Source organism: Varanus komodoensis, unplaced genomic scaffold, assembly GCF_004798865.1.
Source record: "Varanus komodoensis strain SLA01 unplaced genomic scaffold, ASM479886v1 scaffold86, whole genome shotgun sequence".
Lineage (NCBI taxonomy): Eukaryota > Metazoa > Chordata > Lepidosauria > Squamata > Varanidae > Varanus > Varanus komodoensis.
Window position 1 is genome coordinate 84,044 of NW_025336554.1, and position 59,397 is coordinate 143,440.

The window sequence follows — 59,397 nt, forward strand, 5'->3', positions numbered from 1 at the left end:
TGATGGGGATGCTAAGAGAATTGTTTCTTAGTGCCACCTGATAACCCTCCTAGAGCCAAGCAAGCCAGTATGCAAGAGACCCATAAGCAGCCTCCCACTTCTTTGCTTTTAAATGTGAAGGACATATAAAATGCCTCCAGTCTGAATAGAAAATATGGGAAGTGGGGTGGGGTGGGATGGGGTGGGGTGGGGTGGGGTGGGTGTGAAGCACCTACTTTACCTTTTCCCTGCCTGCCTCTTGTTAACTCAGAAGTAGCTTTTCTTCCCCCATAGGGAAAATTCAGGCATGCTATAATGAGGCCTTTATTGGGTGCTCATGAGTCAGAACAGTTGCTCAAGAGTCGTTTGGATGCTGCTGTAAGCCTTCAGTTTTGCTTCTCTTTTTTAAAGGAACACTTTCCCAAGTTTTTTCAGACTAGGGATAATGGGCTATTATTTCTGAAAGTGAAGGAACTACTTTTGTATGAGTATTATTCTGCTGTTGCACAGTGCAGAAAAGAAAAGCAGGAAAGGTAAAACTTGTTTTGTAGAGCTTAAATCTGTGAGGTATCCTAAACTGGATACAACAATTAACATGCTGTAGAAAAGCTTTTTATCTCCCCAGAAATCCCTGATGGTGGGAAACTGGACTGGAGAAACTTTTCTTTTTGAGTGAAAAGATGTTATGAAAGAAAGGGAAACAGCAACTCCCCTTCTATTCTCAGTTGCAGCCTTTGAAGCTTCTTTTCATTAAATTAGTAGCAATAATAATAATAAAGAAAATATGAAGAGGACTATTTACACATATTCTGTGTAATGTTTAATTTGGCCCTCAGAGAACTAAAATGTTCATGGTTTCCTGAGGAGAGAAAGAAAAACCGTGGGAGAAACAATGCATTACCGGAATCCCACTCTTTGAGGCCAATCACAGCTTCAGATGGGGCGGGTTTCATAGGAAACATAACAGAAAGGTGTTTATTTTGTCCCTGTTGAACCAGTTTAACTCAAGAGACTCCTGTCATACTTCTAAGAGATTCAGGCAAGTTAGCTTGGCAGTTGTGATTGAAGAATGCGTTGACCTGACTAAATAGCTTAAAGAAAGGAGTGGGTGGAGCTGGGAAATCAAGTCTGTGACAGGGTGATGACTGTGACAGGGTGAAGTTGGGTCATCTCTCTCTGCATTCAAACTCAATAAAGAAGATCATATATTATTTCTTTAAAAAGTGTCACAAGACTGATTTTATTTCCTCCCACTTGGAAGTTATTGTTTCACAAAGTCTAGAGCAGTGACATTGCTCGCATTCCTACCACCTCAGATAAGTGTCATCTCAGAGCAGAGAAAAATCTTGCTTCATCCCAGATGTCAGGGTTCAAGGAGTTTATTGTGAGGGAAGGGAAGAGGTAGACAACACTGTGTGGGAGCCCCATACCAAATGTGGCTCTGTGGCTTACACACACACACACACACACACACACACACACACAAATACACACACTCTTGCAAAAACTTGGGGCTTTGCTAAGGATTTGCATGCAGGTTACAAAAGTCTGTCATATGCATTACGAACAATAAATAAGATCATATTAAATACATACATGCGGCCTCATGCTCGCGGCTCAGCAAACCTCAAAGTCATCATGAACTAAACCTGGCAAGAATATTTGTGGCATCAGAAATTTCACTTTGGGGATAGCAGAGGTAGTGGATGGAGGACATTAGACTATAGCATATGCAATGCTTCAAAAAGCAAGAAAGAGAATTCAGGAATCTTGATCCTTTTCCTTCAGTCACCCAGACTCTGTCCCCCCAGATTGTGCTTCTGTAGCAAGCAAAGAGCCTGCATCTTCTAGGTTCCAGCCTCTCACTCCAGGAACACACTTGCCAGAAGAGGAAACAGTACTCAAGAGGTCTGACTACGCCATTTTTAAGTCACTGTGGACCAGTTAGATGTTATGTCAAAGACTGGATTGTCTAGGAGGCATCATCCACACTACTTTTCAGAGTTTTGACAAATGCATGCCTCCTTAAATCTGATTGGGTGGGCATGGGGAGGAAAATTCTATGTAAGTGTGGGCTGGGCTAAAAAGTATATGGAAGCATCCGTGCATTTCTGGTGCCTCACCAGGACTTAACAGGAAGCCTTAACTAAAAGCTGGAGATGGTGGGGGGAAGACTTATGGGCATGGCCCTGACTCCACCAGTTTTAATTATCTTTTATTCAGGCTAATAAATAAGCCCTGATGAGGGCTGGGGTTAGCTTTTGCCCTGCACCATTACCTGGAGCTAGATCCAGATTTACTGACACGTATACCAATTGAGATCAATGGGATCTAGCTTAGTCATTCTACTTTAGGTCTCATTTAATTCAATGGTGCTCCTTCAATTTTGTATGACATGTATGATTTAGGATGACTAAATCTGGATACTTCCCATGATCAGCACTCCCATGTTACACTGCTTTCTGCCCCACAGGGGAAGACATACATGTATGCCAGCCCCATGGCTTTGATTTGATTAATTGCTTCCCTCTTGAAGATCTCTGCTTTTGTCTTTAATTAAAACAAACGTCCTTAGAAGCTCATTGATCTTGTGACATCTTTGGCCCTAAATCCCACTTTGAATAGAGATATCCACCTTGTTGAGGTGAATTGGGGCTTCTTCCTTGAAGGAAATCCAGGAAGATGATCTTCAGATGAGTCACTCTCCTGGTTTCTTTTGGAAGCTCCAGAGCACTGGCAGGTCATCAAAGGTCCCACTATTCTCATAGACCCAGTTCACATAAGCAGTGTAGTCCAAAACATTTGCGGGAACCAGGTTACCAATGCTTGGTCCAACATATCACCACCTTAATGTGGGTAGACAATCTGTTCCTTTGGCAGCTGCATGACAGGCCAAAATCAACGATGGGTAAAGATTCATCCATTGCATCTTCTTCATTCAAGGGCAAGACCCCCTGGTTGATTTGGGTCTGCTCATTTTGCAGCTAAAGTGATTGAACCTCTGGGAGTGACAGGCATGTGTTTTGCAGGCAGAAGGTCCCAGCAACCATCTTCAGTAGGGCTGGGAAACTAATTCCATTTGTGTGTTCTTCTGCATAATCTCTTTAAACAAAATCTGCCCATGGAGTGGAGGGCTGATTCCATGAAAAGCAAAGAAATGACGTAATGGGGATATCCCCTCAATTTCTGGATATTCATACATCTCTGAGAATCAGGACCAAAGAAAGCAGGCTTTAGCTCCTTAACTGAACTGTACCAGAATGGAAAGACTTCTTCATTGCTTCACTGGCAATTCAAATGAACCCTGTCCCCTTTCAAGCTGAGTGTACAGGATTAGTTCCAAGCTTTTCCCATGCAGAACAGCCTGCCTTCCCTGGAAAATTTACTCAGAAAATAGCAGCAAAATAGCACCAGCTATGAAGATGGAAAGGAGGCTAAAATGGCCAGTTGATGTACTGTTGATGGTACTTTTGTTGTTCACTGTTGGTCCATGGCTTTTGGTGTTTGTGCTTGTGAAAGCCAGCTCTGGTATCATACTGTGGATCCATGTCTGGTATGATGTGACACGGGCATAAACACCGGGACGGTTCTTCTGTGCACATCCATCTCCCCAGCTCACCACACCTGCAAGGAGCCAGGTGTCTTTCACCTGGCAGGCCAGTGGGCCTCCTGAATCACCCTGGAGAGAGAAAAGTCAAGCAGGTTATGGGACGTACACTAGGGAGTTGGGAGAGGCTGCCTAAAAACCATGCTATGTGCCTGGTTGTGCAGTCGGTTGTCTGGGTGCTACGTGCTGATGACAGGCAACTTCAAGGCCACTGGGTGCTCTCCTTGCTTATCATGCTTTTATCTGAAAAAGGAACTTAGACTGGACAGTCCTTCAAATAAAGCATGTCTTCAAGGAGGGGGCAGTCCTCTAACACCCCTGCAGATACAGGGCTGTCCTCTGTAAAAGGCTCTGGAAGGTATCATGATTTGCATTGGAGCCTGGCCACTGCCAGAAGGTTCTGGGCATGATGCTGCCATTCAGAGATCTCCAGTTATTGGATGGCTGAAATGCATAGAGTGAGGGAACAATCCTGAATCCCTGGGAAGAACCTGAGGGGCCGTCAGATGCTTCAGATTCCCAGCACCAGGGATGGAGAGATTCAGGGTGCGTGTGTGTGTGCGTGTGTGTGTGTAGGTGGCCAGGAATGATGTCTGAGCGAACTCCCATCTCCACCCTTTCATAGCTGGTGTGGAAACAACCAGCCTCTGTGAGGTCAGAAGCTCAGTGCTAGGGAGGTGGAAAAGGGGGCATTTTGGTTGGCAGGGAGGGGAGGAGGTTGGGAGGCTTGGATTTGCATTATCCTGTGGTTTCCTCAGTCACCTGCCCTCTGCCACACTTTTGCTGGACATGCAAAAGAGGCTGTCCAGCGAAATGCAAGGCACGAGAACATGGAGGTGGAGAGGGCACTGCTCCCTCTCCTGGTGCCCAGCAGTGTTTAAACACACATGAATGAGATCAATAAATCTCACCCGACTCCTACCCAGCTTGGCTTCCATCATGAGTGTCCAGTGCCTTTCTAACACAAGTGGCTAACGAGTGTCATAAAAACAGGACCCCTCCCCCCGACCTGCCGCTCCCCTGCAGAGCACTGCCTTCTAGTTAGAGCATCAGAGTCCTGTCACTTTCTGACTGACTAAAGCAGAGTTGGAGTTCACCTGGCAGGCGTCCCCTCGCCCAGCAGCAAAGCCAGCACAGATCATGTCCTTCTTAATGTCCCTCCTGTCCTTTGGATGTCCAGAGTTCTGACGGTAGAGGGCATTGCAGGTATTTGTGCTTATTATGGGAACTTCCAGCTTTTTTAGTACATTAGAGGTATGGTACCGATCTGCAAAGAGAACCAAGTTAGATTTAATTTCAAGGGATGTGAGGAGACATTCATAATCAACCAATGGAAACCAAGAGGGAAGATTTTTATTCCTCTGTATTTCTGTAAGAGACTAGTGTTTCTTAAGGGATTTGATCTTAGATGCTTACATGAACTCATCCAATCCTACCCTGTGCCTAAGAAGCTATTTAGAATTTAGCTGTTCATCAGATTTCACACAGATCTGAGGATTAAGTAAATTTCTATTCCACTGTAATCAATCCCATTACAAATGGAACAGTGGTGGTCGAATGGAACAGATTTAACCCAGAGTTAACCCAGAGCCCCAAGTTAGTTTCCGAAGAAGAGGTGTTGTGTTTGATTATTAAAGCTCTGTGCTGCATGGATCCAGGATAAACTGAAGGGATATTCTGGATTCTAGTTTTCGGAGGACTTTGTGAAACGCATCTTCAACAGTTCTCTCCCCTTCTTCATATGATCCCTCGCATGATTTTGCTTTTTCACTGGGCTCAATTCCTCATCTTATTCAGAGTGGAAAGGGCACATGGCTGAGAGGCAGGAACAGCTGCTGTTCTTTTTGCTTGCTTCTGATGTTTGCTAGTGCTCTCCTTTTGGTCCAGAGAGCCAGAGCAGGGGAGAGCAAGAGATAATGTCAAGATGCCAGGGGGATTCAGTACTCAGCAATGGACCCCCTGCTGGGGTGATGGCCTTGGTAAGTGCCCAGTGATGCCAATTTCTCAAGCTACCCCTCCATGCATTTATATTCAGCCCAATTTTGCATTTTATTGTAATAATTGCAATTAGATCACTGTTTGCATTATGTTTTCCCTTTGTCATGTTTTATCTTTAGTGCCTCAGGTTCAGGACTCCAAAATGTGTTCTCTGAAATGTGTTCAGCCCCCTATAGATTAGACCTCACTTACTTTTTTTATTGCTTCCTCCATCCCATCCTGAACATCACTCCATGGAGTGTGCCAACTTTATTTTAATCACACAACTTACAGCCTTTAACAGCTGTAATAACAAGCTGCAATTCAGCAAGTAGAGCATTTCCTGTCCTGTAGATGTAGTCACAGCTGCTTTTCTTCACTTGCCTGTTTTCTGCCTGTCATCATGTAACTGTTAATGGTATGGAGAATCTGCTCCAGTCCATCTCCTAACTAAAATCTTTAAACTGGTTTTGTTAGGGATTAACTGGAAATACCAGAGACAGCTTATGCATGCAACTGTGCATAGCCATAGCCTCTTGCTGCCTAAGGGCACGTGTATGCTACAATCATATCTTTGCTTTATGTCACGACTAACAAATTGGCGCCACTCCACGCAGGTTGGAAGAATAAAGCCTTGAAGCAAAGATCACCACTGTCAGAGTTGGACGCACTGTCCCCATCCCATCTCAGTGAAGTTGCAATTTCTGCCATTTTTAGACACAGCCCATATCCTGCTGCACTCCACAGCTAGCTGAAGGAGGGCTCTGTCCACTCTCTTTCCTTGAGGAAACATTCCCTTCTGGCTTCAAACCATATCAGCTGCAAAGCTCAGTTCTGGTAAGGGAAGTGTGGTGTAGTGGTGAAGAATGCAGTCTGGGACTCGGGTGATCTGGGTTCTAGTCCCCACTTGGCTATGAAGGCAACTGGGTGGCTTTGGGCCAGTCACAGACTCTCAGCCCAGCTTACTTCACAGGGTTGTTTTTAAGTTCTTTAAGAAAAAGAAAAGGCAGGATCTAAATTTAATAAATAAACAAACAGTCTGCCACCTCACCACTGAGGTTGGTACTGCAGGCTTCAAACACACAGGCACGTTTGCATTAATTAGGATAATGCATTAGCATTAACAGCAACAACGTCAGCTCAAGTTGCTCGCCTGTATGATCCTCTGAGCATGCTGTCAAGTTTTGGATGTCCAAGTTACACAGTCTTGGTACAATGGTGCTGCTTGACAGACATCCATCCTCTATTATGATTCTAGATAACTGTCAAGTTTTTTCTAAAGAATCTTGGGAGCTAGAATCCATTGATGTCATTCACTGTAAAAGAGTCTTAGCTCCCATTCTCACAGTCAGAGTAATAACTCCCAGGGTTCCCCAGAAAAAGAGAATGGCTGTTAATCTGAAAGAAGTCTAGGTTTCTACTCCTTTCCTGCCATAAAATTAGTTTCTCTTTCTGCACTTACCTCTGGCTTGGACATCCCCCCAACCAGTGACCCAGCACTTGTGTCCTGGGGCAAAGGTGACATTTGCATCAGGGACGCAGATGGGGATGATCTGATGGGAGAATTTCACTGGCTGCTCCAGCTGAACCAGGGCAATGTCTCCACTCCTCACATCCCCATCATAGGTAGGGTTGAGGATGATCTTCTTTACATCAACTGTGATGGAATGAGGACCTGGATCTGAGAGTTTCAGTGCTCCAAGCAGAACTGTGAAATTGGATGGTGTGCAGAACCTGGAAACACAAAGAGAGACAGGACAAGGAGGTGCCTTACCAGGTCTCTCCTTGGCCCCGACCCCACGAGGTGCCAAGTCCATACTTACTGTTTGAAGCAGTGTGAGGCTGTGATAAGCCACTGATCTCCAATGAGGGACCCTCCACAGTGGTGCTTCCCATTCATCTTGATGCTGACTTGCCAGGGCCATTCACCATCCTGGGAGTTCTCCCCCCCTACGATCCGGTTCATAAAACCCTGCTTTCCACATACTGAAGAGGAGAATATCATGAGGACAAGTATTAACTAGGATAGTTCAGTGGAAATTCTGTGTTTGCAAGCAGTTTACCACAACCACTATCTGCTGGGGACAAAATGCAAGAAAGGGCTTCACATTCTTAGAAGCATCTAATGGGCTAGTGTGATGCTAGCTGAGACTTTGGTTTAATCCACTCAAGCTTTTCTCATGTTTCCCATTGTTTTAAAGTGTGCAAGCAACCTGGAACAAAATGTTGACGTGTGGAACACTCCTGTTCAAGGGAACAGACAGTCAACCTTGCATTTTCCCAAGATGCTCCAATTTGATTCTCCTGGTTCCCAACACTCTCCCTACATTCCATTTTCTAAAGCCACTCAGCATAATTAGTACTCAATTATTTGGGGTTTTTTCCCCTTTTATCCCCTCCCAATATTTTGTTGATTTCAATCTGGGTTTTCTCCACACTTGCCTTACTTTTGTGTATGGATCATGGCATTTTGCCTACATGAGGACTGGCGTTCAGAAAAAGAGTTTGATATTATATTATATAGAATAAAAATGTGGGATTCTGTTTTCAATTTTATTTGTTAATGTAAAATAACTATTGCTATTCCCATTGCATATTTCCAAATCACCATTCCACACAGAGCTCAGTGCCCAGGTGAGTGCTTCTCTATAGCATCCCTTAAATGTGGGTATTCTAAAATTAAAGTATCTGCTGAATAGGCCACAGCCTTGAGCTTAGATAAAAGCAAATATAAGAAATGAGCTTACCTTTGGTAGCGTCACTCAGTTTGGAATCTAAAATGAAAGGAAGAAGATCAGTTACAGAAGCAGTGCAAAGATAATTGAATCAGGAATCCAGAGTGACCTCAAAGTGGAAACTGGGCTGCCATAGCCTTGGGCTAACTTGTGATCATCTTGCATGGGACTCCAAGTACTCAGGATGTGGCTGTATAGCAGGGGTCTCAAACTCAACTTACCTGGGGGCCGCTGGAAGTAGAGTCTGGGTGAGGCTGGGCCGCATCAAGTATTCCACCCCCGCGGTGGTGGTGGGCTGCTCATCCCGTGGCCGGCCCGGGTGCTGCCAGTGCTTTGAAGGCCACAGGGCCCCTCCCCCGTGCCCTCCCAGTCCCTGCAATTGGCCCGCGGGCCGCGAGTTTGACACCCCTGCTATATAGGATTCATACCATTCTTCCATCACCTTTTACTTCTACTTCCAAAGTCATTGCTTGTTTCATTGCTTCATCGAGGATGGCCAGATGCAAAAAGTGGATGGGACTTCTGTACCTTTAATACTTACATAGATGAAGGGTATTTCAATAGTTGTCATGCAACTATTAAAGGTGCAGAAGCCCTACCCTCCTTTGCATTTGAGTGCACTAATCACAACTTTTCAGCTGTTTCTCCTGGCCCTAGCAATGCAGTGACACTCAGGCCTGAACTACATCCACAGGAATGAAGTGAGGCTTCATTCAAATCCCTAGCCAAAATTTCTATGATATAAAGTATGGTTCTGTATTAGGTGTCTTATCTTTAAATATAATGAGCCATTGGAAGACAAAGCACTCCAGGGCTTTGAAGGTGCCCATCAAGCATTAGCAGCTGGGCAGCCAACTGAGCAGGTGCACAGGCTACCTGGTCAGTCTCTTGTACTTCTACTTGAATTAGTTACCTTTTTCAAATGTGTATCACAATTAGCCTATGTGGAGGTTATGCAAACTGGTGTCTTCTTTTGCTCTCCTCTCTGGTGATTCATTTCCTCTTTTCCAGCAATGCGTAAGTGGCCACCCAAGCTTAAGGTGGTAGAGGCAGAGTTCTGAGCTATGAGAATGGATCCGTGCCTCCAGTCCTGCTTCCCAGCCTCTTGAGCCCCTCTGCAAGGTTTCTTCTCTGATCCCAGAGAAGCACCTGTTCAGTTGTTCCTAGGTTGGTGCTCTGTCTCTGACCTCAGAGATCAGAATGTGGAACATCCTGAAATGGATTTGTATGAACCTCCAAAGTTCTATCTGAGCTGGTTTCTCTCAAGCATAAATGATCCCTCATCCTCTACTCTGGAGTGAGATTGTGCTGGTCTTGTTGGTCCACCTAAATGCTCCTCACAAGATTTTTTTGAAACTACTTGTAATAGGGTTATATTAAATATAATAATTGGGTCCAAAAGCTGTACATTAATCCCTGCATGGACTAAAAATGCTGCTTTAAGTTGGAATTAACCCAAGTTGGGAGACGCCATCACAGTTGCTCTAAGAAATGCCTTTCTTGCTTCTGGGAATGTGTATAAGTAATCAGTGAAATATTAAAAGTTTGGGCCATCATACTGATCTTCCAATCCATGTTATAGAGCTCATGGTGAAAATAATCAAAGAAAGGCTAAACAGACATTTAATTATCATGCTAATTAGAACAATATACATAAAAGGACTCTAAAGATAAAGACATGGATACTTCAGTAAGGTTGCCTCCTGCTTAGTCTGGAAAGAAAGCCCACCTGATATTTGATCCATCAAGAAAGTGAGATTCAAGACATCAAATTTTACTGAATGTATAAAGCCATTCAAGTCTTGCAAAGTCTGTTTTTCACACATTGAACTGACTGTCTAGCAGCTGTAGTTAGGCAAACTGGATCTTAACTTCAAAATTCTTGTAAACAGATCTTTGATCCAGTCCATCTGATCTTGAAAAGGATCCTTGGTTTGCTTTGCTCTAGAAAGTTTGGGTCAAGTAAAGCTTTACTTGATTTATAGTTTCATGCTTTAGGAAAGCTCAAAGGGAGAGAAAGAATCAAAACAATGGAAGAGTCAGTAAACAGTTAGTGGGAACCAACCGTTCCATCATCCAGTGACCAAGCAGGTCCTACGTTGGGGAGCCTTTTTTTTCCCAAAGCTCCCCCTTTCCAGATGGCAGACTCCAGAAGAATGGCATGCCAAGTGGTATTCAGACCTTCGATAAGTGCCACAGGCAATTCATTCTCCAGACACACCACATGCTGTGCGGAGATGCTGTCTCAGACATGTCCCCTACTGGTGGGGAATATATGGTCATACAGCAAACATATCACTTACCCATCATCCCCTGTAGAAACATCAGTAAAGCCAATCCCATTAATCTCCTTATTCCCCCTGGTCCTTGTCCCATATTGATACTTCTTGTTTTGTCTTCTTTTTCTTGCAGGCACTCTTCCAAAATATTCAGCATCCAGGAGTACACCTTGCCATCCAGGCAGTATGAACATTGGGTGCTTATATATGAATCCCGGGAGGGAGTATTCGCACTGGGAATACTGCCAAATCTGGGCGTTTGCCTGCTGGGAATGTTACGAAACCTGTTGGGTAAATGGGGCTTGACATTTCTGCCTTCTTCCTTCCAGATGTCTCTATTTCCCTGTATCTTACTCCGTTCTTCATGCAATGCAGACCAACTTGTAGAATCTTTCCTTCTAAATCGCCATGGTCAAGCTGCTTCTCTATTCCAAGGATGCCTCTTCCATAGTCATTCTTTGTGCTTCCTGCAGTTAGAAGTTCCTCTATTTCTTCCCATTTTTATAGGAAGCGTTAACAAAATTAATTGCTATCAAAATTGGTGGTGACTCAATTCTTGTTATTGTTTATTAATGTGATTGCAATTTATTAATAATTTATTCTGATAAATGCAGGATTATATTAATGCTCTGATAAAGCGGTCACTCCAATAATTATTTTACTGTTTTAAATGTGCTTTTAGATTGCTGGGTTTATGGGCTACATTTCCTTCCTTCCTTCCTTCCTTCCTTCCTTCCTTCCTTCCTTCCTTCCTTCTCTTTTGGTTATTGTTTGAGGCTGAATCCCATTTATCTTGAAGTAAGCCCTACTGAATTCAATGTGACATGCCCTGATTAGGAACATACTATAGTATTGCACTGAACTGAAACTTTAGGAAAAAACTTGGCCATTTTGCAGAGAAGACATAATGTATTCTAAAAATCAGCCCATCAGAGGAAGGACTGTGGGCCCCTGGACATGTCTACCTGTACACTGTGATAATTATCAGAGGTTTTTCTCTGGGTGCTCTATCATCTGCAGTGCGGAAGGTGGCAACGCCACTCCTAAGGCTTAGTTGCTGGGGGTAAGTAACATGATGGCATCTTGGTATGTTTGGTACCACTTCTTTCATCTTTGGCCCCACCCTCTTTGCCTTTGGCCCTGCATATCACTAGAGGACAGCCCCTCAGAGCTTCCCCCAAATTGAATTCAGACTGACTCAGACTGAAAGATCTTCCCCACCCCTGTTTAATGGCATAGGCCCACCCTACCTTGTCATCATTATTTTGGATTCCCAGTGTTGAACTTTGACTTGTCCTGGATTGACTGAAAAAATAGAAATATTTAGGCTAGAGTCATATCCATGCTTAGCTGAGGTTGGGGCTTAATTCTAAGAAGGCAGTGTATGATTGCATAATTAGAAAACGCAAGGGGCAATCCAAGTTATTTATTTATTTATTTGTTATATGTATATCCTGCTTTTTTCCTTTTTTTTTTTTAAAGCACTCACAGTGGTTTACATCATTCTCCTCCTGCTCTCAATCTTTTTCCTATAACAACAACCCTGTGAAGTAGTCTGTGAGTCCCAAAGTCACCCAGTTGGATCCACGGCTAATCCGGAACTGGAACACAGACCTCCTGGGTCTAGAACCAAGATTGGAAAAAGGTCCTACAACTCCCTGTACACCCTAGTTAGCCATGCAATTATTAAAATGGTAATTTTGTTCTAGCTTATCTTCTAATAGTTTAACAGTTTCATTCTGGATAATGTGCTCCCTTATATGGATGTTATATTTTCTGACTTGTTCTTCCCTATTATGTAAACTGGGGAAGAGATTGAGTGTTTGAGCTATTGGATCTGCACATACACCCTAGTTCTTGTTCTGAGTAAGTTAGAGAAACAATGACTCAAGCAGAAATACAATGCATTGCACAATAGAAAGAAGGGTGACCAGGAGATTCATTTTCCTGCTCTGCCTGCTGTCCAGATGCAAACCATTAATGGGCAACTTTGAGTGCTTCTTGTCTGCTTCTTATGGTTTGGTTCTTTATCTTACAACTGGGCTTGCACTGGACAATCCATCAAATAGAAGACTGTCCCATGTAATATATATTTATTTATTTATTTATTTATTTATTTATTAAAACATTTTTATGCCGCCCCATTCGCCGAAGCCTCGGGGCGGCTTACAACAAAAAATTTAAAATAACATTTTAAAATATATACAATAAAATACAAATATACACTATAAAACAAGCCGCCCTGGCCAAATAAAATTCAATAATATTAACATTTAAAATACTGCTTAAATAAAAAGGTCTTTGCCTGGCGCCGAAAAACAAATAACGACGGCGCCAGGCGGACCTCTCTGGGGAGCGCATTCCATAACTTAGGCGCCACCGCTGAGAAAGCCCTCCTCCGAGTAACCACCCTCCTAACTTCTTCCATGGAGGGCTCCCGGAGAAGGGCCTCTCCCGCCGATCTCAGGGGGCGGCTGGGCATATAAGGATGTAAGCGCTCCTTCAGGTAACCAGGACCCAAGCCGTTTAGGGCTTTATAGGTCATAACCAACACCTTGAATTGGGCCCGGACTTCAATGGGAAGCCAGTGAAGCTGACGGAGAACTGGAGTCATGTGAACATAACGTCCAGTCCCCGTCAGCAGCCTGGCAGCTCTATTTTGGACCAATTGAAGTATCCGGACCGTCTTCAAGGGTAGCCCCACGTAGAGCGCGTTGCAGAAGTCCAAACGGGAAGTCACCAACGCATGTGTCACTGTCGCAAGGCAGTCATTCTCCAGATAGGGGCGCAGCTGATGAATTAGCCGAAGCTGGAGGAAAGCACTCCTCGCCACTGCTGTTACCTGAGCTTCCAGTGAAAGCTCTGGGTCGAGGAGCACTCCCAAGCTGCGGACCTTGTCCCTAAGAGGGAGTGCAACCCCATTCAGGACAAGGTTCAATTCACCCTCTCCGAAGCCCGATCCACCAACCAACAGGACCTCCGTCTTGTCTGGATTGAGCTTCAGTTTATTGGCCCTCATCCAGCCCATTACCTCAGCCAGGCACCGGTTCAGCACAGCCACTGCCTCACCTGGATTGGTGGAAAACGAGAGGTAGAGCTGGGTATCATCAGCGTACTGATGGTTCCGCAGCCCACACCTCCTGATGACCTCTCCCAGCGGTTTCATGTATATGTTGAACAGCAAAGGGGACAAAATATAGGACATGTGGCCACCTTGCTTCCTTCACGCTGCTTGGGAAGATGCACAGCAGTTTAGAGCAAGATGCACTTGGTCTGGGTCACCAAACCACCGGAAGGGGCCAAGGAATTTACTTGGAGAAGGTGCACTGTTTCATGCTGGTTGTCTGAGCCTAATCCTGCCCCTTCCTCCTGAGAATTTTGTTCTTCATTTTGCCATAAGAACAGGTTGAAAATTCAGCACCTGGAGACAAAATATGCTTCCCTGACTTTCTCTTCAGTCTCTGTTTGTTTAGTACTCCGAAGTTAGTGCTCTGTTTCCTTGCAATGGACCTTTGGTTTCCAGTTGTAAGGCCCCTGTTTGAGTTTCTGGGTGCTCTGTTGCCTTCCTTTATCTTGTGACTGCTCCTCCCTCCCCCAGTGGTTGGGTTCAGACAACGCATTAACTCCAAACACAAGAGTTGAATATGAGTTGAGTGTGTGTTGACAAGCGGGGCATCATCATTATCATTTATTTCATTTCTATACTGTCTGATAGCCAACCATTTTCAGGCAATTTACAATTCATAGATATGATAAAATGCAGTATGAAAATAAAATGTAATAAAAACACTGTAACATTTCATTACAAAAGTTTAAAAACTGAATTGAAACAATATAAGCAACTAGAGTTAGTTAATACTATTGGATCTGTTAAAAACAGCTGGCATAAACCCTCTGCCTCATATACCAGTAAGAGCAATGAAGTCCCATTATATGCTTCAGCACAAAGAACAGTCTGGTGTCAAAGGCAAAGCAGAATCAGTGGAGAGATACTTCCATGATATGCGGGGGCAAAAAGAAGGCCTTCTTGTAGATGGCACTTGGAAGAAAGTCTTAGATATTGAGTGTAGCATCTGGGTAGATTTACACTAAGAGATTTACACAACTGTATAAGGTTTTATAGGTAGCAGCCAATGATAGCAAACCAAAATTAGTGTTATATGTTCAGAGTTTCTGGTCCCAGTTCTTAGTCTAGCTGCAACATTTTGTTCAAGCCATAGTCTCTGTGGGTAGCCCCATCCAGAGTGCATTGCAGTGATCTAACTTGGAGACTTTCAGAGCATAGATTCCTGAAAACAAGTTTTTTCTGTTTAGAGGCATAGCTGGGCCATCAGCCAACAATGGCAGAAGGGGTTGCCTGAACTGGTATCATGTTGCCTGAACTGAGCTGTGCTAAGAAGCCATGACTTGTTAACCATGGACAACCCAAGAAGAAACCATGGTTTGTTGTTGGGTTATCAACTGGGAGTTGATCACCATAGTTCGTTATGTTGAAAGAGTTCTGACAACAGAATAACATATAGTTCAACAACTCACTGTTCAATGATAGCTCACATTCAACCCCTGTGAGTGGGTTATTGTGGCATTTGAACCCAGTCTCATTGGTTCTCTCTTGGCTCTCCCTCTTTCTCACACACGCCTCAGAAATACCTATTGTTTCATATATTTGAGATGTTCCTATTAGATAAGGAGTATTATCCAGTGTATTTTAGGTCAGCTTTCCCCAGCCTGAGAGTTTGGACAACTCCCTTCAGCCCCAGTCAGCATGGCCAGGGCATCAGAGTCCAAAACATATGGAAGGAAACAGACTAGGGAAGGCTCTCACATATTCTTCCAAATACCGAAGATATCTCCAAGCACTGTTGACAAACTTGGCATAGAAAGAACAAAGCAAATGTTTCTCAGGAGGTAATTTTTGGTGTGTGCTTGGGGTGGGGATAGGTATGCAAGGGGCCACTTCTAACATATTATCCAGGGGCCCAACCTATGGAATTCACTCCCCAAAGAGGTCCGCCTGGCACCGTCGTTACTGGTTTTTCGGCGCCAGGTAAAGACCTTTTTATTTAAACATCATTTCAATTGTTAAAACATATGATCTGGCCTGGGCAACTTCTTCTTCCTTCTCTTTCTCCTCCTATATTTTTATTTTATACTGATAATTTTAATTTTGTATTTGTAAATCAATGTATTTTTTGTATTGTTATATTTAATGGTAATTTATTATGTACTATTGTATTTCAATGTATTTTATCATGTTGTAAGCCGCCCCGAGGTTTCGGCAAGGGGCGGCATAGAAATGTTATAATAATAATAATAATAATAATAATAATAATAATAATAAAATTCTCCCACTATTTATGGTGGGTGGAGGGTGTAAGAGCAGGGTGTGTGTGTGTGTGACTTCCATGTTTTGTAATGTTTTTGCACATGCTGCCAACAACGTAGATCCAGCCACCATTTTTTATCTCCCACAGTGCATAAGACATAGCCTCATTGCAAGACACTATGGAGGGTGGTGGGATGTAGGGCTCCAAGAATTATGGTGGCTAAAGACTTCCCAAATTCTTGGAGAATTTGGTCTCAGAGAATCTTTGGTGAAATGCTTCCTTGTTTTACTGCTGATGAATGAGAAAACAAGTCAAGGGGGGCATTTAGTACTCAGTCCTATATGGGAGAACACATGCTTTGCATATGAAGGGCTCCAATGTCAATTCTACATAGCTTCAGTATTCTCCCTAGATTTCAAGTAGCACAGCTGGGAAAGACCTGGCATACTTGAGACCTTGGAGGACACAGCCATTATCTCTGGCAGACCAGAGCTGTAGAATTAAACACCGAGAGACAACCAAGTACAGAAAGGTTGGTGTGGACCAGATGGAGCAAGGGCCTGACAGGGCTGAAGCCTGCTTCCTATGCTACTTCTGCACAAACTAACCTCCTTGCAAATTCAAGTTACAAGATTTCAGTGCCATAATTGCCAGGCCATTTATTTTGCAAGCTAATATTTTTAATTGCATGTTAGCATTTTATCTTTCCTTAGTCAGATTTTGTGCAATAAATTTTGCTCTATTATTACTCTGGTAGTTTTTATTAACAACAAATAAACTTAATGCAGATGGGATGGGGAAGAATTACAGTTAAGAGTGCTGTGCAATTGAACACCCTATTAGGCATATAGACATCAACTGGAAGTGTGTGGTTGTGTCTGTGTCAGAATGGGCTGTTGAAATTTTCCATCTTATTTTTGGACAGAGAAATTGGGATACCTTTTCTTCAGGGGGAGGTGTAATTCTCAATAGTTTCTCAAAGGTATGGCTCACCTCTGGTGGGGGTTTTAGCACAATTTCCCTTTAGGACCACAAGTGGCAACTGCATCAAGTGTATTGGCAGGTTGGCTCTTATTTTGCATTACCTACAATGCAGGTACAGGTAGACTAGCATTGTGCTTGGCTCCCAGAAAGAGCCGAAATCTGGCCTTCAATTTCCTGAAAATTTTCTTCTCCCATAAGGGAGGCTTCTGTTGCTCTGTCTTGTCTCCAGGCCTTCTGATAATTTATTTTTGTGGTGTTGTTGGGTTTACCTGTTCACTGCGAGGCAGTTGGTGGTGCTGTGTTTGCTTTATTTTTCATTATCCATCTCTCCATTGCTCTGCATCTTTCTACTCTCCATGCTCTTCCTGTTCTGGAGAAGCCCTATGGGAAGAACCACCTCCTGATGCCTTCCCCCTGGCAGGAACCAGAGGATGTGCAGCCAGCCAGAGAGATGACTATCCAATGAAAGACAGGAGCAAAGGTAATAGGGTAAGCAGAAAAACTGGGAACTCAGCCCTTGCAAATTTCTCCACTTTTTTTTTTAATGTCTTTTCAAAAGCAATTTCTTTTCTAAATGTGGAAGAATTTTGGCACAGCTTCAATGTGCACAGAGATAGATAAAGCCCACAATAGAAGGATGAAATGAAATGGCCAAGGACACTTTAATACCCAGCTTTAATCTTCCATTAGAGGCTTCACTTCCAGAGAGGAATACCAGTTTCAGTACACCAATATTTAACAGGATCACAGGGTGAGTGAGAGAAAGGGAAAAAGGAAACAAGAAAACACACCTAATCTTGACCAGGCCAGCCCCCTGCTGCTTTTCTTTGCTTTTTCTAAAGGAAATGGCTGGAGCCACACACTTCAGGTATTCTGAAAGGCCTCTGCAGACATTCAGGGAATGCATGCAAGGATGGAGCATGTGGTGTAGGGGTTCCTGTGGTCGCTGGCTCTGCATTCCTGTATTGTGCAGAAAGATCTGAGGGGAAATTCGATAATGTTATTTATTCATTTGTGCTATTTCTACACTGCTAAGTATTAAGAAAATATCCCTAAGTGCCTTTGATTTACATAATATTATAAGTATGTTTAATTTATTACGCTAATGTTTATTTACATATTAGTGTTAAAATTGCATTTAAAATAACTTTTTTGATGATGATGATGATGATGATGATGATAGAGATGATACAGAGCAGTACAGGAACAATACAATGGTACAGAGAAAACCTCGGCAAACAGGTGCATTTTCAGGAGACATTTAAAAGATGCTGAATTTTCTGCCGCTCACACTGCACAGAGAGTCTTTTTCCACAGGGTGGGAAGCCTCCTAAGAAGGCATGTTGCTAAAGTATCATTCAGTGATATTCTAGTAATTTTGGAATGACCCATAAGACCTCCTTAGGTGATCTTTATGGCCAGTTGCGCATATGTAAGGGAAGGTGGTCTGCTGCTTAAAGTCTGCTGGATTTAAGTTGTTTCAGTTCTTAGCTCAATAACACAACCTTGAACATAATCAGAATACTTATCAGACTAGCCTGCTCGATATAGGGAGGTTGTGGCTAGAGCAGATGGAGAGAAACACTGCTCTGCAAGTCTCCCTGCACTTTAAGCTCCTGGATAGGGGTTCATGTTGGCCCTAAGCCAGGGCTGTTGAACTTTCTGCCCATGGACCAATTGGTTTTCACGTTGCCCTCATGCTCTGTCCCCCTTGCACATCAGTTGTTGGATGGCTTTCCAGGATTTGCACAGTTGACCCAAATTCTGAAAGGTTGGAATACCTCTTTTAGACTTTTGTTCCTGATGAAATATTAAACTAAAATATGCCTAAAATACACAGACCTTGAAAACATCTCCAAAATTGAATTTGGTCCTTGGGCTTATATGAGTTTAACCCTAACCCTAACCGAATTCACTGCCCACCCTGGAAAGAAAAGCCTTAAGGAGCATGAAGAACTAGTTGAAAATTAACTGTAGCTGATATACTGGGATAAACCTTTCCTTAATAAATGATCAGCAAAACAACAGTGGGGGAAGGCAATGTGTTCAGTGCATTACAAGTTCAGAAGAAAGACCCTATGCAAACCAGAAGGTGAGCGGAAGCACCAATGCGCTACCTAAACTTGACATGTCCTGCCACCAGGTGTCTCACTTCCACTTCAAGGAGAGGGGAAATCCGTCCCAGTGAGGAGAGCCCTGCGCCTCCTCCCATGGCTGCCTGGAATATAACGGCACTCTCGGTTTCTTCACCTGACCTGTCATAGCAAGGCTAGGTACTTTGCAAATTAAAAAGTAATTTCTCCATGATGATCTCCCACCTGGCACCAACATGGTTACCTTGTCAGCACCAGGTTAAGACTCTTTCAGTCTCCTATGTTGCATTTGGCAACATGAGGTTTTAATTAGGTCTTGATTTTTTCGTGTTGTTGATTGCTTTTAGACGCATGTTTACACATTAATACATATGCAATTATTATAATATATTTTTAAGGTTTTAATCTCTGAAAGCTGCCCAGTGGGCTTAGGTTATTGGGTGGTATCAAAAAATAATGAATGGATTGAAAACTTTTCAAAATTCAAACTTGCTATTCATGTTGTGATCCAAATTACCTTTTACTAAGAAGCAAGACCAAATGAATGTGATGCAACTTCTTTCAGAGTAAATCTTCAAACATCTGCATTTTGGGATGGTTTGGTTAACACCCCCCCCCCTACTAAAATGACCCTTAATAACATTCTGTGCATTTTTCTCTTGTTTTAATTGCCTATTTTCTATCAGAATGTTATACTAATACTACTCACTTCTGAGACTATTTCAGGTGATTCAGTACTTGGAATATTCATACCTGTTCAACCAGCAAAGGGTCTATGTGGAAAGATGAGTGTGTAAGCACTGGGTGGGGAAACATGTTAAGAAATACAATCTCATGACTGTCCTCCAGTAAACAAGTGGCATGTGATTCACTGAGGGAAACATCTGTTGTTGTATTGAAGGTAATGAGTTGTATGTAACCGGTGCAGAGGTGACCTCTTATTGGCATTGCTGTGAATCATACCCCTGCAGTGAATGAAAATGAGATCACACAAATACACATACATAGCCTTGTAACAGTGCCGGTTGCCGGTTGCAGGCTGTAACATAAAATTATTAGTTTGCAATCCATGGCCATCTTTTTTTAACATGGTTCCCTTCAGATATGCTGGACGACAACGCCAGACTACAAAGTTGGTTGGGTGGACCCTAGAAGTGGCAGAAACATGCATCTGGAGGAAACCAAGTTGGGGAGGGCTGGTCTAGGACTGCTGTTTCTTCTGTGTGGTGCTCATATTTTGGAGTTGTTTCTCTAAGAGCTGGAGATCTCTCTGTGTTTTCAAATCATGGTTTGGAGAATACAGGGGGAGATGAAACCCTGGTTTTCATGATCACTACAGTATGGCTTATGACTTTGAGCCATGGTGTATGGTGGACCTGTGAACAGTGAGTTGATAACCCAAGTATATTTCTCTCTGTCTTCTCATATTGTGCAGACCTAGAGAGGGTAAGTTCTTGAGGTGTTTGACAAGCCACTGAGAACCCATCAACTATTTAGGGTTGTGGGTGGCTTGTCAACCACTCCAAGAACCCATGCTTTCTTGGTTCATACATACTGAAAATTTACAGTGCACTCCTGAAAATTGAAAATAGCCATTGCTACAATGAGAGCCCCAGTGGAAATGTTCTCATGGCAGTTTTACATTATGTACAAACTGGGTTAAAGTATTATATTCAAGTCTCTGATTTTTCCAGGTAGGGCTGGAAAACTCCTACCTGAAAGAGCCATTCTGGAGAGCCACTGCTGGTGATTGACAACAATACTGGGCTATGCTTTCTGACCATACCATGGGTCCCAGGGTGTCCGTCCGTCTGTCCATCCATCCGTCCATCCATCCATCCATCCATCCAATCTTTTATCCATCCATGTTTCTATTTATTGTGATCCTCCAGGATTGGGACTAAGGGTACCTTTGTACCCTGGTCCAGTTTATGTAAGTTATATACCACACATGATGGTGTACTCAGATCTTGGGGATAAGAAATGGATCTGGTTATGCAATTTGTATTACAATAAAATTACTGGCTTTATTACTAGGCCACTCCACACTGAACTAGTTTAGTACATCACTTAATGCACCTGAGTGCAGGATCCATCTCTCTCTGAGGGACTATATTCATTTATTTATTAAAAACTTTTCTATCCTGTTCCCTACAGAACATGAATGTGCTTGAATTCCTGCGCATAACTGGAGCCAGAGACATAAGAGGTAGTATAACATTTTTAATTGTTAGGTTTTTCTGAATTTTAGCCAATGAATCTAGATAAGGGAGAGGGTTAGTGTTTAGGTAAAAATGTATGTTTTTCATCATCGAAGTTTGGAATGTAGAATACTTCCAATTAAAAAGACCTCAAAAAGCCTTCTGGATAGAATTAACCTTTGGCACTGCACATTTTAGAAAGTAAGCATGGTTTCTTTTGTAGTGGATTTCTTAGTCCTCTGTAACTCCAAAAGCTGCATCTGGGCCAAAAAACCTGTTTTCAGTGAAAAGCAGGAAAAGACATGCTTAATCTTGTTGGGCAATTGTGACACAGTCTAGGCTGCACATAAGTTTAGAAAGTATTTCCACATATGCTCATCTCTTGATCTTGGGGAATATGCAGCTATCCCAAGAGTCTGCCAGCAATTAAAACTAATAACTATCCGTATAAGCCATAAATTTGAAATATATTTTAATGTACATGAAAAGTTCATTTTTCCTCTCAACCTTTGAGCCAACTTGGACTCAATCCAAACTGAGTGATTCTCAGTGGAACTTACCTTAGTCTTTACTAATTAACCCCTACTGATTTCAGTGGGTCTTTTCTAAGTACAGCTAGGTGAAGATCCAAACCTTTGTTCTTGGCAAAGTATTAGGTTAGTTTGGGTATAAGACCAGCCCATCCAAGTTGCTATTCTGATATTTAAATTCATAAGCTGCTGCTGCTGCAGTATAACTGTGCTATTCCATATCCCTTATCAATTTGGTCCTGTCCCACTTTTGCTGCTTGGGATAGTTCACATCAATGTCACTATCAAGGCATTTCCTAGTTCCCTGCTTTGTATTTCCTGTTCCTTGAGTATTGTGTCCTGTACTGTTGTTTCTCTCTCTCTTAATTTCATAAACTGGATTTCCTTTTGCTCAATCTGGCAATATGATAAATCTAGAAATAGCTAATGGATGAGTGATAGAAGCCATCTATCTTGTTACACTGTTGACCTTTCAGTGACGGGAACAGAAGTCCACATTCCTGATTGAGAGATGCCCATGAACTGTGGGTTTGAGGCACACTTGGGTGAGGTTGCACTCCCAGGCTTCTCCAAGGGGTTCTGGGACTGACCATCCTAGTTGACAAGGAGAGATGCCTGAGCTCTGGGAGGGCCTGCCACATTTTCTTTCCCTGCCTTCTTGCCGTGCTGCATGGGAGATGGGAACTGCCCCGAGGCTTCGGCGAATGGGGTGGCATAAAAATGTTTAAATAAATAAATAAATAAATAAATAAAACCTTGGAGCCTGGGAGCAGGGAATGGTGAGGGCAGTGGAGGTGCTCACATAACTGAAGCATTCTGGGAGCATGTTCAGTTTCAGAAGCTTGCAATCATGCTGTCATTGCGATCCTCCTCCTATGAGAATGTGTTAGAGGTCCCTTGGGGGTGGATGCCCAGTTCCTGCCAGAAGCCCCAATTCAAGAGGGGCTGGAGCCCATAGGAGAGACTCCTGAGATCCCAGATGGAATTCTGCTGCAGAGGTGGAGACTGAGCACTGCACATGCCCCATGGAGTAGCAGAAGCAGAGAAGGCATGCCCAACTCAGACTTCAACAAAGAGGCTCCTCATGGGAACTGGACCACACTAATTATACTGCAGCTGAGCCCTGGGTGAGGTTCAGCAGGCTCTGCTAAAAGCCTTCAGCGCCTGCACAGTTAGTGCTGCAGATGATTCTATTCTTCTAGCTCTACCTATTCTTGCCTTGCTTACTGGACCTTGCTCTGTGGACTAGGAAGCTTTGGATTCCTTGACTTTGCTACAGGACAATATGATGTGAAGGACTTCCTAATGATCTTCTGACCTCTGCTGACTATCTCAACACTTCTGCCTTAGCCTGACCCCATGTATCCCATTGCTTGTCTGGGTTTCAGCCTGAATCCCATTGTCCTGACACCCATGTGCCCAGGCATTGCCTTCTCCATTACCTTGCCCCTGAGTTGGCCCTTTGCTCAGAGTCTGCTGTGATCAACACAGCACATGTGCCTCTTTCAATGCTCAGACCTTCCCTAGTTTGGATACAATAGCAGAAGTGTAAGGGACTCACAACAGGACTTATAACACTTGATTTGGACCAGCAGTGGTCTAGGACTTATTGTTTCACTTTTGAAAATAAGAATGTAAGAAGAAGCAACGTGATTCGACGAAGCACCCACCTGGTCCAGGATTCTGCTCACACAGTGCCAACTCAGAAGCAGGACATGGGTGCATAGCCCTCTCCCATCCATGTTCCACACTGCCTCTGATACTGGAAAATCTGCTTTGAGAGACACTTCAAAAAAGAAACAACTCTAGCACTGTATCCTGTAACAAAGGCAGTGTAGAACACAAATGTTTTATTTAAAAACAGAGGGTGATAAAAACAAATGTAGCAGAATTAGCTGTTGTTAAAACTGAGCAGACTCCATCTCTACTTTCTGTTTGCCTTTATTGGTTTCCTTCCTTCAGCTGAGTATAATCCCATTTCTTATAAGTGGAAAGCCTACAAGATCACTACTTTTCTTTCCCTCATAAGAAACCTCCAGAATCCCAGACTATATAACATAACTGTCAGTTTCAGAAGGTAGCCATCTGACATAGACAGGATGTCTTTCAGCTTCAAGTTTTGATTTGCTAGGCCTAGCTGTTGACACAGACTCTTGCTGTTGTTATCTGTCATCAAGTCTTCTCTGTCTTATGGCCATCCTATGAACAAATGCCCTCCGCAATGCTCTGTCCTTCACAGCCCTGCTCAGCACTTGCTAACTCCAAGCTGTGCCTTCCTTTATGGAATCTATCCATCGCATTGCTGGTCTTCCTCATCTCCAACTTTCTCATTGCCTTCAACTTTCCCCAGCATGATTGTCTTCTCCAGTGAGTCTTGCATTTTCATGATGTGCTGAAGTATGAAAGCCTCGGTTTCATTATTTTTGCCTCCAGGACAAATTCCAATTTGATTTGATCTGGGACCCACTTGTTCATCTCTCTGTCAGTCTGAGCATAGTCTCTAGTGTGACTGAAAAAGGAAAGTACTCTAACACATAAGTATCTACATTATTTCTGCTGTGTAATGGAGCAAAAGGAGAAGCATTCCACAATGTATAAGGTCCTTGTCTTTCATTATCTTGATGAGGAGATATGATGGAATCTCTGTTGTCACTGATTCCCCAACTCTAACTGCAAAGCTACATTCAAATCTGACCATAATGGGTGGTGCATTTATTACTGCTGTCTTACCACGTAGCTTCCACAGGGCACTATACATCTACTCCTACTTGGGAGCCCATTCTTGGCAGCCAATGTAGGTCTCTTAACCTCTTTTTAGTTCGAACCATCTCATGAAGTGTATCATGTGCCAACTGTATAATGTATCGGCTGAAAGATAGGCCACTGTTCCTCTGGCACAAGGGTCTGATGTGCTCCAGGTTGCAAAGAGAGTTTGTCAATAGTACACGCTCAAGCTTTCCTTATTTTTTTAGCCCTGCTCCCTGTCAAACATTCCTGTAACTTTTGCTGGATTGGACTTGCCAAACCTGCAGCTGGGAAGTGCTTTTTGTGCAATGGCAGTAGGCATACTAGCAATGCTAGCATCTACTTGGTCATTGGCTTCCAGTGAATTCTCCATGATGGCAAAGGCAGGTGAGGCTCTGTCACATTTTGAGCCTCTGGTTTGTACTTCATTTCATGTAGCAATTTTGCTGACCATCTAGTAATATGATTTTGTACTTGTCTCATTCCCTTTCTAGTTAACCATGTGGGCAAAGGCCTACTATCAGAATGTAATCTAAATATTTGACCATAAATACTTCCTCCCCTGTTCAGTAGCCCAAATGCAAGCAAGGACTTCTTTACCTATAGCTGAATATTTCTCTTCAGCCTTGATAAATGTTCTGGATGCAAATACAGCAGTTTTCTTAAGCTCCCAGTCCATAAACAGAAGTCTCAATTGTCACAATTATAGGCAATACAGGATTAAACAGTGCTAACAAAGGACTATAAGCAGTTGACCCTTTCACCTTCTCAAAACAAACTCATAAAGCCAGTGTGGTGTAGTGGTTAAGACTGGGACTGGGACTCAGAGGATCTGAGTTCTAGTTCCTGCTCAGCCATGGAGCCAACTGGGTGACTTTGGGCCAGTCACAGACTCTCAGTCCAACCTACCTCACAAGGTTGTTGTTGTGGGGATAAGATGGAGGAAGAGAATGATGTAAGCTGCCTTGAGTCCTTTGAGGAAAAAAGGCAGGATATAAATCAAAATAAAAAATAAATAAAATAAAGTTGCTGCCTAAATAAAATGTGATGTTCCTCATAATAGATTCCAGATAAGCTCAACAAGTGATGCATAGTTTGGGATAAATTTTGCATACCAAGAAATACATTCGAAACAGGAATGTGAGGTTTGTACATCACTTGGAAAAAACTGCCTCTTGAATTGCCAACACATGACTGGGGTCAGATTTCAATCTGTGTGGAAACTGTATGTCCCAGGAAGGAACACTCCGTCTGTCTAAATTGGCATTTATCTAAATTAAGCCTCAGGCTGTGCTGCACACAGGCAGTCTAACATGGACTGAAAGTTGCTTTCATATTCCTCAGGAGTATCCCCACAGTATCATCCAGATAGTATTGGACCCTTCTGCTTCTTAAGAATTATTGACATTGTTTTGAAAGGTTTGAGGTGCTGATGCAAGTCTATTGGAGATGTGCCCTATATGGAATAATCCATTGTGTGAAATAAATGCCATGAGGTCCCCGCTATCTTCATGGAACCTAACCTGATGGTGTGCACTCAAGTAGAAAGTACTCTTGCTTCCAAGTACTCTTGCTTCCCAGTACTCTTTGCTGGTTCATGGCCATGTGCCTCCCAACATTGGCCATGAACCAGCAAAGCTTTAACTTGGCTCTCTGAGATCTACACACAGATGAATGCTATTTGTTTTCCTTCTTGTCACTGCTATAGGTGAGACTGCTGCACCCATTGGTAAATACCTTCAAAAACAGCATCTCCAAGTGCAGATTGTAGACACTGAAAACATGCCAGCTTGTTTTAGCTTCAAGTTCGTACTTTTAACCTAGCCCTAGGCAAAGTGTTTCAACCTTTTGTGGTGGTGGGGGGGCACAAATCTGGGAAACCATTAAATGATGAATGGCTGTGCTGGGGAAGTGGGGACTACCACATGACCTGTGGATGGCTCTTTGGGAATCCCTGCAGAGCCATTTTAGGATCCGAGGAGGGCCAGAGTTGGTGGAGGTTAGACACGCTTCCTGTACTGTAATTCTCTGGAATCCAACAATATTCATATCCGAGAAGTATATACTAACTTCAGGTTAAGGGAATGCTTGCAGAAACTACAGATAAATGTGTGCAGAACCTTGCATCTTTGAGTAATTGCTGGACTTCTAGGAATTTGATACAGACCACTGATGATGTCTGGTGTTCCAAGTAACAGCCTGCAGCTGCATCTAGCTTCCATTTTAGGGAGCTTCTAGATTAAGCTTTTGCCATCTTGCCATATTCATTGAATTTTACAGTGGTCCAGAGGAGGGATGTAGGAAAAATCTGCAGTGGACTCAAATTAGTTCAAGTTTCTAAGATGCTTACCCATGGATTCCTCAGGAGTCTGACCTTTCCTGAACTAAATGGATCCAAAGACTTGTGCACCATTTAATTTTTTTTAAATACTATATTATAACACAAATTCAGTCAAAGCAAAGCAAAAAAGGTGACCACAAAGGTAGATTTCCCCTATAGGCTAAAGCATGAAAATATACACTTTTCAGAGTTTTGCATATTTGGATAGAGAATTTGCACAATTTGCAGGGTGTGAATTTGTGCAAATGTGTGCAAATGCACTTGCACAAAAAACACTTCTGTCAATGAACAAACCATGAAATCAAAGGCATTTATCAATCCATGTAACACAGACAAAATAGATTTTACAAGACTCGTACATCTGTACTCTGGAGACAATGTAGTCTTTCACTTGTAACCCTCTCACTTTTCTTCCCACAGTTTTGTTTGCCTAATTTATATCCCAGCATTTATATTTTATAAATTTTTTATCCCGGAGAGCCAAAAATTCTCAAGCTAGCTAACAATAAAAATACACTCTCAATTAAAACATAGTATGTAAAATAAAATAAAATAAAATAAAATACCCACATGATTTGAAAAGCACAACAATAAAAGCAATAAACAGCACCAAACAATTAATACCCTCAACACACACACACACACACACACACACACACACACACACACACAAACACAGACCACCAGCAGACCAGCTTATATGCTGTAAGCCTGCCTAATTATAAACATGTCTTTGACGGCCAGTGAAAAGCCGACTGTGAGGGGCATCCCCACTTTACTGGAACCAAAAGGACCCAGGTTGGATCGTGCTGCTATCACTTCTGATCATGTCCTGAAGCATCAGGTGACCCAGAGTAAGTAGCTGTTTCACTAGGAGAGTCCATGGTTTCAGTTGGCCAGATACGACACCGGTGACTTCCTTTCACACACGTTTTTCCTTGCATCCCAGGGTCCAAGGCTTCTAGCTAGCCCATAGTCTGGTGAGAAGGTTCAGGGTGGTCTATGGGGCTAGGAGCATCACCTCTTCCAAGTGGCACTTCACAAATTTCCATTATCCCCACTCACCCAGCAGCAGCAATAGCAGACCACATCGCACACATCTTTGGGGCTTAGGTAACATTCTTGTGCAGGAGAGGGTGCAAGGAAATCAGAGGTTGCTCTCTTCTAGTTAGGGTGAGAATCCCCATGGGCAAAGAAACTGGGGTCAAGAAAGTGCATCACTCCAGGAACTGGAAGCAGCATGCTAGTTACATAGGCTAGGTGCAGCATCGCATGGGTTTATGAGGAGCAACAGTGCCCTCTTCAGGGGATAATGAGTGTTGTTGGTGGTATAATTCTACATGTGCTGTTCTTTGGTGGATGATGAGCGTTTGGATATGCTAACAGGGATATATCTGTGAATGGGTCGGTAGAACAGTTTTAGCAGAACCCAGTTAATTACCAGCAGCTAGTCAAATTCAATGTGTCTGTTAAAAATCCCTTCAGCACTTGAGCGATGTTGATGGCCAAGCTTCTCCAAAGAAAGCACTAGTGTGGCCATTTGCACAGTCTTTATAAGGGCTCACATTCCTGGACCAATCCAGGGAACATTTTAAAAACTGTTGGTCTGATCTGTACCATCTGTCTTCTTCCCTTCGCTGTCTAAGCTAACTAGCCTGCTGCTCTTAAGCGTGCCAGGGGATGCTCACCCCTTGCCAGCGTTTAAATAAGATCTAACTAACAATCCAGTCTGTTTTTGTCTGTGAAGATGGAGAGAGAGGTCCTATTCTTTGCCTCAGGCAGCAAAATGTCTTAGGCTGACCCTGACCTTTGCTGTATCCCTCTACTGAAAGTCTTTGGCACTGATGGTCATGAGTGTTTGTACTGCCAAAAGCATCACTTTTATTTTTACATTGGCAGCCCTCTTCCTGGCCAAGGGCTGGGAGTAGTAGAAATGCTGGAAAAATCTTCAGTGGATTCAGGTGAATGTAGATTTCTCAGAATTCTGCCTGTGGGTTCTGCAGAACACTGGCTTATTCCGACTCTTGTGGTTTCCACAGACCTGAGGAGCAGTTTTACAGTTCTGGGGAGGATTTGTACTACATGCATGAGAACAAGTGGATGTGCTCACACAAATGCAATAAAATTTGAAACTCCAGTTCTATCAATAGGCAGAATGAAAGAATGTGTCAGTCTGTGAAACACTGATGGAATGCACTGAATAAAACCCATGTGTCCTTATCAGGAAGTAGGTGTTGCAGCAGCTGGAAATCACTTTTGTGACAGCAAGAAGAATGGATACTGCAAACCATTTGCCTTGTCTGTAAGAAACTGGCTTGTGCAACAAGGGCAGGTATGTAGGTTCTTCTCCACGCCCTGATTTTTTATCCTGTGCTTGACTGGAAGATCATTTCCTCACCCTCTGTCCACTGCAGAAGGCATGGGGGTGGACAATATAATTTCTGTAATTATGTTAAGCATATAATTGAATAATTTAATTATGGGAACACCTCACCCCAGAGGACAAAGTGACCTGTGTCCCTACTCATTCTGTTGTCCAGTTTCTACATCCTAATGGGCTAAGAGAGCTTGCCATATTGCCTGTACTTAGCCAGTGTGGTTAAAAAACCATGATGCTGCGTTCAGACAACCCCAGACTTATAAACCATCATGGCTTATCATACTGTGTGAACCCTGTCTCTGCTCTGAAACAGAGCTTGGACTGGACAGCTCTGCAAATATAGGACTATCTTCTGGCAGTCCTTGAAATAGAGGACTGTCATCTGACCATCTTATTATTGATTACGACTAGAATTATATACCAACCTGAGAGTAAGTCCCATCAAACTCAATAGGACTTCTCAGTAAACATTTAGGAATGTTCTCTGCCCAAAGGAAAGCAGCAACAACAATTATTAGAGGGCAATATTGAATGCTCAGGAGCCAAGGGCTGCCAGTGTGTAGCCTGGCATCCCCACTGTAATTCCTTGTGAGCTTGGGTATGGATTTTTCAGTCAAAACTATCCTGCTATTGCAGTCCAAAGCCTTGGCCACCAGGTAGCAGCAGAACACCAGAGATGAGACAGCAAAGTCGGTTTTGCTGCCTTCTGTTGGAATAAACTTGGTGAAAGAGAATCCCTTTGTGCTGGGCAGGGGGACCTTGAAAGAGCATGTTTGACCATGCCTGCAATATATTTGTCATGACAGCAGGGAGTGTGACCTCTGATTGTAAGGGACAGTCACAAGGTGGATGCAGGAATGCATTCCTGGGAGCTGAAAGAGTGCCATAGTCACGTATGGAACTGCCTTCATGTGTCAAGTCAGACAATCCGTCCATTGTCTAAATGCATTTAGTGGCAGAGCTCCTCCAGGGCAGTGCTGGCTCCAGGACTGTAGATGGGGGAGTTTAAGCATGGCACACCTGTTGCCTCCCCCACCCTGAAACTGAGAATTCCCTGAAGCCTTATCCTGGCACGCTGTGGATAAGTTTGATGCCATGCCTGGAGGAATCAATCAAACAAATCAAATCAAAGGACAGCTTTAACCCTCTCCCTTGCCTTCATCATGATTCATCACCTTCTACCTGTGGAAGATGAAAACCTATATCTAGGCAGGCTTTCTAGCTGGAATGCTAGAAAATCACCCTGGTTCATGTGGAGAACTTCCACAGATAGAGGAGGACTTCCTTTTCCTTGCCAACACCACCCACCGAACACCATATTGAAATGCAGTGATAGAAAATGGATCCAGAGCACTCCCTCTTGTTTCGTGCTTCATTTATCCACCTTACAGCACCTGCAGGGCCTTGGACTGCACTTGACCTTCTTAGATACTCTGCAAACTGGAAGTGGCTGCACCCTTGGGGTGGTGTGCCCTCTGCTGCTCCTGGGGCCTTCCAAAGCCAGCCATTCCCCAGGGTTTGAGGCAGTAGTCTTTTCCAGCCTTACCTGAGCCAATGCAGTAGAATGCTTAGTGCTGAACTGGGACTTCAGAGATCGAGTTTCTAGTCCCCACTCCACCAGGAAGCTCCTTGTGTGGCTTTCAGCCAGTCACTGACTCTCAAGAGGGGGATTATGTAAGCCACTGTGGGTTTCTTGAAAGAAGGGGTATAGACAGAATGAATGATCAAATGAAAACCTGAAGATGCCAGGGGTTGGACCTGAGATATTTTGCACTTAGAGTGGGTGCCCCACTGCTGAGCTACCATCTGTCTTTCCCATGGGGTCAGATGTGGTTGGGTTATTTAGCAGGGGTCAGTCCCATTCTCAGTTCATATTCAGACAAAGTATTTCTGTGGAATTCTGAGAAGTTCAGCATCCCAGAGACTTTTGAAAACATCCTGCAGTCTGACTAGGAGAAGCTATGGAGCTGTAGTAGTGAGAACTGGTAGGGCTTTGTTTCAAGGGCCCTGGGCAAAGTCAGATGATGATGCTGGTTTCAATAGGATCTTTCTTTTTTAACAAGTGGCGCCGCTGTTTTAATCCAGACAGGCCATTAAACATGTTGAGAGGTGCCAGGGCCATGAAGAGAAAGGCCCCTGCCTAATGGCCATAGGGAACTTGACATTGAAGCAGACATTATAATAGGTGTAGAAACTGGTGTGACTCTGCACATGTGCAAAGCAGGGCACCCTTCAGGCAGTTCTCATCTAGCATCAAAAGAAAAGTCTGCCAGTTTTGTGAGGGTTGTATGTTGACGCTAGACAGGTGTGCGCCTCTGTAGAATCTTATATAAAAGTTAAGCCCAGAGGTACATGCTCTTCCCTTTGGTTGCTGGGTAGCTCATCTCTTTTTCCTTCGCAAACACCAAGTATTTCATCACTTTACCCAAGACAGGGGAGTGGGGTGTCTGGAAGCCCATGGCTTGTGTGTCTCACTGAAAAAATGTTTATATCATAGTGAGGAAAATTCTGGGGCAATTCAAGATAATGTGTATGAACTCAAAGGTCTTGATTCAGTTTCCAGCTGGTAAGCAGGCAATTGTTTGGAAGAAACCTTCTACTCTGCAGAAGTGTGGAGAGAAGATGATTAGGATACATGCTCTGGCCAGCCCCATTTCCTCCATCCCATCCTTTCCCTGGTGACAGGCAAGTGTGCAGCAAAATAGTAATGCTATTCAGCTCAATGTGGTTAAAGAGCCTTGTTTGATTGGGGATTGCGGTACACCAAACATAGTTACATTTGGGAACTTCAGCAGTTGAAATGAACAAACTGGTGAAGATAGCTAATTTTAGAAAGTGGACGAAGTTGTTTTCTCTCACAATTGACACACATATGAACACAGATAAACAAAGAGAGTATGAGTGGATTGTGCAATAATGCCCTTCTATACCAGAAGTTACCTATATGGAGATGAACAATGTGTTTTGGACCCATTGTCTTCAGTGGTCTAGTGTTTAAATAGTTATATACAAAAACTAAAAAAGAGTTTTATACAGACCCACCCTAGCACCTGCAATCTTTCAAGCTAAGCTTCTCACATCTCTTGAGTATAATAAAACACTGCATCATTTCAACCAGTATAAGTTCTAAATCATGCTCTTTGTCAAACCATGCCTGTCTGTCTGTCTGTCTGTCTGTCTGTCTATGTATGCCAGTGCATGACAAAATGCTATAATGCTGAAAATATAGTTCTGGAAAAGACAAGGAACTGCTGTGAATCTAATGTACTAAAAGGCCAAGCCTTGGGATCCTGGAGTCACTTGGAAGGATTTGCTTTCAGAACCAACCAACAGTTCATAGTCTGGGCCATTCCCATCAACTGAGGGAGGTGGGCAGTGGCGGGGCAGAGTGTGGAGGGAGTTAGAGATGCACATTTCCTTTTTGAACACCTGGAAGGGGCTACTGTGAGTTGACTTGATATGGCAATTTCTTGGCTACATATGAAAAGTTTTCACGGCCCTTCACATTTGTTCCCCACATGGTGAAAAAGCTGCTTAAGGGCTAAAGTATGCACTTGGATTTGCTGGCAACATGATGCAGTATTGTTTATACAAACATTATTATGAAGATGTAGAAATGTTCTACATTTTGTCTCCAAACATCCTTGAAGGCCTCTGACTCTCATTTGATTGTCCAGATGTTGGGAGACATTGAGGTAACATCTGGTTCCACTTCTTTAAAGAATTACTAAGACTGTCTTAATTGCTTACAGCTAGTCAAAGCACATTGGCAGACATCCCTCTGCCTCATTCAATCCTTGTACAAAACATTGAGACTGACATCTCAAATTGGCCTGGGGAAACGCAGGAGGACTCCCCTAGCAATATGGCAAAGTTCAGCTGCTTCATAAGGCAAGACAGGGCCAGGTGAACACAGGGCATCTTTGATGGTCCTAAATACAACATTGTTCCCATTTGGATTTGGGCCTGGAAGACCAAGGATAAACACGGGTGCATGGAAGATAAGCTGAAAGCAAGTGCAACTTCTGGCACTTTACATCTCCACTAGGCATAGTAGTTAAGGCATCTCTGTTCAATGCTGTGAAAATTTATTTTGGGTAGATCCACACTGAACTGTGCAGGAAGAGTAATGCCTTGCACATATTCTGCACAAGGTTTCCCCAACACATACTGTGTGTTCACCTTTACTTACCTAACTCCTGAAAGCCACACCCACCTTGCAATACCAGGCCAGCTTTACACAAGGCCAATTAGGGTGTTAATTGCTTGTTGCTCAGCCTGCCAGGAATCTCAAGTGGTTTATTCTGAATCTTCTGATGATTGCAGACAAGCTTCTGATTCCAGGCAGATGTCCTGGGCCTGTAAGGTCTGTACAGGCGTCCTGAGGACCAATGATTTTGGAACAATCGCTAGTGTTACTGGAAGACTTTTTGGAGTTTGAGACCAAACTCCTGAGAGAAGTTAGATGCAGTATGTTTGGCAATTTACACTAGGTGTGATCTCTGCAGGCAAAGTAAAACTCCCAGTCCAGGTCTGGGGAATGTTTTTTCATGGGTAAGATTGTCCTCCTCTCCTGTGCACTTGTATAAGTGCAAGTGGCACAACATGTGAACTGCATGCAGGGCGTCCCAGGTCCATTTGTAGCATCTGCAGGCAGGGCTGGGAAAACTCTGGTTGGACATCCTGGAGAGTCACTGTGGACAATCAGTGTGCTTTGGGGTAAAGTAGCACTCTATGTTCCTAATGGACCCTCACTATGACATGGAGGTTGTGGAGGGGTACATGGGCCAGGGAAGGGTCCAGTGTCTTAGCTAGCCCCTCTCAGTATATGGCACAGTCTCTGCCCTTTTCTGCACCTCCTCGTTTCATTGTCTGTGCTGCTGAGCTGCTGAAACTCAGCAGTGTGATAGTGGTAAAGGCACTATTTTGGTACCTGCAGGCCCCCCGAAAGATTTTCCTGCATCACAGTAAACAGTTCGGGTCAGCTGGTTTAAGGAGATGCTCTTTCCCTTCCTAGTACTTGTGGAACTAGGTTAGCTGTTCTTGCTGCAGTGGTACCTAGGGCGTTTTTGTTTATTTTGGTTACTTTTCTCTCTTCCAGAAATCTGGGACAGTTTACAAGGGCTTCCTCATCCTCATTTTAACTTCACAATCACACTGTGAGGTAGGCTGGGCTGGGAGTCAGTGACTGGCCCAAGGCCACCCAGTGAGCTCTCAGGGTAAGTGGGGACTAGACCCCTGATCTCCTGAGTCCCAGGTCAGCATCCTAACCACTACACTGCTGCTACCAACATAAGGCTAATCACTGTGGAGTGGGTGCTGAATAGTATTGTCTCTTCCAGGAAACCATCCTTTCTGCCTGCTCTGACACTAACCCTGTGCTAGAAAAAAATCTCTGGCTGCTACTTTTCTAGATTAGCAGCTATTGCAGGCATAGGAGCAGGGCCCCATTGAGAGAAAGAGAGAAGCTGGCAACTCTTGATTGGACCGGGTGGTCCTAGTGCTCAATCACTTCCCCTACTATCAAATGCATTTGATTATCTGCTCCGATGTGGAGAAGAAAGACATTATTCACTACAACTCTCCACAAACCCTCATGGCTCTTCCTAAATTTACTTGCTTCACAGAGCTAGACTAAAAACCCAGAAGTCCTAACTTATACTGGCTTCTTGGTAGGGTCCACCTGATATAACAATGAATATCTATCTATCTATCTATCTATCTATCTATCTATCTATCTATCTATCGCATTACCTTCCAATAAATTATAAATTTCTAATAACCAGTTATTTTGAGGGTGCCTGAGTTAGTTCTTCAAGAATTGTAATAACAATAAAGCTGCTTACTTAGCACCTCTGGTGTGTTTTATGAACATTAACTAATGGGCTTCACCACACCCTACATTAAGAGTGATTATTACCTTCATGAGACAGGCTGGGAAAAATATCACATATTAGAAGGCACTGTGATTTGCCTGCACTGTCAAATTGTGCATCACAAACAGAGTGCCTTACCAAAACAAGTAAAGGCTGCAAAAATATTTACAATTCCTTGGGAGTCAGAATCCAATTACTCAGCAGGACATACTTCTGAGCAAATGTACATGTTAACTGTTATGTACTAATTTCTTCCATTCCTTGGGAACTTGTAGATGGAGTTACTGTAGCACCTAATGACTATTTTAATATGAGTGTCTTGAAAGTTACATCTGAGTTGCATTAAAAGTTGCATAATACCATGTTTTTGCCAAAGTGGGCTTTATATTTTTGTGCAAATCAACATTTGGACATTTATCCACTCTATTTTCAATTTTTTGGGGCTATTGTGAACTTTACTGATGATATATTTCTTCTGGAGGGTGGTGGGGTGGATACTAGAAAGTGGAGAAAAGCATAACCCTGATTTATATCCCAGTTTTAGACCATGTTCTGGAATTTTATAGGGAGGGGGAAGATTTTCACTGTGAAGGTACAATTTCAAAGAGGTCCAGCTAGTGAAACTTAGAAAAGGAAGGTTGACGACTGAGATAAGAATTCTTGGAAAGAGGTGGATTATCCAGAAGTTTGGAGCTGATAACAACATTTATTTTAGTGGGTCTGTAGTTTGTTATTCTTTGTAGCTTCTAACAAGAAAGACTGACTGACTGACTGACTGACTGACTGACTGACTGACTGACTATTGAAGTAGGTGGAGACAAGAGCCAGGATTGAAGTTTGGGTGGAGGGGAAGGTGTGTAGAAAGGTTGCTGAGGGAGGTAATTACAACAGGAAAGGATTAGTTTAGTCCAGTCAAAGGCTGCAACATGGCAAAGATTCTGCAAAGCCCAATGGAGAGAGTTATCTTGCAGTCCTACACATATAAGTGAACTTCATCCATATCAATGGGATTTACTTCTAAGGAAAGGTTATTTTGCAACCTCAACCTCAAAACCAGTGCAAACTATCAGCACAATCAGGTGGCATTTTTTGCCTTGACTCAGCATTTCAAGGTGCAGGGAAATTTTTAAAACTCCTCCTTGTAGCATATCAAGGAATCAGACTAGCAATGGCAAACAAAAGAAGCTCTCCTATACTCAGTTCATCTTAATATGGTTTGCTTGCAATAACAGGCAGCAGTTTGCAAGAGTATTTTCCTGGTCTGCTTGGAGATGCTGGGATTGAGAAGATGGAATCTTTTGCACAGAAAGCATGCATTCTACCTATGGCAGCAGTCCTTCCCGAAGGACTCTGGAGGTAAAAGTAGATGCCTGCAGCAGTTAGAATGCAGCCCAGGTTGGCTTTTGCTCATAAGTTAAGGGAGGATGCTAAATGGTCATGATGGCAGACTAGTTGTCTTCTGATTCTGAGTAAGACAGCTTTGCATATTGAGAACGTTTGTCAGAGGAGGCCCATAGTTCAGTGGTGGAGGATGTACTTTTCATGCAGATGATCAGAGGTTGTCAGTGACATCTCCAGCTCAAAGGGTGGTAGGACTGGGAAAGACTTCTGTCTGAGATCAAGGGAGGTCCAGTTGGAGCAGACTTAGATAGACCAATAGTTGGGTCCAGTATATGAGAGGCTTATATGGAGGTACATATGAAGAAGTCAAAGGACAATGCCCCTTATATCTGTTCAGTATGCAGCACTTTGCTAGTCTACTTTGGTTAATGTACTGGGATGGGTTCAAGCAGCTCTGCTTGTTCGTAGCAGGTCCTTGGCAGCTGCTTGTTGTGTTGCAGAGAAGATGTGTGATTTTGTGCTTTTAACCATGCCAACGAACCTTTTGTTTTACATTCCATGGATGCTATTTAAGAAGAGAAATTACTCCTGTCATGTAGCGAACTACCCAGTGGGTAATTTAATTGATTCCAATCTTTGCTACTCTGGAATAAAATCCAGCCCTGCGGAATCAGATGTTTCGAGGGATAACGAAACCTCACAAGTGCTTCTCTCTTCCTTTCATGTCTTAGCTCATGTTAGAGAAACCACAGATAGACAGATCTATAGAGATGCGCCACAATAGAACTCGGCATATTAATTACAACATTGTAATAAGCAAATCGATACACGATAACAAACCCACAGCACTGCTTATTTGCTAACAGGCAGTTATGGGAAATGACAGTGCTAGCATGTGGCATCATTAATAGTGGATCTCAGAGGTTTTTAGTGAACAAATGCTATCTGAAAAAGTATTATACACGTGGTGGCAGGTGCCATGAAACTAAGATGGTGGTTCTTGCTCCATTAGAAAACAGAAAATACACAGCCGCTGCTGAACTACAGTAGTAGAAGATTTCCTTTGCATTGACAGGGGACTGGACTAATTGATCTTTGGGACACTTCCAATGCTGTAATTTTATGACCTGTTTGCCTTGGTGAACTGTGCAAAACTAAAGCAAACTCTTTATACACATTAGGAAAAAGGTGAAGCCACTGCGCAGTCAGTGTCTTAGAACAGGAGTGATGGTTTCTAACTCTCAATGTGATAATAATGGCCAAGTGTGCAAATAATTTCTGTAGGTTCTCAAGGATTCTGTACAACAGTTGATTGCGCTGTATTATGCTCTTCTATCTGCAAGGATCCTGAAAGTGGCTTACATAAAATATGAAAAACACAATTAACTTGTGGTTACTCCCGTGTTCACTTCCACTCTTTTAGCATTATTCCCTGGTTCAAATCTATCATGAGAAAGAAGTGGGAGAAACCACAAGAGCCTAGTAAGAATACTGTGGCCTTTCCTATCCCCTCCCCTCCCCTCCCCTCCCCTTCCCATCCCAACTGTCAGGAATTTCACTGTCCAGGTTGAAAGGGAGACTCCAGTTTCAGCAGCTGTGCCTCAAGTTAAATGCTGACGAAATGTTCAACGTCTTAACTTAAAGCTGCATGATGGACCCACTACTAATTTTTTCTTGGACGTATCCATCTTTCTCTTTGTACTTGAGAGGTCAGCTGAGCAGATGGGAAGGAGAACAGTGCTGCAGTCCCTTCATATTCTCCCCTGATTCAGCCCCAAGATTCAGCAAGAAAACATCTCAAGACTATTGGTGGAGAGGCTTGCATCATTTCCACCCTCTCCAACTCCTCTAGTATCTGCCAGAGCCAGGAGGCATAAGAGGCAAGCAGCTAGGAAAAAACACTGAGACTCTTACTAGGTGAAAAGCCTTCACAGCAAGGGATCCAGTAAAATTGCAATAGATTTTTATTGTACTTATGAATATTGTAAGGCATTAGGAAACTTCACTTGGTAGGGATATAAATATTTTAAAATAAATAAATGCAGAACATTGGGAATTTTGACAGGTGAGGCTTGTCTGGCAAGGTGAAAAGTTTAACTTGCTGAATTTCCACGTAAAACTTCCTTGGAACTAAATACAGAGGCTAATGATAATGTTAATATGCAGTCAAAAGGATTGAACTTGCTCTGCATTTGTCCCTTTCTCTCTGTGTGTCTCTTTCTCTGTCTCCCTTTTTCTCATACATACTTTGGTAGCACTAATGGTACCCACCTTAAGCTAACATAATCTGTAGCTCTCAATCCTCCAATTGAAGCCCATCACCATCAACCTCTCCTATCAGAAAGAGATACAGGTGCTACGGAGTTGATGATACCCAGAAGATATATAATCTAGGATATTTGAGTCCTTTTTTAAGTTTGCAAAGCAGAAGTCTGGCATAAAACCCATCATACTACCTCTCCCTGCACTCAGGATTGTTACACTGGAACAAAAGCAAATATTATTGTCTGAGAGACATGGACTTAACATTGAGAAGGAAGAAAGGAGGTGGGGGTGATATCACAGATGGCTTTGGAATGTCAAACAATGGAAGCTGTTTCCCAGGCCAGGAAATGCCTACTAGCACAAATAACTAGTCCCTCTTTCCCAAGACCTCAGATTAGCATCATCTTGTGCTCAGTAGCTTCCTTGCTTTGCTTGGGTTCTTCTCTGCCAAGGAGGAACATCTCTTAGGAGGATGCAGTAGCACAGACAGCTGCTTGTCTTGGAAGCCATAGGCTTCAGCAGCTGGATTCCCGATCTGGCTGTCAGACCAGATGCCACCCTCACAAGCCAGAACATCTGTCAAACCAGTTTTGTGACATTGCACCCGCCTTTCTTGGAGCCAGCTATTAAGGCATCGGAGTCTTGGAGAACTGTGAGCCTCGGCAACTGTCCTGCTGCTCTCTCCCAGTCTGGTGAGGATTAGCTGACTGCAGGTGTCAGAGGTCCCCAAAAAGCAAATTATGGCACATCAACCAGGGGCACCCAGATCCGGAAGGGCAGGCATGCTTCTGCTGGTGCTGTTCATGTGGATGATGGGAAGAGGGCTCTGCTTGCAGTGGTACGATGGATATAATCCTTGCAAAGAGGAGGAGGAGGTACACCACGGAGGTAAGGATTCAGAGCCCCCATTCTGGGAAATGGTGGGGTTTAGCTAGCTTTGAGTAAGGCTGGAGTTCAGGACTTTCACATGTTTCATTAGTCATTGGAAAGGAATGGTATTTAGGGTGGTGGATTTGGGAGGCAGAACACCTGGAATTTCTAAGGACATTTACTTGAGATTTTTAGACCCAGTTTAGAGACCCTTCAACTGATTTCACATTGGTGCTAATAAGCAGAATGAGAAAAAATTGGAAAACAATGATGATGTTTTCATTCTCTCAAGGAATGATCATATTCAGTACTGCAGTGGGAATTCTAATCTGTGATTTCTGGATTCTTTACTACAGTGCCAAATATAGAGTAGGTGTAAAGAAAGTCTTCCCATTTACACTGTAATAGTTTCTTCCCATCTCAAAGGTAGTAAGAACTTTGTCTTAGTAAGTGGGTGTGTGAATTTTTTAAAATTTTAGTTTGTCTTCTGTAAGCCATCCTGCTGCTGCAAAGGATGGCATATAAATGTTTAAATTAAATTAAATTATTTATACCCAAGTTTTCTATGAAAAGAATAACTGAAGCAGTTAAAGGTAAGAAAGGAAAGTGCAATGAAACAAACAACAATGAGAAAATGGAACTTCATTAAAAGAGAACAAGAATACTCAGACATCAGTAGAAAAAACCATCAAGAAGCAGCAGTAGGGTAGCTTCTTTGATAGCATCATGAAGACCAGCATGAGAACTAATAGTAAAGATAAGAGGAGGCGGAGGAATAAATATACTGGATTTGTAGCTTTCCCTTTAAGAGCCTTTTGAGGTGTAGCACCTAGTCGGAGATGGGGATTATTTTGACTCCCTCAAAAGCCCCAGGAAGGCAGTAGGCATCTCAGTCATTGCTACAACCATCATTGACTGAAGACCCTGAAATGGGGTGGGGTGGGGTGGGGGGCAGGCCAGTGTCTTACACGATGGATGGCCAGAATCATAAACTGCAGTCTACTAGGTCTTCTTTGGCCCTCTCCTGAATATGTGCATCTTATTCAGCATTGGAAGACGGGGGGGGCCATCAACGTGGCCATTTAGCACACTTGCTTGGCTAGCATGGGAAAAGCAGCCCGGGCTGCATTCTAGCTGCTCAGGTCTTCTGCCTTTACCTGGGAGGAATCTTGGGGACAGGCTGCTGATCAGTGGTGGAATACTGGGTTTCTGCACAGAAAACTCCAGATGGGGCTGGAAAATATTTGGCTTCCCTTCTCAGATTTTGAAAGCGCTATCTGGGAATTCAGCAAACTGTTGTGAGCATGGTCACAACATGCCCATTTGGAGGAATGCTGCTTTGGCATCTGCCTGCTGCTTCAGTGGAACTCAGGCACAGTCTCATGTTTATTGGGCACTACAAGATCTCTTTAATCAAGAAGGGCTTGTCTAATTTGGCTCTGCACTTGCACTGCAATAGAGCTAATGCTTCTTTTAAACACAGGGTTTGGCAACATCCAGCAGTTGCTCTTTTTTGGAAGGCCACTATTTCGACAGGTACATTTTGTGCTGGATCAGTCTGCAGTATTTGCTGATGCGTACTGTTTTTCATTATTTTCCTGGCTCATACCAATTAAGAAATAATCAATGTAATTGGATTTTCCATGCTCAACTGATAGCTAAAAGACTGATATTACAACCTTGGATGGACGGATGAATTTTCACTTTCTGCAATGCGGTGGGTTGAGGACCTTACAGTACTTTCCATATTTGAACAAGAAGCATAGATGCATCACCTTCAGATGGACTTCAGGAGATTAGGTCTAGTTTTGTTGAAACTTATGTATAATTGCTAGAAAATTGTACATATTTCTTATGTATTGATTGCTTTGGAGCTATATAAATCTGGGTATGCAGATGGATGGATGGATGGATGGATATAACAGGGTCTTGTGGGTTCCTGCAAACACTACATTGGGGTCCTCTTTGAAGGAGACATTGGAGACACCTGCAAGCACCATGTGGGGTCTGCAGACATTGCACTGGAGGCCCCCCTGCTTTTAAAAAGAGAAGGAAAAAGTAGGGAATATGGGACGATGGTTTTTCTTGGGGAAAGGTGCAATTGCACCCATGAAAGCTCAGCTTATGTCCCTAAGGAAGAGTGCCTAGGCAGGCTCACTTAGCCCAGATTAAATATGTCTGAAGAGATCCTGTGTATGTGCACTTTTAAAATGCTTTCCTGGCTCATGGGACTCTCAGAAGTGCTCAGAGTATCTCACTGTAAAGCAGAGAAGTTTTTGCTGTTGGTGACCCCCAGCTTTGAAGAATTACCCCAGCTCTGGAGTAGAGCTATTTGAGAGAAGAAGGATGTGAGATACTTCTGGGAATGTTTCATGTTCACCACATGGACTATGGGACAACCTATTTAAGGCTGGGTTGTGGGATCAATTGCTTAATGGATATTTGGCCCACAAGGGTGGGATGATTTGTGTATGGAATGATGCTGTATCAAATCTCTAGGAGGTTCTGTTTTCCCATGAATGCTAATACGGAGGATGGAAAAAGTTCACTAAAAACTAATTTCAGCTCAGTTGTGCAGGGTTTTCACATCGTCAGAGATTTTGTACACAAGTCATTTCTTGAATGCACATCCTTCCCTAACATTTTCACCCTAAAGTATTGCTTCTGCTTTTAAACAGCACTTTTGGTGAGGTAAAATGCAGGGGAAATGCAGCATTATTTCAGAAGTGAAAAACACTTGCAGAATTTTGCTGTACCAGAGTGCCACCCAGTGTCATGTAGCAGAAAAGGAAATGCTCTTTATAAAGTGTGCAGATCTCAATTCCTTGATGAAACTGAAAGCAGACACAACAGTGGACCAGCTTGTGTAGAAAAGCTCTTAGAGATTGTTCCTCCAATGAGCTACTCCTGGTGGTGGTGCAGAAAGAGCTAATTGAGGAAGGACCAGTGGTGCAGCTAGGACTGCATCTTGGGGACAAAGTCAGGGACCCTACCCCATGTTGACCCAACACTAATGACAGCATCCTGAGAAGCAAACTCCATTTTACTCATGCAGTCAGGATGGTTTAAATGAGTTGAAAATACAAAAGTGGTATATTTTTTAATGGGTGTAGGCAAACAGTTTTATATGAAGTTTACCTTTTAATGTTCACCCATTTTTTTGGCCGAGTGAGGATCAGAATAACATTGCAAGCATTTAGAGATGAAGGCCATTCACCTGAAGTTCAATCCAAGCAAAATGGAGTTTTGGTGAGTGGATGATTCATCAGAATAATGCAACTGGATTCAGTGCACTCTAGACAAAGTCACCTTCCCTCATGTGAATCAGACTCACCATGTTATTTTAATATTTTAATATGCATGATCATTCTTTTTTGACTTGCCAGCTATTCAGGCCAGCTATTCAAAAGTAGAGATTTAATTTGGTGGTGTTTTGTGTGCTGTTAAATGAATAATTAAAATAATGTTGTTATTTTTTCAATGGCTTCTCACAAATTATCCTGGGAGTTGTAGTCTGGAAAGGCTGCTGGTAGAGATACCTTCCAGACTGTAGCTCTTGGGCTTCCTTGTGGGACACAGAATGGTGGTCAAACCAGTTTACCTACATTGAGTACCTAGGCCCACATGGAAGAGGGAAGTACCAGTTTCCAAAGATTTCAAAAGCATGTGATTTGTGTTTATTGCACTGATGCCTGTAAAGGATTATACAATGCAGGTATCCCCATTGCAAAACTCAATTGTGCAGTCTGCAAGTCAGAAACATTGCACTGTTACATAGATGCTTAATTGGCTAATAATGCTTTTCATAATTAGATCAGATACTGCTTAATTTATTAACTTGCTACCTCATGGCAATTGGTTTAATTGCTAAGTGACCACATGATTGACAACTGCTTTTGTAATTGTAGGATTGGATTAGTGGTTTTATGATGGCATTGGTATAATGAAGTTTTAAACTAATTAAAATAGTGAATGCTATATGCTAAATGGATTGCACTATACAATGTGTCCTGCTTGAATTCATCTGGTATTGCTGTGTCAAGACTCACAGGAAGATCTTACTCTGCTTTAGTTAAGGTAAATGAAACTGGCCAAATCTAGTTTTCTTCAGAGTCTTGCTCTTCCCCAACACCACTTCCCCTGGTCCTGCACACTCTTGACAGTGAGATTGTAGCATTTTTAACATGTTACATTATCATTTTTACATTTCTATCTCACCTTTTTTCCTTTTTCTTCTTTCAAGGAACCCAGTGTGGTTTATACATGCCCTTCTCCTTCCTATTTTATCTTCACAACAACCCTATGGGGTAGGTTAGGTTAAGAATCAGTGACTGATCCAAAATCACCTTTGAACTTCATGGCCAAGTGGGGACAAGTGGGGATTTCTCACTCCAACAATCTAAACCCTGCACAACACTGTTTCTCAGTGTAAGCTCTTTGGGGCAGGGGAAAGGCATTTAGCCTTACAGTATGTTAGTGTGAGAGGTACATTGCATTTTGGTTGCAATATATAAATTGTAAATAACATTGTTTGTCATTGGTCTTTTGGCACAAACCATCATTAAAGCAGACCATGGTTTATCCCAGGTTGGATGAAACAGCAAACTGTGGTTCCTTGAGAGCCCCATGACATGGCATCAGGAGAGAAGGGTAGCCAACTAGAAGATCGTTGTAGCCTGCCTCCAAGGGGGCCTTCCCAGAGGGATGGGACTGAGACTTACTCAAAAAGAGGGTTCTCAGAAGTAGTTGCTAGATTGGGTTCAATGAGCTGTTCTGCACATGCTCAGAGACTCATTCTTTTTTGGTTGTGCTTATCTGAAGTGCACTGGAGAATAAAGAGCTTTCTGCCAAGGAACAGCCTGTTGGTTTGGAAGTGAGAAGGGGGAAACCTAACTTGTGACAATAGGAAACGAATAAGAAATTCATATTGGACTATCGGTCTCTTAGTTTTGTCTACACTGGGGCTGGGCAACACTTTTCAGCCAAATCCCTGACACTGTGACAAATTTGAGAAATTGTCCTGGGCACCCTCTCAAATGGCTGTTGTGAGAGGCAATGGAAAAGGACAAGCAACCTGCCCCAAAGATTGAGCAAAATGCAGCAGCGGGGTCTGAACTCTGAACTCTCCTTTGACAGCACAGTTCTCAGCATGAGCAGACATCAATTTTGCAGCAGTTCCAGCTGCTGGCACAAAATGGTGTTCATTTCATTAATTATTTTTTGGTGGGGGAGTAGGGCACCATGGCTGGTACTGGCAAGGGGATCTGGGGCACATTGGTTCCTACAAGTACCATGTTGTCTACCTCTGGTCTGCGACTAGCAATCTCTCTCCAGGGCTGCAGATGTGAACTTTCCCAGGCCCTCCTAGAGTCACCAGAGACAGGCCTGGGATTTCCTGCATGCAAGGCAGCTTCTCCACCACTGAACTGCAGCCCTTCTCCAACCTTAAACTAGGGGACAGGGTTGTGGCTGGATACACCCATTCTTTCTTCCTCCCCTCTCCCCTTTGTCTCTAGCCTGAAGGAATTCCACAGCGGTGCATGTCACAGCCAAAACCTCAAAGGGGTGCAGCAGCCCCAAGATCAGCATAACTTCCAAAAGCTTTTTGTTATGTGGTGTTTTCTCAGCAGCTTCCAAATCACCTCCACAATCTAGAAGTTGGATTGGCTGCATGCCGCACCTTTTCCTAGGAAAATCCTTGCAAGTGTGGCTTTGGTGCTGATTGAGACATCAGTAATCCCACGGAGGGACACACCTCTGTTTCTCCGACTGTAACTTGCAGCACCAAGCCTAATACTGCAAAAATCAGAAGCAAAGCCAAGTCAGTACAGATCCAGAAAACTAGCTGTGGCTGAGCGATCAAAACAAGGAAATGTGGAATCTGGATATGAAGTTACCTTTAACTTATGTTTTTGGGGTTTTTTTTGGTCAGGACTGCCTTTTGACTCTCTCCCTCCTCTATCATTTTCTATGAATTGATACACACACACACACACACACACAATATATCAATGCAACTCCCATCATTCCACATACACAAACTAATGTTAAGACCCAATGACTAAGCCTGGATCCCACCCCCTGTTCTTCCCCTGTTTAGTCACAGCTTCTGTATCTCTTTCTCTTGTTTCCCTCATGTTTTTTGTAAGCTTTCTGGAGCGAGTCCCATCCTCTTGTCCTTTGTAAAGTGCATATACATGCAGGGACTTAATGTGACTCATTTTCCTACTCTTTAAATAATACATGTTCTCTGCGTACAAACGACAAATATGGATTTCATTGCTCCTGCAGTCAGAAACCCTCAAGAGGTAGGTCTGTGATTGCAAGAACTCCATAAGTGCATCCAGCCGCATGTATTCACACAACCTTCTTAAAACCTTCCCATTTGAGATGCAAAAGACTGATTAGCCAGTGCATCAGGACACTGGGAGCCAGGATGAAGCACACACCCATGTCACCCACCACCCATCAGCCCCATATGTGAGTGTGCTGATGTCTGCATCAATGTCTCCCTAATCCAGGTTTTATATAATTGGTTGGATCTGGGCTTGCCCTCTCACTACACAAAGCTTTTGAGGCACACTCATGCTTCCTCACTTGTAGTAGTTTGCAGGTTCTTTTCACAAGAATGTTCTCTTCCATGGCCTTTCCCATGCTGTGCACTCCTTTCTGGAGCCCTTTTTATGTTTGTTTCTTGTTTTTGGTGGAGGAAAGTCTGGTATTATTTAGAAATTGTGCCATGAGGTCATATACTTTTGAGAAGTTGTACTGCAGTGCCACCTTCTGGTTGCATAATGGGACATATAGAAAAACAGAGAAAGAAACTTTGGGCAATGCTTTTAAAGGAGTTACTCTTAATTCCACAAAGAGCACGAAAGCAGAAACCTCAGTAAAATGGTGGATTAAAATTCTCATACTGAGAAGCCCTTAGATTTTCTTGCAGGAGACACATTGACAACAATGGGATTTACATTAATCGTACCTAACTTTAAACCCATTCATTGTGTGGGTATCTTGCAGGAAGCAAGTCCACCATTGCCTCTGTCAGGTGTGCAAGATGTTCCTTGGGAAGGGTGGCGTAGATGTTGCACTGTCCCCTTTGCAAGTGAGGGGTCTCACTTGCACATGCATCACTTGTGAGCTTTGCAAACATGCTGCACTGCTGCACAAGAGGGTTCCATGGTGTGCTTGCAGCTTCAAAGCACATGACTTCCATCTACTTCTTGGCATGCTTTCATTGTGCTTGTGGGTTCCTATTGAAAAATAAACACGTTGTGTACATGTGCTAGGACCCATGACATGAAAATGGGTAAAAATGGGAACTGAAGTGGTGATGGAGGAAGCCATGAATGCAGTAGCCATGCAGGTAGCCATGGCATGCCCATTGATGCAAATGTCTAGCAGCAGGGATTATGCACCTTGTACTTGGATGGCAGGGCTTGTATACTTGGTAGCCCAATGGGCTGGCTCTTAAATTCAGGGCAAAGAAGGGGCCCCTTAGTGTTCCTGGGCATTATCTCAACTGGCTCACTTCCTTGATTAGGAATGACATCCAGTGAGGGCAGGAAGTTCTGGGAGATGTGGCACAACCCTAATTTCATCAGTGTAGTCAAGAAACTGTACATAATCTTTGTGTCTTCTAATGTATTCATGACTCTAAAGTAAGTTGCTTTTGCTGGTCCAGGCCTTGGTGGCTAAGCATGTAGCTTAAATTGGATTCGATGCTTATAATTACAGATGAGGCTGCAATGGGGAGTTAAAACGAATAAAGGAAATGTACTGTTGCTAAAAATGAAGGCATATTCATCATTGGATTCTTTATTTTAATTTGGAAAATACACAACCGATGGGAACGTTTTGAATTCTTTTTTAAGGTCATTATTCTGTCAAAATACCTGCTTTGCTGCTAGAAAAATATATGTAACCCAGCTATTGTCAGGGACCATTCAACATCAGTACTCCTGTGATGTCATCCTGATGACTGTGTGATTCTTGATGGAGTGAGGTCACTGATTGGTATTAATATACAGTCAAGTACTACAAGTCCAGAGAAGCATCTTGAATCTCATTATCATTTGGTAATATGATCAGATAATGTTGGAACTGTGCCACACATAGGAGTCCATATCTGGGCTCAGTTCAAAGTGCTTGTTAAAGTGCTAAATGGCTAGGAGCCTGCTTACTCCTGTATATTGTGACCTGGATCCTGAAGTAATAATCTGATGTCTTCCTTCAGTTGCCTCTTTCAAAACAAAATAGGATGAGGGACTCCAAGACTGAGTACCTTTTCAATCATGGCATGCTGTTTCTGTGATGTGCTCCCCAGGGGAAAGATTCACGAGGGGTTTATTTTATGGTCTTTTTGATACTAGTTCCCCCCACCTGAGTGTTTTACTAACTGTTTAAATGTTGCAACTAGGTGTAGTTTGGTTTTAACTAGGAATGGAAGAACCAACTGGAGCTTTTCAGCATTGTTTGAAATCTGATTCACTATGCCCCTATTATCATCACTGATATTTTTGTTTATTTGTTTCATTTGAATGGGGACAGTGTGCTTTCAAATAGGAAAAGAGTGCATTCTGTGTGCATCCTGCCCCCACAAATATGGACTTTTCCCCTTGGCAAAAGTGTGAAGATGTGTCTTTTTTATGCACAGCAGGTGTAATGTATGAGCATTGAATGCAGTTGCAAATTCTGAAATTTGCAAACTTTCTTGGGAAAAAACACTTGCATGGGAGAAAGTTCCAATGATCTGCAAACAGAACCAAAATTCTTGTACATGCCTACTTTTATCATGTGCTATTTTATTGTAATTGTTAACTTTCATTTTTTTTCTGTACAAAATCCAAAGAATTGCAGTTATTGGGTAAGTCACAGTAACACACACTGATTCTTCCTGTTTCTCTTGCAGGTTCTCATCTGACCCGTTCCCGTTATGGTAAGTTTTCATTTAGTCCAAACAAGTATGTATAGAAAAATATATATACCAGGAAACCCCACTAAAAACATGATATAGACACTTGTTTCATGCATCTGATTTACAGATGTATTATTTCTATTGATGCATGTTGCTGGTTTGACAAAGAGAACATAAATTATCAGACAATACAGAAATATTGCTAAATGAAGAAATAGAATCATAGAAACAGAACGAGTCAGAAGGGGCCTCCCAGGCCATCTAGTATAACCCCCGACCTCAGCTGGCTCTGCTTATGACATGCCTACCAAATGAAACATTCCAAGTTCCATAAACCAATTTCCTTCATAAGGCAGTGCTAAGTCCAGCACTCAAATTATATTTAAGACAAATAATAGATGCACAGAATCTTTGCTGGAGGCAACAAATTCTGAATGAATCCTGGCCAAGTCTTTTAGCCTGGAGTTTGCACTTCATTCGACAATGAGTGGCTCATTAATGTATGTTTTTATAATTTACTGAAAACATGTTTAGAACTATTTTCTCTAAAGTGCTCAAGTCAGTTACAAGGGCTTCTTTTGGTCATGGCTGAGATAATTATCCCCAAATCTAGTTCCCAAAACAGCTTAAGTTTGCCAAAATTAGGTGAAGCAGATCACAAAAATAGTTAATTGTTGTAAAACTATAAAGTTGCTTTAAAAAACTCAGCACCAAAAAATAAACCAGACAAACCACATATCCAAACAGAGAGTATTTTTCCACCAATCATGGGCTATGACTTGCAATAGGTATTCTTCAAGTAGGACATTTCCATAGGCTTTGGTACCTCTCCAAGAGGGTACACTGCACAGGCAGGGCATGGGAAAGTTGGGGGGGGGGGGAACACAACACAAAAGCACCTCTACCACCTTTAAAGTCCTCAGGACAATACAGCCCCATCTTCTCCCTCTGGGACACTGAAAAGTGTTGCTGTTGGTACTCCAGTTGAGGTCTGCACTGTGTAAAATTTGGGACAAAATTCTGCTAGTTCATCTCTAACCACAGACTTACGTAGAGTCTCTTTTGTTGGCTGGGCTGAGTGAAGGATTCCCCCCTTGTGCTTAAGGTGATGACACAGAAGCAACTGCACTTTTGGTCAAGGAAGCGTGAGTTTGGCACACTGGTGACAGGAATATATGATGCTGAATTCAGCATGCTGATCTTTTGAGGCCTCATGGCTACAAATAAACAACTGGGGTAGTGTGGAAACCTTACTTCCTCTTGGTGGCAAGCAGAAATACAGTGAGACTGTAATTCTACACTTCCTTGCCTGAGAATAAGCCCTACTGAACCTGGTGGGTCTTACTTTTCAGTGAACAGGTTGTGTTGTACATTATATCCAACAAACAAACTTGTGCCTTTTGTTGACCTTTGCAAAATAATGACTGACTCAATAAATTGCTCACATTGTACAGTTTGAGCACCTACATTAATATATTTAGATACATATATATTTAAAACATGCCTCTCCTGCAGTATATGTGCTTAACAGCAACAGCATTTTAAACGAATAATTACAACACTCCCTTCTTCCCAAAAATATCAGTCACACAAAAGAATCAAAAGGGTAAAAGCATATGTGGGAAGCATTTCCTCTGAGACAGAAGCCAGAAGGACTGAAATCCTTTGTAACAGAGTCTTTCAAAACTACTCATTGTTATGAGATACAAGGAAAGTTGCCTGTCTTGGGAGTTTTGTCTCTGCCCCAAATAAGGCACTTCTTTTCCACAAAATAACCTCAGCTGAAGGGATTAATATCAGAGTGCAGCAGGTTCATTTGGCAGAAGGCCATTCGTTGCATTCCTGGGGGCCAGATCTCCAGTGGTTTGAATTGGGCCCACAAATGAGTCACAAGCCAGTGCTTAGCTTTAGGGAGAAATCTCATGATCTCTGTGGGCTGCCCGTGTTAATATCTAGTTTATCATGCTCTGCATGAATTGTAGGTTCCGGACACGTTGGTATTGTGGCAATTCAGACACAAATGCATTGTGGGAACCCAAGCAAGATGCAGCTGGGAGTGTGTATTCACAACAACAGCAGTGTCCATTGAAGTCCGGCTGTGCACAGTGTTGCGTTTGAGTCTCTCTGCTCCTTTCTTTCCCCAGTGTGTGGACGACGGACTGCTGTGAACAGGAATGTTGGGGGTGAGGACTCAGTGGAAGGAGAATGGCCATGGCAGGTCAGTGTGAGGAAGATGGGCAAGCATATATGTGGAGGGGCTCTCATCACAGACGAGTGGGTTGTGACAGCGGCACATTGTTTCCGACCGTGAGTATCCAAGAAATGGGCTCTTGTCATTGGCCCTTCCTTTTTCCCTGGCCTAAATCTGTCTCTTTCCAGTTTTGCAACTCTAGGTCAATGCTGTAGCTTGCTACATTAACCCCAATGGGGACAAGCTCTCAAGTCTATTATCTTCTACCACTGGGATGCTCACTATGGCAATCTGAGAATTGTTGTGGGTTTTTAAGGGTACTGCCACTTGCATTTCTGAAGGAGACAAGGCCTTAGAAGGAGCTCTCTTCTGTTTTAAAGACACTTCCTTCAATCAACATGCCAAGAAGCTGAAGTTTTGCAAGTAGTTTTGCAAGTAGTTCTGATCTGATCCAGTGGCTCAGGTTCTACAAGGCCAGAAATTATTTTTTAAATTAGCTTGAAGAAAAATTATTTAGCAAGCCAATTTGTTTTGATTCTGCCAGCTTTGCTCTTTGAAACATACCAAGAGTGAGGAACTTCAAGTCAAGCCTAGACTGAAGTCAAACTGGGGTGTCAGAATAATCTTGGCTGTAAAATGAGGGTCTGTGCAATACTTTCTCCATTTATGTATTTAATTATGTTCAGCCTGGCTTCTTTTTGCAAATTTGAGACAGCCTAAATTCATTCTTTCCTGCATTCCAATCCTGCCTTCTATTAATCTCCTATGCACTCCTCACTCCAAGTACCTGCAGTGTGCACAATATAGAAACATAGAAACAGAGCAAGCCAGAAGGGGTCTCCTGGGCCATCTAGTCTGACCCTTGGCTCCAGCTGGCTCTGCTCACAACACACCCACCATGTGCATATCCAGCCTATCTTTGGACACCTTCACTGATGGGGCCTCAACGACCTCTTGTGGAAGCCCATTCCACACCCTCGGGGTCCTAACTGTCAGGAAGTGCTTTCTGGCATCCAAATGGAACCTTGACTCCCTGAGCTTTGCTCTGTTGGAGCGCGTCCTGCCTTCCTCTGCAGGGGAGAACAGGTCTTTACCCATCTCCCTGTGACATTCCCTCACATACCTGTATGTCACCAACACGTCCCCTCTGAGTCTCCTCTTCTCCAGGCTGAAGAAACTCAGTTCCCTCAGTCTCGCCTCATACCCCATCCCCTGCAAACTGGCCACCAACCTTGTGGCCCTATGCTGCACTGACTCTAACCTGGCTATATGCTTTCTGTAATGAGGGGCCCAAAACTGAGTACAATACTCCAGTTGCGGGTGCACCAGTCATATAGAGTAGTAGTAATACCTCTCTCAATCTAGAAGCCACACTTCTGGCTATGCAACCAAGGGTGGCATTTGCCCTCTTAACAACCACATCACACTGCTGACTCATGTTTAGCCTGCAGTCAACCAGTACCCTGAGGTCCTGTTCACAAGTGCTGCTCTCCAGCCACTTGTCCCCTAACCTGTACTTATGACACCTATTCCTATGCTCCAAGTACAAGATCTTGCACTTATCCACATTGAACGCCATCCTGTTGTCTCCTGGTCACTTCCATAGTCTGTCCAGATCCTTTTGGATCTGGAGTGCCTGCTCCTCAGTTGTGGCCACTGCTCCAGTTTTAGTATCATCTGCGAATTGGATCAGCAGACTGTTCACCCCTTCTTCCATGTCATTTATGGAAAGATTAAACAGGATCAGCCCCAGGACAGTTCCCTGGGGGACCTCACTTGTCACTGGCCACCATCCCGATGATATAGCAATTGTCCTCATGGCAATTTTTCTTCTGTCCCCTTGCAGAGATGACAATCCCTTCCAGTATAGCATGATGCTGGGGGCCAACAAACTGGAGAACTCCTGGCTCCACAAGCAATCCGTGGGGGTTGGAGAAATCATCAGGAACCCCCGGTATTCAGGGGAGGCCACGAGTGGAGACATTGCCCTGGTGCGGCTGGCTCACCCAGTGAGATTCACCAAGTACATCATTCCAATTTGTGTGCCTGCAGCTAATGTGGAGTTTCCCCCAGGCATGATGTGCTGGGTCACTGGCTGGGGGGATATCAGTGAAGGACGTGAGTATTGTGAGAAGGAGTAACTCTTGAGTTGTGTGGACCTTTCTTGTCCAGAAAAACATAGAAATATACATTGACCTACCCATACTTTGCAAGTCACTTGCTAAGATGTATGCCCCATCTTCCTTCCCTTTGGGGAAACAGCAGTGTGACTGGATTACAGGGCCATCTAGTTCAAGGGTGGGCAGGCTTGCAAATTGTATGTTTGCTTCTCTAACCCCAACCCCTTCTCTCCTTGGCAATCCTCTCCTCTCTGTTGCAATGTCCCATGCAATGAGAACATATGCAGCAAATAGATCCTTGGAAACTATGATCAACAAATTTTTCTTGGCTTATGTTTACTTGCATTACTCACAAATAAATGTACCAAATATGTAAATATTACTGAAAATATGTGAGTTGGGTGGGGAGAAAATGCAGTAAAAAGCATTCATTGTTGCTTATGAAGCTTTCTTGATATATTTCCCTCTCCAAAAGCACATGTAGAAAGCAGGGCTCCAAGCTCTCGCCTCTCTAACTTGCATCCTGCTTGCTTGTATTCATTCATGCATGCATGTATTCATTCATGCACCCGTCCACCCATCCATTGTGTGGAGAGAGAACAGGGGCAAGGGTCTGCTATCCTTTTGAATGCATCATGGTTCCTTACTCTTCATTGCAGAGGATTTACCCTCTCCAAAGAAGCTCCAGAAGCTCCAGGTGCCCATAATAGATACAAATACCTGCAGAAGACTTTACAGCACTGACATGGGCCAGAGTCTGCCCCAGAAACAAATACAAGATGACATGATGTGTGCTGGATATGCTGAGGGCATGAAAGACACGTGCAAGGTGAGGGGCTACTTGCTCTCAGGGCTTCTTGTCAGAGGAGACCCACCCTCTAATCCCAGAACTCACAGACAGGGCCTTTTCCATTGATCTCCAGGTAGATATTGATCCTGATTATATCTGGAAGGACCCAGGCAGGGAGAAAAGCCATTGTATGGAGTTGTTTAGGTACAGCAGGGAAGGGAAGAGAAGTTGCTTTCATGTTCTGCTTATGGTCTTACCCGTCCTGCAGGGTTGTGCTCACAACACAACAATGCTCCCCATCCCCAGGTCATTCCACATGGTTGCCAAGATAGCTGGGATTTGAATAGAGGGCTTACCAGCCTTCTGTAATCACTGCACTACATTACACAGAATTTGGCACTGAATCCATCTCTGCATTTCTCCAGGGTGATTCTGGTGGTCCGCTGATGTGCAAGATGAAACAGGAGTGGCTCTTGGCAGGGATCGTGAGCTGGGGAGAAGGCTGTGCAGAGAGGAACCGCCCTGGGGTGTACATCCGCCTTACTTCATACCAGGACTGGATTCACAGGATCATCCCTAATCTGGAGTTCATTGTCTCGGGCAGGTGGAACCAGAAGATCCAAAGTCAAGGCACTAGTGGTGCCAATGGGAAGGGACAGGACTTCTTTGTCACTGCTCTGCTGCAGCTCTTGGTGTGGACGCTGTGTCATATCTTGGAGTAGTAGGATCTGTGGAAGGCAGAAGTCAAGTGGTGTGGGGTCATCTGTTTTCTCATCTCCTTCCCATTTCTCAGTCCCTCCTGCAGAGGATTCTCTTATCTGGTCTCCCTCTACCCATGAATGTCACTTAAGGAAGAGGCTGGAGCTCAGCGGTGCAGCACATGCTTCATGTGCACAAGGCCCCAGATTCAATGTCCAATTTCTGCAGATATGCCAAGGGATGATGGCTGCCTGAAGCCTTAAGGAGCTGCTGCCTGCCCATGTTGACAATATGGGGCTACATGGATGCAGTATCAGGCCGCTTCCTATTCTCCTACCACAGAAAGAACACAAATGCAATTGGCAGGTGGTGGATGTTTCTGCAGATGTGGTAGAGGTTGTGTGTCTGTGTCTCAGTTGGATTGGGGGGATGTGCAATATCCCACATCACTTACATACTGTCTTTCCCCCTCTTGCCATGCAGTGCCATGGCTCCACTGTTTCCCCCCTGCTGCAGTGGGAAGCAGGATACTCAGTTCCAGTGTGAACTGAGTATCTAAGTCCCTCCCAGTGAATGCATTTTCTTAAGATAGCAGGCATGTGTACATACAGCACAGGAAGTGACAGTAACAGCTGGAACTGGGGGGTTGCTCATTCCTGGGATTTTGGACCATCCCTGTGGGGTGGTGTCTTAAAGGGTTCAATGCTGAGGTTCAAACTACACATGATGCTCAGTTATATGATTTTTCCCCCCCCCCCCCCCGAGTATGATTTTATAAAAATGCAACATAGTCCTGAAAGCTTCAGTGGAGGGTAGGAGGCAGGAACAAAAGAAGCTGGCTTATATCAGGGAGGTTTATTTACCTTTCTAGCAAAGCATCCTTCAATTTGACTGGCAGTATCTTCCTCCAAAGTCTCTGTTTGAGGCCTTTCCCATTACCTGCTACCTAATCACTTTAATCTGAATTGCCTTGGAGACTTCTGCATGCAAACAAAACTCACCCTGGACCACAAGCCTCTGGTCCCTCCTGGAAGGGGCCTCTGCACAACCATTTCTCTTACTAGCATCTGTTTGCTCACAATCACCCTGCACTGTTTTCTTACCAGTAAGAGAAAAAAGTGTGGGAGCACCCCTAAGCTACTGTTCTCCCTGTAAGAAAATGATCTATATATCTCTCTATATTTCCCAGTTATGGGTTGGAGGTGTGTGCATCTGCTTGTCATCAGACAAAGGAAAAGGAGGGAGAAGTTTAAGTGGCTTTTTTGTTTTTCTCATTCGCAGCCTTCGAGGCTGGTTTGCATTAAGCAAACAAATTGCTGGGGGAAGGAACCATGTCACTGAGCCTCGCATGCAGGATGAGCCTCAATTAAGTTGTCAGAAATGTCTAACCCAGCCCTTAACATGTTACCCAAGAGCTGCTGCAGCTTCATTTGATTATTTATGCCATTAGGCAGTTCTCCAACCACAGCTATCCATGAAATTCCCATATGTATCCTCCTTTCCTTAGTTGCATATTTGTCATATTTTAAAAGTCACCCTGCAATTCCATTTTTCCATGTAGGTATGTGTGCATGTGCCCTTCCCTCCCTATTTATTTTCCACTAGTCTGTCCAAAGACCCCACATCAAAACATTCAAAAGGCTTCACTTATGGGGAGCTGGCTTAGTGTAGGAGGTATTTTTAGATTCCACCTGGTAAGCCAGGACAAGATGGATAAGAAATGATGACTCGTGGTGGTCCTTGATGAAGAGACAGGAGAACTGTTTAACTGGGAGAGATGTTGCACAACCAAAGTTTTCAATGCATGCCAGACAGACCTTTCATGTGCCTACTGACTCATGCAAAGTGGTGTGAACACACACACTTTATGTGAACACAGGTGAAAATGTGAGGGAACTTGGAAAAAGTGAGTGTTAATTAGAATTAGGGCTGAACGCACAAATACCTTACATTATGTGGTCTTCTTAGAATCATGGAATAGTAGAATTGGAGGGGGCCAGAGGGCCACTGGGTCCAACTCCCTGCTCTTCATAGGATGCAACATTTTCCTGCCTATTCTGTTGATCGGTTTGGATGGGAGGTTGTTCCAGAGATAGTCAAACTTCACACAGTGCTAGTGAGTAAGGGAAAGAGAATGATCCTAACATTAAGTAGGAAGAGTAGGGACCCCCATCTGTCTTCACATTGTGCTGCATGGCAGCTCAAGCTCCAGAACATAGGAAGGGTCACCTCCTTGGCTTTGAAGCACAGGGGGTCTCTGGTGGAGGCAACCCACTATGCTAAGGAACCAAAAATGACTTCTGTGTTATGTAGGCCACTGGCTATTCCAACCTGCAGGTCTTGTGTTGTAACCCGCCCCGAGGCTTCGGCGAATGGGGTGGCATAAAAATGTTTTAATAAATAAAATAAATAAATAAATCACAAGAAGGCCTCATGGTGGTTTCGAGACAGAGAAGAAACAAGTGAAGATTCATTTTGAGGAGTCAGCTTGCACCCCAGGAGCCTCCCGTTTCACACAGGATTTTTTTGATGGCCCAAAGTTAGCCTGAAGCAGGGATATACACACTGCCTTCCATTTATCACCTTCAGTATTTGTCTGCTTTCAGAAAGTGAACAGGTTTCCCGTCCACTGAATATTTTCTTTTTCCATGGCATCACTCTGGTTGGACTCAGAATTAGCTGCCCTGAAAGTTAGTTTTATAAATCCACTGAAGGATCTTGTGAGCCAGCAGCCCTGACTCAGTGGCCTTCTGGTGCATTGAGCAACAACTTCCAGGGTCCCCTGCTCAGCTTTGGGGGACCAGGCTGGAGAAAGTTGCTGCAAGGAATTGATGAGTATTGCACCCATGAAGTGAGGAAAATGGCAGTGTTTGCATTGCATGCCACTAGTTTGTGTTCATTGCAAAATATCACATACTAATCAAATCCTTTGCTTACTTGTGTACATGTGAATGATAGGTTGGACCCAGCCTTAGTCATTCTTAGAGTAAGCCTATTGAAATCAATCAAACTTCCTTTGATATGACTAACTGAATTCCTATCAATTTTAATAGGTCTGTTTTTAAAATGTCTAAGACTGGAGCTAACACTTGGTGTTCAGTTTCCTTTAAAAATAAGATTAGTGCTTTTTCAACAGTATTGTGAAGATTTTTTCCTTCCTATTCCATTCTTGATTATCCATATAAAAATATTTAACTATTTCTTGAAGAAAAAGACTAAAAGGCAGTGTATTATTTTGTAATCTGTACATCTTTTATTCTTCCTTGTTCTTGTTCAACTGTTTTCGTCTGTTCCTCTCCTCTCCTCTCCTCTCCTCTCCTCTCCTCTCCTCTCCTCTCCAACGCCATTTTGTGAAATACTTGGACATTGTATTCTGTGAAGCTGGAAAGGCACTGCTAGAAAAATTTCAAAACATGCTTCAGGGCTTCTCTGTTCTGACTCTAAAGAACATGCCCTTTTTCCTGTAATACAGCAGTGATTGTGTACTTGCTATCTGTGAAAGCAGCTGTAGACATCTTTGCCAAATTTTGAGCATCTAAAAAGAAGAAACTGGAGGCTTCCACTCAGTCCTGAAAGCATTTAACTCCTTTAAAGTATTTAACTTGTAATGTAAGTGGGATCAAGAAAAGTAGGGCAGCTAAAAAATACTGGCACATCTGGCCCTATTGTAAGGCAGAATGAGGGAGCTGCTTTGGGTGGAAGAAGGGAACAGTTACCCTCCACTGTTCACCCTGAGTATTCCCAATTTGCAGCTATTCCTCCTCTCACCACCTGAGCCAGGGCCCTGATAGCAACAATGCTTGCTTGTTGCTGACCTAGGAGGTCTGTCTGTCTCACCTAGCTGCCTTCTCCCAATGTATGGCAGACAACAGTGTGTCCCCAGGAAGGCCCCTGACTAAGCAAGAAGATGGAGAAGCAGGCAGTCCAGGCCACAGATCCTAACAGGCATTGCATCTGCACATGAGTTGTTTTGCTCACAGGAAGCATTCTTGTACCAGCAATACAGATGAGGAGGCATGGAGGGAGTAGTGGTGCCCCTGCCCTGTTGTGGTGGAGAAGACTTTTCTGTTCTCAGTGCAGATTCAATGGCCAATCCAGTTGGCTTCTATATGTGGAAGTGGAAGGAGGCATCTGAGGAGCTGAACATCTCAGACTGGCCCTGTGTGTATCTCAGAATGCCCAAATCCTAGGAGGTACGTAGAACGGTGTGCACTTTCCTTGCACCTGGAGGGCAATATCTCTGGTGTATCCACTTGCCCACTGTCATCAGACCTGAGCCTCACTTTATGCCAGTGCTTGAACTACAAGTTAGATGGAACCTGCTGCATTAAAAGGCTATGAGAATGGACAGGCTTTCACTAAAATGGGAGGGGGAGTCAGGAGATGGAGCTTGTAGGCTCATGTAGGGTCCTCTGTTTTCCTCCAATACTTCAAGTACTGCTCCACCTGCTGTTGTGAGCTAGGCGTCCCTTCCCAAATGAGGCAAGCACTTAAGTAGTTATTAAAAGAGTCTATTCCATAAATCTACAAGGTATTTCACAAACTCTGCAACACACACTCCAGGTAGAAAGTTGACCTCTCACTCTGACCCTAGTTACCCAAAGCTCTGCTTATGAACCCTTTGGGGCCAGTCTCCGGAGGGGGGTGCACTATGGAAGCTGGCACGCCAACACTCTTAACATTGAGTTTCCAGTTGGTCAAGCCGGTGAGTGCATTGATGGGTCTGCATGTCCATGTCTCTTGGGGTGTCAAGTTCTCCTCTCAAGAACCCCTCCCCAGCCTGTTTTCTGTTGGCTTCTTTCCCACAGTCAGGAGTGGGAGGGGGCTTACATGAAGTACTTTGATCCAGAGCTGGTTTGGGTTGGCTAACCAGGAGGAGTTGGCCACTTGGGGCCTCACTAGTCTTAACTTCAATATCACAGTGAGAACTCTGAGCCATTACTGGGTCAACTCTCCACTCCCCCTCCTCTGAGTCTAAGCCACCATTCCCACCAGAGCTCTCCATCTCTCGTGTGTGCCTGGGAATTTCATCTGAGTGCATGAGCACGACACCTGAAATGCCCCAGCTCCACAGGTCATTGGTTTGTCTCATATCCTTCTCTCTCCTGAGCAAATTCTAAAATGGAAAGTCACACAGTGTGCTTTGCTTT

General features: G+C 43.5%; 2 protein-coding genes across 2 annotated transcripts in view; one reads left to right on the top strand and one right to left on the bottom strand.

The window, feature by feature from the left end:
• Window positions 1–10,734, bottom strand: part of LOC123016548 (serine protease 27-like) — a 15,117-nt gene extending 4,383 nt beyond the window's left edge. The window contains exons 1-6 of the mRNA XM_044417061.1: window positions 10,602–10,734; window positions 8,311–8,337; window positions 7,387–7,549; window positions 7,026–7,297; window positions 4,684–4,853; window positions 3,366–3,658 (exon numbers count right to left, since the gene is read on the bottom strand). Of these exons, the coding sequence (XP_044272996.1) occupies window positions 3,366–3,658; window positions 4,684–4,853; window positions 7,026–7,297; window positions 7,387–7,549; window positions 8,311–8,337; window positions 10,602–10,734 (1,058 nt within the window). The remainder of the gene's footprint in view (window positions 1–3,365; window positions 3,659–4,683; window positions 4,854–7,025; window positions 7,298–7,386; window positions 7,550–8,310; window positions 8,338–10,601) is intronic.
• A 16,791-nt stretch (window positions 10,735–27,525) lies between these two features.
• Window positions 27,526–54,270, top strand: LOC123016550 (serine protease 27-like). Its single transcript, XM_044417062.1, has 6 exons — window positions 27,526–27,652; window positions 48,442–48,468; window positions 50,592–50,754; window positions 52,485–52,756; window positions 53,418–53,587; window positions 53,974–54,270. Exons 1-6 carry the CDS (start codon window positions 27,526–27,528, stop codon window positions 54,268–54,270), a joined length of 1,056 nt encoding a protein of 351 aa, XP_044272997.1.
• Window positions 54,271–59,397: the final 5,127 nt, after the last annotated feature.

What these genes read in the sequence shown, in the direction of transcription:
- LOC123016550 (XM_044417062.1), top strand. Translation starts at nt 27,526, where the DNA reads ATGTCTTTGACGGCCAGTGAAAAGCCGACTGTGAGGGGCATCCCCACT. An exon ending in GAAGCATCAGGTGACCCAGA is followed by an intron (nt 27,653 to 48,441) that starts GTAAGTAGCTGT and finishes TTTCTCTTGCAG; the next exon opens with GTTCTCATCTGACCCGTTCC. An exon ending in TCTGACCCGTTCCCGTTATG is followed by an intron (nt 48,469 to 50,591) that starts GTAAGTTTTCAT and finishes TTCTTTCCCCAG; the next exon opens with TGTGTGGACGACGGACTGCT.